A 72,089-nucleotide genomic window follows, 5' to 3' on the forward strand; every position below is an offset into this window, starting at 1 on the left:
TTACTAAGCAAGTTAGGGCAATTTCCTAAGGGAGCTAGGTGCCTCTGCCCTGCCTGCAACCCTAGAAAAAGGCATGTGAAATGTATTGAATACCACCCGGGAAAGGAATTAAGGAAATGCTGATCGTAAAATAGATGCCACCAAGTTTGTACTTAAAATGCCAAAATATACCAAAAACTCTTTGCTTTTTAACCTTTACAAATTATTTAAAAGGTATTGACAAAATGTAACAGGGTTTTTGTGTTGCTGTTGTTTTTAACTAGACAAGATATGGATTTCAGATTTTATTAACACAGAAATAATGTAAAGACGTTTCTGAGTAGTTTTTTCTTCCTCCATGTTGGGGTTTTCTTGGATCCAGCTCTTGCTAGTGTTCCATGCTGCTTTGCAGGCTTGCTGCTGAAGACAAGCACACAAGGTTTACAAAGCATTTCTCAAATATGGATGCTCTCCAAAGGCTAAATGGAAATCTGTAACAGGGAAATATAACAAAGGTTCCATCTCAAACAGTAGAAGTACTATTTTAATAACTGGATTAGAATATAACAAAAAAGTAAACATGACTTCTATAATTTATTGATGGTTAGATAATAGCTACAGTAAGAATGGATGATGCACAAATTCATGAATTATTCCTCTGCTCAGCCTTTAATTGCTAAAATTAAATGTTTAAGTTTTACTCCAGGCTTTTATTGACAATGATTTATGAAAACAACCATTTATTCTATCCTGAAAAACTCACACATTTTCATTATTCATTGCTTCAATTTATCAGAGATAAAAGTATACCTACAGGCTGGAGAGATGGGTTAGTGTTTAAGAGAATTTGCTGCTCTTTCAGAGAAACCAAGGTTTTTGTACCCAGGACCCACATGGTGGCTTACAATCACATTGTAACTACAGGTTCAAAGGAGCTGATGCCTTCTTCTGGTATCAGCAGGCAACTGGCATGCACACAGTACACAGACATACATGCAAGCATATACTCATCCAGATAAAATAAAATAATAAACATATCTAAAAATCTACAACTCATATAAATATACAATTATATATGCAAAGTCCTTTTTTGGAAGCATAGCTTACTCCAAGGAAACTCATCTGAATTCAGTCTGACCAAACTTCCTCATTTTTACAAATGTATTTTCTTTATGTATGTTATGTGACTGGCTTTATACAATGATTTTACCTGGCGTACATTGATTTTGCAGTGGTTTAAGCTGTGACATTCTTAGGAAGCTACTTTGTTACTATGAAATGAAGGAGCCAGTGGTTTCACTAGACTGTTATGAGCTAATGGGTATTTCCTCCAATTTATATGATGAAACACCATTATGATTAATCTTGATTATCAGCTTGATGGGATTTAGAATCATCATGGTATCAAATTTCAGGGCAAGTGTATGAGGCAGTATCTAGATTGGGTTAACACAGATAGAAAGCCTAACCACAATGTATGGGCTCAGGTCCTAGGCTAAATAAAAACGAGCAATACAGGTTAGCACAGCATCTGCTGGTCTGCGTTTCCTAACTGTGGATGGTCTCTGACCAGCTGTGTGGAGCTCCTACTGCCATGGCTACCCCATTATGATGGACTATATCCTTCAACTGTGAGCCAAAAATCTAAATTTCCTTCTTTTTTTCTCTTTTTATTAATTACAGTTTATTCACTTTGTATCCCCCCTGTAGCTCCCTCCCTCCTCCCTTCCCAATCCCACCTTCCCTCGCCCTTCTCCACCCATGCCCCTCCCCAAGTCCACTCATCTGGGAGGTCCTCCTCCCCTTCCTTCTGATCCTAGTCTATCAGGTCTCACCAGGAGTGGCTGCATTGTCTTCCTCTGTGGCTTGGTAAGGCTGCTTCCCCCCTCCCCCCATGGAGAGGTGATCAAAGAACAGGCCAATCAGTTCCTGTCAGAGACAATCCCTGTTCCCGTTACTATGGAATCCATTTGGACATTGAACTGCCATGGGCTACATCTGTGCAGGGGTTCTAGGTTATCTCCATACATGGTCCTTGGTTGGGGTATCAGTCTCAGAAAAGACCCCTGTGCTCAGATTTTTTGGCTCTGTTGCTCTCCTTGTGGAGCTTCTGTCCTCTCCAGGTCTTAATATCTCCTCCTTCTTTCATAAGAGTCCCTGAACTCCTTCCAAAGCTTGGCTAATAGTCTCAGCATCTTCTCTGATACCCTGCAGGATAGAGCCTTTCAGAGACCTTCTGCGGTAGGACCCTGTCCTGTTCCCTGTTTTCTCCCTTTTCTGATGTCTTAATTATACAACAAGGACATTTGCTCAACCATGTTTGTAGCAGCTTTATTTGTAATAGCTCGAAACAACCCAGATGTCCCTCAGTTGAGGAATGGATACAGAAATTGTGGTACATCTACACAATGGAATATTACTCAGCATAAAAAACAAGGAAATCATGAAATTTTCAGGTAAATGGTGGGAACTGGAAAAGATCATCCTGAGTGAGGAATCTCAGAAGCAGAAAGACACACAGGGTATATATTCATTCATAAATGGATATTAGATATATAATATAGGATAAACATACTGGAATCTGGACACCTAAGGAAGCTAATCAAGAAGGAGGACTCTGGCTAAGATGCTCAATCCCCATTCAGAAAGGCAAAGAGGATGGACGTCAAAATTTCCTTCTTTAAGTTGCTCTTGTTGGGCGTTTTGTCACAGCATGAGAAAGTAACAAATACAAGCCATGTTCCTCAATATAACTGTATTTGGAGTAGTAATTAAAGTTAAGTTCTGTCACAGCTTCTGGGCCTCAATCAGTTGACTGGTGCCTTGCTAGGAAGAGCCCTTTCTCTGAATGTGCCTCCTAGGAAAAAGGTCATGTGGGAAGGTGACCCTCTGCAAGCTGAGAGAAGAGAGGTTTCCATGATGCCAATTCTCTGGTACCTTGCCCTTGCAATTCCAGAGAGGGAGGGAGTAACTCTGTATTGTTGAGACAGCCAGCAGTCTCTGTCACTGCAGGGCAGCTGGGACACTAGCTTGCTACCATTGTCACCTAGGATTTCATAGGGTCCTTGGAAGAAGATAGGCTCCTGGCTTTTGTGGGGTAAATAAAAGGTGGCAAAAGTCTGGAGCCTATAAAACAAATCTTTCTTCAAGGCAATGATATTTCCCCCACTTAAATCTGGTGACTCTGTTGACATCTGGGGAGGGGTGCACTCTAAATGTTCTGTAGATGTTCCCCTCTTTCCAGGGGTTCTTACCTCCTACCCCTGAAAATTGGTGCCAATTAAATGGTGCTTGGTTCCTTGCTGCTCTATAAATTCACATGTTAAATGGATGTGTGTCATGCGATAGATAAATGCAGAACTTCAGATACAGCTATTAGCAGTACAACAGGTACAATTTATCCATCCCTCTCCCCAGGTCATTCCTTCCCCATTAAAAGATAATTTTGGTTGTCTTAGCCACTGGATCAACTTTTATAATGAGACAAACACAATTTATTTACACAATGGGGTACACATTCATTCTAGCTTCCTTAACAAATACCACGCCCTGTGGGGCTTGAAGACCATAAATGTGTTTTGTCCACAGTTCTGGAAGCCAGTAGTCCAAAATCATATCCATTGATGATTTTATTCTGATGCCTTTTTTTTTCTGGGCATCTAGATGACTTTTATTTTCTTTATGTTGTATGTATCCTACTGTTTTTCTAATTAATTCTTTTTAAAACAAACAAACAAACAGAAAAACAAAACAGGGTTTCTTGTAGCCTAGACTTCTCATTCTGGAATGACCTTGAAATCCCCATCTCTCTCTCTCTTTACCACCAGTTTGAGGGTTACAAGTGTACATACTTACACATGATTAGGCACTTTTCATAATCTCTCTTTTTAATTCATTCTTTCTTCACTTTTCATTAAAAATTTAAGCTTTTGTATAGTTGTGTACATAAATTTGTGTACATGAGTCTATATGTGGACTGTGTAGATGCGCGAATGGAAAGCAACCAGAGGAGGGTGTCATCCCTTGAAAATGGAGTCACAGGTGGTTGTGAGTTAGCACATGGGTTCTTGGAACTGGACTCAGATGCTCTGCAAGAGCAGTAAGAACTCTTCCCCACTGAGCCATCACTCCATCCTCCTCCTCCTTGTTCTTATTTAGTACTAATTATTGGATCTAGGACCTCACAAATGCTAAAGTGACTTACATCTCCAGACCTAGCACCCAAGGAGATCTCATTATTTTGAGCAGGGCGAGTTAGGATTTTACCTTATAAATCTTGGAGAAATTCAACTGAACTGCAAAATGGACTACATTACTTTTATATAATATTCTCCAAGGTTTATGCTATAAATTAATTTTGAGAAACAGTGTTGGCATCTTGAACACAATTTTATTTTATTTCATTTATTTTTGCCATGAGGTAGCTCGCTGGGGAGAAATGTAATCTCGGAATTGATCAGCCTTGTTTTACAGATTTTGCTTAGTGAGTCTGTGCTCCTTCCTTCTGTATGACTAACAACACTCATGGCACAAATGAGAACAGAGCCTTTATATATTCTGATACTTGAGAACAGATTATTAGCCCCAATGAATAGCAACTCCAAGCCGTCTTAGCAGTGAGCAGCTCTCTCAGAGAACAGGGGAGTGATACCTGACTCACTGGGTTTTATTCTGCAGATTGTTTATCCAGTTTAAATGAGGTCAGAGTCTTAGCTCTGTTTCTTTGGTTCCACAAAGCCTCATTCTTGTCCCCAGTACTTTTCCTTTATTTCTAAGATTTTCAGACATTAGCAGAGTTTGCTGCAGTTACTTTGGGCTTTCTTTTTTCCTTAAAATTAAAAAAAAATGTTTTACCTAGACCACCTGCTCAGATATAGCTCATGGCAACTCAGTTTCCAAGTAGGTTCCCTATTAAGGGGAGCAGAGGCTGTCTCTGACATGAATTCAGTGGCTAGCTCTCTGATCACCTCCCCCTTGCTTGGCCACAAAGGAAAAGGATGCAGCCAGCCCTGATGAGACCTGATAGGCTAGGGTTAGATAGAAAGGGAGGAGGACCTCCCCTATCAGTGAACTAAGGGAGGGGCATAAGGGGAGAAGAGGGAGGGAGAGGGGAGAGTGGGACTGGGAGGAGACTATAGCTCGGATACAAAGTGAACAAATTGTAATAAACAAATAAAAATTAAAATATATTTTTTTACAATTTTACCATTATCTTCACTTTTTCATAATAGGTTTTTTTTTTAATGTCATATGACCGATTTTGTCTAATTCTTCCAAGAACTTCATAAAATTTAGTTTTTTGTTTGAGGAAAATGTTAATACTCTGGAGCTGATTATAGTTTATAAAAGGGGATGCTTTATAGAATCTAGCCTCTGTGGGCAAAATTCTGGGTTTCAAACCAGGCTTCCCAATTTGAAAACAGCAAGCCTTGGCAATCTACCTAATTTTTCTGTCTTGATTTCCTCATGTGTAAAGTAGGAGACAAGATATAATGCTGTTACAATGGAAGAAAGTAGCTTCTTTTTAGAAAGGGTTGGCTTAGAACACAGACACTCAGCAGACACTACCGTCTCTGTGGCTTGTACCAGATAGCTGTGTTGGTGGCTGGCCTGCGGGTCATGGAGTCCATGCTTCCTGTCTTCACTGTTTGGAACTAGTACCAGAAGAGTCCATGCCAAGTCCCGAGGCCACTGTACTGGCGGGGCATGGGTTTTCCTTCAGACTAGGGACAGGGCTTAAGTGGAAATCAAATGTTCTTTCAAATCCCTCCTCATCCCAACTCCACTCTTTTTCTACTAACTTGTGATGGTAAAAGCACTGAAGTTGTAAGTTTTAGTTTATATTTTGTACATGGACCAGGGCGCTCTTTTACAGCACTTGGAAGCCATTAAGACTTACTTTAGCTCACGTTTCCTCTTCTCTTTTGGTATATCCCATCACAATCCATTCACTATTGATTTCCCCTGAGTCCTTTTGGTGTCCTTCGGGTTTTACGATCATTTTGGAGACACTCCTTAGAGTGGCCTCCTCAAAAGCCATCTGAAACCACAGTGTATTTTAAACTCAAAAGAATCAAAATGATAGAGAAATGAATATACAAACTTAAAGAGGAAGCTGAAGGAGGAAGGCCAGGCTTGAGGAGGAGACCCAAGGTGCAGGGAAGATCTAGGGAGCTAGACACATGGGGTAAGCCACTTGACAACCCATACTTAGAGACAGATAAGAAAACTGCACCATCGGTCATGTGTGTCAATTCTGCTAAGCTTCCACTTTCTGATGTACAATATGAAGCTATTACAGCGTATGTTTTATGGATTTACTGATGTGAAAATTTTTTAAATATTTTAATATATTAACATATAACATATATAATATAGATTTTACATTTATCATTTCTAGAGATATGACATCATCTGGGCCCTAGAGTAGGTAAGCATTCAGTAAATATACTGTGAGAAAAGCAAAGAACATTTATGAGTAGCGGCTATATTGGCGTATTTCTGTTCTCTCCCTTTGCAACAAATAATGACCACCATCATTTGTACCTAAACTACAGCAATAAGGTTGGAGAGGTGAGTAGTGTCCCAACAGAGGCCACGTCAACTTGGGGAACAAGCCGTAAGGTGAGAATTGGAAAAAGAAGTGGATGGTGAAAATGATGAAGTGATTTGTATTCACAGGAAGGACCAATGAACCTTGCATTCATTTTCATCTTCTCATGAAGCCACAAATGTTAAGATAATCACTGAGTAAATTATATCTACAAGCTTCAGATTCATACAAAAAGGTTATGAGTGGGCCTCTTCAAGGTGTTTGATATTGTACTCAACAGCAGTCTCCAGAGAATTATATATATGCACAATTTCTTAAGGATTTATACTATTGTTAATTTAAATATAATATTTATAGATGTTACCATGTATTACCATGTATGAATAAATTAATGAATGAAGAGCGATTCATAATGAAGAATTGACAGTTATGCTTATGGAGGTCCTTCCTCTGAATACAAAAATCACTTCATCATTTTCACCATCCACTTCTTTTTCTGCTCCTTACCTTAAGGCTTGTCTCCCAAGTTGACATGGCCCCTGTTGGGACACTACTCACCTCTCCAACTTCATTACTGTGGTCTAGGTACAAATGATACTGGTCACTATTTGTTGCAAAGGGAGAGAACAGAAAACTGGTGTTATGACTTATTCTTATTCTGAAAGCCTGAGAAGCAACAACATAAATTCCAGTCCCAGGGAAAGAGAGGTGCTGTGTCCTAGTTCAGGAAGGAAAAAAAAAAGTGAGTTCATTCTCTCTCTCTCTCTCTCTTTTCTGACTTTTGCTTTTATTATTCAGGCTTTCACTGGGTTGGATGATATCCATTCATACTGGTGGGCCATCTGTTTTACTTAGTTCTCCAATTTAGATGCTAATCTCATCTGGAAACACACCTAGAAATAATGTTTGGTAAAATATTTGGGTATTCAATGCCTTTTCATGTCTGTGTATGAAGTTAAAGTGGATACCATATCAGGGATACCTGTCTTGGCTCTGTCGTTGTTGAGTCATGGCCATGCTCTTTGGTGATTTCATGTGGGCCATGATAGCTTATTTGCATTCTAACTAAACATCGTACCAGAGATAAGCCCTATCTCACAGCAGACATGTTCCTGTGTATCACCTGGCATTGCTCTGGCAGCATCTGTACCTGCTGTCTTGCATGTGTCATCCTTATTTATACATTCCTCCACACTCTAGCCCATAAGCATGTTATCTGTTTAACTCTGCTTATGCCATGCTGTCTCTCTGTTGTGTATCTATTGGAATGAGCTCCTTGCTGTGTCTTTGCCTTCCAGCAGTGTCCCTGACTATTATAAATGCAAAAGTCGGGCCCCTCCTTCATCTTTTACCTTGAGTAAAACAGGAAAAATCGGTATGAATTCAAAATGATTGCAGAAGATATCCAGTTATGAAATATTCCTGGAAGCTCTGCTTTGATCTTGTGATAAGGGACCTTGCAAGTTGGAAAAATGTAGCAAGAAATTTGACAGGGATAGTTTTAGACAGTCTTAGTTTGTGTGTTTTTTTTTTTTTTAATCCTCTAGAGACATCTTCCATCTTACTTTTTTATGCTTTTATTTGTTTATTTATTTTTTGCTCTGGTAACATTCCTCTTCAAAAAAATAGACTATTCCTTTCCAGTGTAAGTTCGGATGTTCAGCAAGTTGTCTGGTGGGTGTAAGGACAGCATTCTGCAGGCTGAGTGAGGCTGCCCAAAGCACACTGATGTCATTCATAGGTCGATTGGAAACTTGGTGAATGTACTGAGATTACTTTTTTCAATGGATTAAACAACTATGTATCAAAGAAGTAGCAAAATATGAAATAGAATTTCAGGTTACATTAAAGAGGCTGAGTATCAGGCTCAGCATCTGCTTTGATAGTCTGAAGGGCAGAGGCTTTCAGAGGCCCTCTGTGGTAGGTTCCTAGGTTGTTTCCTGTTTTCTTCTTCTTCTGATGTCCATCCTCTTTGCCTTTCAGGATGGGGATTGGACATTTTAGTTAGGGTCCTCTCTCTTGCTTAGTTTCTTTAGATGCACAGGTTTTAGTGGGTTTGTCCTATGTTGTATGTCTATATGAGTGAGTATATACCATGTGTGTCTTTTTGCTTCTGAGACAACTTAGGTAAGAACTGGGAAATAGTAAGAGCTGGAGAGGACAGGGTCTCCACAAGGAGAGCAACAGAACAGGAAAATTTGAACACAGGGAACTTCCCAGAGACTCATACTCCAACCAAGGACTGTTCATGGAGATAACCCAGAACCCCTGCACAGATGTAGCCCAGGGCAGTTCAGAGTCCAATTGGGTTACACAGTAATGTGAAGAGGGACTGCCTCTGACATAATCTGATTGGCCTGCTCTTTGATCACCTCCCTCTGGAGGGGAGCAGCCTTACCAGGCCATAGTAGAGGACAATGCAGCCACTTTTGATGTGAACTGACAGACTAAGATCAGAAAGGAGAGGAGAACCTCCCCTATTAGTGGACTTGGGGAGTGGTATGCAAGCAGAGGGAGGAGGGAGGGTGGGATTGGGAGGGGAGGAGGGAGGGGCTTATGGGGGGATGCAGAATGAATAAAGTGTAATTGATGAAAAATTTAAAAATAAAGGGAAAAAAAAAGAGGCTGAGTATATCACAGAAATGAACAAGGGACTTTGTGCTTCCAGTGTGGCACTTTGGGAGTGAAGATTTCACCATGAAAATAAGCAACACTTCTGTGTTTTTCTTCATTGGACCAAATGTCCACTTTGGCAACACCATAACCATACTTATTATAGAGGATTTCCTTACAGTAGATATTGGGTTAATTACTGTTAAAGTCATAGCTCAAAAGCACATTCAAACATTGGCTGGCCACATCCCATTTCTTAAACATACAATATTATTACATTTTCAAGTTTCCTGTTATATGAAAAGTGCATAAAGGGTATTGTATACTGAGTACTCTCTCCCCTTTTTCCAAAAAGGATTTGAAACAGACACTTTTGAAAAGTAGAATATCATAAACAAGTGTTAATCTCAGAAATCTTGACTGCGGATCTTGCTGCCTTTGTGCAAACTTCAAAGAGTCACAGAAATCTGTAGTGGTCTTTGTTGTGGCCTCACGCTCTTCTCCAAGGCAGTGGATAAAAGAAAACATATCAGATGCCAGAGCCTTTCCCCCTTTTCCCATGTGTTATCTGGTTGCCTTTTTCTCTGTTTTATTTATTCTGTTTATACCAACTTCATTCTATGACCACAGGGAAGAGAAACCCACTCTCCTAAAAGACGGCTTTGATTTGAGCCTCAAGCTTGTCTATAGATGGTGATATTTTATAAGTAGATAAAAACATGTCTGGTTTTGCCTGTGAAATTATTTATACAAACATTACTGTATTTGAAGGCTTTCCTTGATCACTTATTCTAAAATAGGACCACATTTCTCATGACCTCAGCACACTTCCTTACTGTGCTTCTCCCTACCTTCTTACAGTTTTAGTACTACCAGGTATATAGTTACCTGATTATTTCAGTTTTTAGTGATTCATTAGCTCAGTGCTGAATCTTAAGTGTCTAGAATGATACTGGGGAGATAGGCACTGAGTGAATACTGGATGGGTGATGGAAATAATGAAATAGTTTATAAAAATATGAAATTTAAATGATTGGTATATATTCAAGATACTTATTATTACAAAAAAAAGAGCATATCATACCACGATGTAACTTTTAAACCATGGGGCCTATATCTAACTCTTCTTTTCCTTTTTCTTTTTTTTTAGTTATTTATTATAATTTATTCACTTTGTATTCCAGCTATAGCCCCCTCCTTAGTCCCTTCCCAATCCCATCCTCCCTCCCTCTTCTCTCATGCCCCTCCCCCAGTCCATTGATAGGGGAGGTCCTGCTCCCCTTCCCTCTGATCCTAGCCTATCAAGTCTCATCAGGACTGGCTGCATTGTCTTCCTCTGTGGCCTGGTTAGGCTTCTCCCCCCTCAGGAGGAGGTGATCAAAGAGCTAACCACTGAGTTCATGTAAGAGACAGCTCCTGTTCCCATTACTAGGGAATCCACTTGGAGACTGAGTTTATGGCCTACACCTGAGCAGGGTTTTAGGTCCTCTCTGTGCATGGTCCTGGTTGGTGTATCAGTATCAACAGGGTCCCCAGGGCCCAGTTTTTTATTTTTATTTTTTGGCTCTGTCAATCTCCTTTTGGAGCTCCTGTTCCCTCCAAGTCTTTCTATCTCCCCTTTCTTTCATAAAATTCCATGCATTCTACTTAAAGTTTGTCTACAAGTCTCAGCCTCTGCTTCAATACCTCAACCAGGAGAGTCCTTCAGAGGTCCTCTGTGGTAGGCTCCTCTCCTGTTTCTCGTCTTCTCCTGCTTCTGATGTCCATTGTGTTTGCCCTTCTGAATGAGGATTGAGCATCTTCTCCAGGGTCTCCCTTGTTGTTTAGCTTCTTTAGGAGTTTAGATTTTAGTATGTTTATACAATATTATAGGTTTAATAACTAATTCTAAGTGAGTATATATCATGTGTGTCTTTCTCCTTCTGGGATATCTCACTCAAGTTGATCTTTTCTAGTACCTACCATTTGCCTGCAAATTCATGATTTCCTTGCTTTTGTTGTTGTTGTTATATTTTCTTTTTTAATTAAATTTTTATTTTTTATATTAATTACAGTTTATTTATTTTGTATCCCAGCTGTAGCCCCCTCATTCATTCCCTCCCAATCCTACCCTCCCTCCCTCATCTCCTCCCTGCCCCTCTCTAAGTCCACTGATAGGGGAAGTCCTACTCCCCTTCCATCTGACCATAGCTTATCAGGTCTCATCAGGACTGGCTGCAATGTCCTCCTCTGTGGCCTAGTAAGGCTGCTCTTCCTTTGGTGGGGGGACGTCAAAGAGCCAGCCATTGAGTTTCGTATCAGAGACAGTCCCTGTTCCCCTTACTACTGAACTTACTTGGATACTGCGCTGCCATGAGCTACATTTGTGCAAAGGTTTTAGGTAATATCCCAGCATCACCCTGATGTAGCAGCTGAAGACCTTCCCAGTTCTCTTTTTTGCCTTTGTAGTCCTAAAGAACCAGAATTCTGTGCTCATCACCAGTGCCGTATACTTTCCCCTCAATGCCCAATGCAGTACCCTTACAAATCTGTTAGACACATGGATTCATAGAGAGATACCATGAGCGTGATTGTGCTTTGGTAACCAACAGCTGGTTCTCGGTAGCCACATTCATTTATAATGGTCTAAGGGGACTGTCAGAACAGAAATGAGATTGTAAACCTCAACTTTTAGAGTATGTTTAATGAGCCATTGTGGAAAATCTTTTCTACACCGTATAAAGATCTGTCATTGCACACTTTGTGCACATACTTCAAATCATGAAAATGTTCAGGAATTCTAGGAAGTACCGGTGGTATATAATTTATAGTTGACAGATTGAAATATTTCTAAAACATAGTAAATGTCAAAGATGAGATGTAGCATGCATAATGTCAGCTTTATGGTAAATTTAAGAGTATTTTGGCATTCACTTCAGTGACTGTATCTGACTGTATATGACTGTATAAAGCACAATTTTGGGCATATTTTTCCTTACTTCATACTGTTGAGGACTCTTAAGGTTTCCAGGTGGCATTTTCTCATTTTATATCAGCATGATATCTGAAAGAAGATATTTAGTTCTTTTCAGAATACTTTAAAAGTCTCTTTAGACTGCACCCGATCAGCCACTTTGGAGTTCGCTTGGCAGACACACACTGCGCTAGCTTCAGTTTCCAGATGTTGTTGGTCTCTGCTCTAGCAACCCACCTCCCCTCTCCTTCCCTGTCTCCTCTGGCTTGGCTCACTGAAGTCTCTGTAGACTCAACCTACCTGTACTTGAAGTCCAATTCTGGCTTGAAACATTAACATTGAGTGGCCTTTTTCACCATATTGGAGCACAATGTCTCAGCGCCTGCCTACCTTGTAAAATAGTACCTTAAATTTATCCTATTAACAGCCTGAATTATTGACTGGCATCCCAATGCTGAAATTCCACTGTGTACTATTTTATCTATGTAACACTGGGTTTCCATCTCTTGGACTTCATAGGTTGCCACGAGACACAGACTAGTCCTGTTTGTTCAACAGCAGCAACAACAACAAATTAATGTTACCATCTAATATGCAATCACGTATTTCTCTGGTTAATGTCTGCCAGGTGAGGTTTTACCACTATTATGACAGGGACAACAGGCTAGTTTTTTTTCTAAATTTCCTATCCTTCACTGGCCCTGAGATAGAACACGCATTACTTCCAATTCCTTGTGGGTAACTAGACATATCCTAAGTCTCGGGTCCATTTTTGTTTTGATTTTGTGTCCTTTGTGACATATTTCTGCCCAGCTGTGTATATATGCATGTTAACCATGGAAGGAGTCATAATACAAAGCCGGCAAGGATCCTCACCTTTAAGATTGATCACACTAAAATAAGAACAACTTAAAATTGTTTTTGTTTTGTTTTGTTTTTTTTGGTGGTCCACTTTTACTGAATTCTCCATTAGATGCTCAAGACCATGTTTAGAAGTCTCCAGCACCGCTTGAAACATGAATTCATCTTGGGTCTTGGCAACAAGCTTTGCTGGAAGGTCAACTTAAGACGAGACTTCCCCTCCCCAAAGCAGGAGCCGTCACCACATTATGGAACCCGAGACCACACCCCTAAGCAGAAAAAACATAATCCCAAAGTTGAGCCATGCTGGCCTGTCAAGGCTCTTCAGATCCAGACCTGAGGTAATACTCAGCAAGAGCACAGTTTGACCGAGACGGCTTGGCCTCCTTTGCCGTAGAGGTGACGCTGGAGCTCCTGTCTGTGCTGCCTAAGCCGAGTGAGGACGACTGAACACCTCTACCTTTCAGATCAAATTTCTTTCTGGTCTTTCAGTGTTACTTTTTTCTTCTCAATATCTGGGGAGAGTGCCCTCACCCAAATTTTGGGAACTTGGCCAAATTCAGGCTCCCTATAATTCAGGACAGTCATAACATTCTCATTATTCCTCCTTGCCAAACTTCTGTCTTCGGTCCAGCACTCTCAGGTATTTTTCACGAGCCCACCCTGCCTACCCTTTACGGGAGAAGTCCGAGACTGCTGTCCCTTCAGCCAGTGGGTCAAGTCCTAGGCCTGCACCTCTTTACCTGATCGCTTCAGCTTTTTGTCCCAGGTCTTAAGGGAGTCTGACATGACTTATCTCTGAGCTTTGCCAGATAAAATATTATCTTAAAAATCACAAATCTTTTGAAGCTTTAAAAGAAAAGAATTAGAAAGAATTTTTGCCCTTCCCGTGTAATATCTAGATTTATTCTGTTTTGATATACATATTAAGCTCCATAAACCCTTCATTATCTGCTAGAGGAACTCTGACTGGGTTTTGTTAAACACTCCCAATTTACAGTTGAAACCACGTAAGCGTGTGCTCCTGTGACTCGTCTAAGATCACACAGGAAAATCCAGGCTGACTGCTCCTTCTTTTAGAAAAAGTTAAATCAACTGATACAGCTTTAGAATTCCAGATTACCTGTAAATGAATAACAGGTTTCTCTATCTTCATGCTCAGCTTATTGGTGGCCAGTGGATAGCAACAACCTTGAAGAAATCAGAGAAGGGTCATTGGATTACATCAATACCAGAAAGAAATCTTCAGGAAAAATTTTAGCTTTTAGATTACTTATTTAAAATCCAAGAAAATCCTTAAATTTGTGGATCTGGCCATGAGTAGGGACTGACAATGTCAGCAGGGGGCAACCAGCTACTAAAATTTGGAAAGCTATTTCCTCTTGACTCTTGCTTTTGTTTTAAAATTTCTGTGTTAAGTTTTATAAAATCGGGTTTCATAAACTGACTTATAAACTATTGATAATATTTGAGTAAATACAATAAGACTCTATTGTTTAACCTTTAATTATTTTAGGAACAATTAATTTTAATACTAACCACTTGAAATCAGTGTCATATTGTACAAGTTTAAGAGTACAGTCCCTTAAAAAAATCTGCTTTTTCATATTGGATGGCCACCCACATGTTTGGGAGAGAGCGCCTAGTCTGCTTACAGTTCCAGTCAACTGGATAATAACACATCAGTGCCTCCCACAGGTACATAAAGTATAGGTGATTCACTAGAATGACTGGTGAGAAATTCAGGATGTGCTACACCTCGGATTACAGTTCATTAGGAAGACTACAGACCAAGAAGGACAACCAGACAGAGAGCTGAATGAACAAAAGGCTGGAAGGGAAAGTTGGTTGTTTCAGTCACTGTTCTATTGCTGCAATGAGGCACCCTGACCATGGCAACTCATATAAAGAAAATTATTTACTTGGTGGCTTATTTACAGTTTCAGAGACAGTCAATTTTTATTATGATGGGGAGCATGGCAGCAGGCATGGCAGACATGGTGCTATAGGAATTGAGAGCTACATCCTGGTTTGTAGGCACAGAAAGAGAGAGACAGAGACAGAGACATACAGAAACAGAAAGAGACAGAAACAGAGAGAGAGAGAGAGAGAGAGAGAGAGAGAGAGAGAGACAGAGACAGAGACATACAGAAACAGAAAGAGACAGAAACAGAGAGAGAGAGAGACAGAGATAGAGAGACTGAGCCTGGAATAAGAAACCTCACAGCTGACCGCCAGGGACACACTTCCTCCAACAAAGCCACACCACCTAGTCATTCTAATCCTTTTTAAATAGTGCCACTCCCTATGAGCACCGCATTTTACTCATTGGATCCCATAGGCCTGCAGTCGCATCATAATACCAAATGGAGTACAGCTTCAGAAGTCCCCATAGTATACTCCAGTCTCAACAGTAGTACAAGGGTCGAAGTGTCTTCTGAGACTCAAGTTGATTTCTTAACTGCAACTCCCTATAAAGTAAAAATTGAAGGCAGATCATAAGCTTCCAAAATGTAACCACTTGAAAATGTATTACATTTGAAAAGGGAGGAAAGAGGTCATAGTGACAAAATACTGGACCAAAGCAAGACAAAAACTCAGCAGGACAAATTGCCATGTCTGATGTCAAAGCACTTTTTGAATCTCCAACTCCCTTCAGTGATGCTGACTGCAACACACTTCTTTCTTTTAGGCTCATTCTAGACTGTCTGCCCATAGAGACAAACCACCATATAGGCCTTTCACTTGTCGTTTCTCATGCAGTCAAAACCTGCTACCATCCTGGAATGTTTGTTTAGCACATAGAAAGAGCCATTGAACCTTGGAACCTAAGAATTTCCTCAGATTTAATCCCACACATGATTGCTTATTGACCATATACTTGAACTCAACTTCTAGCTCTATCTTCTGCAACGTTTGGAAAACTGGACTATTTATATGGCACACAGACCAACATTATGATTTTTTCAACATGATTATCTAATCCTAGAGCTACATTGGGACACTCCATGGCGTTGTGAGGACCAAGCTTGAGCACCTCCCTGCCCCCCCAAAAAAGTTATCAGTCCCAGGAACTAGTCCATAGGTCACCAATCCCAGGAACAAGGCTATAAATTTCCCTATCCAAAGAATAGCCTGGCAGTAACCAAATGAATGGGATCTTATCTCAGGGTGGGGCATCTGTGCTGGGCAGCCCACTGACCTTGCATTAGAACATTCACAGCACTGAAAATACCTAACATTCCTGAGGGCTATAGCTAGCTAGCTCAAAGTTAGTTATATTAGTTAGCTAATCATTTTATAACAAGCTTGCCCTTGCTGGATATCACCCAATAGTGTAACTGCTAAGCTGGAAATTCCCTGTTCTTGTTCAAACTCCAATAAAAATCCTGCCATGCAGCTGCTTGGGGGTCTCTCTTCTCTGAGCAATTGCATTGGTGACAATGGAGAGATGGAGCTTAAGCCCGAATAAAGCCCTTTGCTCTTGCATAACGTGGTCTGGCTCTACCCTAAAACTTTGGAGACCTTAAAATCTGGGCATAGCATATTTTCCTAATACCATAATGAAGAGTCTTATATAATCCCACCTAAATTCCAAGGCTTCAAGAGATTACCACTCCCATGAATCTAGAAATAAAGTTTAGACATACTTATTATTTTACAAAATCATGCACATGTACACATACCCACTATTTCTAAAGAGTATTAATAATAACAGTTATTTTTTATTATCTTATTCTGCCCCTAAAAGACTAGAAAGGTAGCATATTGGTGACATACTGTGGATTTCACCTTGAAAAGTGTTCTGTGCCTCATTAAATGCTGCTTGAAGCTGATAAAGGATGGGGGAGCCTATTCTGAACTCCAGACTTGTAAATTACCTGTATTTACAGTAGATGCTATAAATATAGATGAGTTTCATGACTCAGAAGTTTACATTGGAAGCCCTGACATATTATGGACACATTGGGTTACAATGTAGACTATTGGGAGGTGGGATACAGTTAAATGTTCACTGTCTTCAGAGGGGATGAAGATAGTTCCAATGGGACTCTTAAGCCCTTCTGACCTAAAGTTCTTAAAGACTAAGCAGAAGCCTTGACACTTGCTGACTTCATGTTTTGAGGTTAGATCTCCTTCTCCATTGTGCTTTCCATTATGCTGCCACACGAGCTCATTAGCAGAAGCAAAGCAATGAGAGTACGCGATCTCAGACTTAAGACTTCAGAACTATGAACTAAATAAAACTTTATTTATAAAGTTAGCATGGCTCTGATATTTTATTTACAGTAGTCAAAAATAGACTAATACAACAAGCACTAGGAAAAGTAAGCAAATTATAGAACAAACAATAGCAAAATGAAAATGACTAAGCAGTAGGTAATGCAGTGTGTTTAATCAGGCACAAGCAGACAGGAGACATTATTTTATTGACTTCACTCATAGTAGCTAGACTGCCCTAAAGCTCTGGTTGTACCCATTTTTTTAAATTGTGTTATTTGATTTGTTGGTGTTTACTTTCTTGAACTCTTTATATATTTTAGATATTAGCCCTTTGTCTGATGTAGGGTAAAGATCTTTTCCCTCTCTGCAGGCTGCTGTTTTGTTCTATTGACAGTGTCCTTTCTCTTGCAGAAACTTTTCAGTTTTTTGAGGTCCCATTTATTAACTGTTAATCTTCATGCCTGAGCTGTTGGTGTTCTGTTCAGAAAGTTGTCTCCTGTATCAATGAGTTCAAGGCTATTCTCTGCTTCCTTTCTTTATTTAATGAGACTTAATATTTTCAGTTTTATGGCAAGGTCTTTGATCTGCTTGGGTATGAGTTTTGTGCAGGGCACTACCAGGTGAGACCCCACCCCCAGTTGCTGGCCTTCTGTTTCTCCATGCAAACCCAGCAGCAGTGAAGTGTGCCCTGTGTCTGCATATGCCGTTTCCCAGGCCCCAACCCTGTCCGCAGTTCCAGAAGCCAGCAACCATCGGGGATCAACAGAGGCCTGCAGCCATCACGGCCTACCAGCTTTACCTGCAATCGCAGAGGCATATCATCATCAGGGAAAAACAGGACTGCCAACACCAGGGACAACCAGATGGCAAAAAGCCAGTGTAAGAACACACTCAACAAAACCCAGGACAATATGGCACTATCAGAAATCAGCTATCCTATTACAGCAAACCCTGGAGATCCCAAGACATCTGAAGTGCAAGAAAATTACCTTAAATTTAATCTTATGAAGATGATAGGGGCCTTTAAAAAGGAAATTAATAAGTCTCTCAAAGAAATACAGGAAACTACAATCAAACAGTTGAAGGAAATGAATAAATCCCTTAAAGACACAGGAAAATATAAGCAAACAATAGAAGAAAATGGATAAAACTGTTTAAGACCTGAAATTGGAAATAGAAGCAATAAAGGAATCACAAACTGAGGCGACCCTGGAGATGGAAAACCTGTGAAAGAAAACAGGAACTACAGACACAAGCATCACTAACAGACTACAAGAGATGGAAGAGAGAATCTTAGGAGTAGAAGATACAATAGACAACATTGGTTTACCAATCAAAGGAAATGCTAAATCTAAAAAGTTTCTAACACAAAACATCCAGAAAATTTGGGACACTATGAGAAGACAAAACCTAAGTGTAGTAAGAATGTTGTTAGATGATGACTAGCGCAAAGGTACAGAAATTATCTTCAACAAAGTTAAAGGAGAATATTTCTCTAAATTAAAGAAAGAGATGTCCCTCTTGATTAGTTTCTTTATATGTACAGATTTTAGGAGGTTTATTCTATATTATATGTCTATATGAGTGAGGATATACCCTGTGTGTCTTTCTGCTTCTGGGACAACTCACTCAGGATGATCCTTCCTAGAGCCTACCATTTACCTGCAAATTTCATGATTTCTTTATTTTTCATTGCTGAGTAATATTCCATTGTGTAGATGTACCACAATTTCTGTATCCAGTTTTCAATTGATGGGCATCTGGGTTGTTTCCAGCTTCTGGTCATTACAAATAAAGCTGCTACAAACATGGTTGAGTAAATGTCCTTATTGTGTACTTGAGCTTCTTTTGGATATATGCCTAGGAGTGGTATGACTGGATCTTGAGGAAGCACTATTTTTATTTGTCTGAGAAAGCGCCAGATTGATTTCCAGAGTGGTTGTACAAGTTTACTTTCCCACCAGCAGTGGAGGAGGGTTCCCCTTTCTCCACAACCTCTCCAGCATGTGCTGTCACTTAGTTTTTGATCTTGGCCATTCTGATGGGTGTAAGGTGAAATCTCAGGGTCATTTTGATTTGCATTTCCCTGATGGCTAATGAGGTTGAGCATTTCTTTAAGTGTTTCTCTGCCATTCGATATTCCTTTATCCAGAATTCTCTGTTTAGCTCTGTTCCCTATTTTTTTTTTTTTTATTGGATTACTTGGTTTGTTGCTTTTCAGCTTCTTTAGTTCTTTATATATACTGGATAAAGGGAGGACTCTTGACTAAACAGCTTAATCCTCATTCCAAAAGGCAAAGAGGATGGATATCAGAAGAAGAAGAAAATAGGAAACAAGTTGGGAACCTGCCACAGAGGGCCTCTGAAAGGCTCTGCCCTGCAGACTATCAAAGCAGATGCTGAGTCTTAAGGCCAACTGTTGGGCAGAGTGCAGGGAATCTTATGAAAGAAGTGGGAAATAGTAAGATCTGGAGAGGACAGGAGGTCCACAAAGAGAGCAACAGAACAAGAAAATTTGAACACAGGGGTCTTTCCAGAGACTCATACTCCAAGCAGGTACCATGCATGGAGATAACCTAGAACCCCTGCAGAGATGTAGCCCATGGCAGTTTAGTGTCCAAGTGAATTCAATAGTAATGGGAAGAGGGACTGCCTCTGACATAAACTGATTGGCCTGCTCTTTGATCACCTCCCCCTGAGGGGGGAACAGCCTTACCAGGCCACAGAAGATGACAATGTCCACTCCTGATGAGATCTGATAGACTAAGATCAGAAGGAAGGAGAGTCGACTTAGGGAGGGGCATGTGTGAAGAAGGGAGAGGGAAGGTGGGATTAGGAGGGGAGGAGAGAGGGGTTTATGGGTGGATACAAAGTGAATAAAGTATAATTAATAAAAGTTAAAAAAAAAAAGAAAGAGATGTTTACAACCACACAAGAAGCTTACGGAACACCAATTAGTTTAGACCAAAAAAGAAAATTCTCTCATTGCGTAATAATCAAAACACTAAATGTACAAAACAAAGAATATTAAAAGCTGCAAGGGATAAGGGTCAAGTAAGATATAAAGGCAGGTATCTTATAATTACACCTGACTTCTCAGCAGGGACTTTAAATGTCAGAAGGACCTGCACGGATATCTTACAGAATGAAGAAACCACAGATGACAGCCCAGAGTACTATATACAGCAAAACTTTCAATCACCATAGAGGAAGAAAACAAGATATTCCATGAAAAAAAAAACAAACAAACAATTTTATACAATATCTTTTTACTAACCCAGTCCTAAGGAGGTTACTAGAAGGAAAACTCCAACAGAATGAGGATAACTAAACCCAAGAAAATACAGGAAATAAGTAACTTTACACAAACATCAACAAAAGAAGAGAAGCATGCATGGGCACACACACATGCACACACACAAACACGCACACACTACCACCACCAATGTCAAAATACAGGAATCAGCAATTATTGTTAATTAATATCACTCAACATCAACAGACTCAATTCCCTAGTAAAAAGACATGAGCTAGCAGAGAGGATGAGGAAACAGGATCCACTATTCTGCTGCATATAAGGAACACACCTCAGCAATACAGAAATTACCTTAGAGTAAAGGGCAGGGAAAAGGGTTTCCAAGCAAAGTGACCCAAGAAACAAGCAGGAGTAGACATGAAATGTCCGGTAAAATAGACTTTTAACCGAAAGTACTCAAAAGGTTAGGGTCAGGTAGAAGAGGAGGAGGACCTCCCCTCTTAGTGGATTAGAGGAGGGGCATAAGGAGAGAAGTGTATCTCCCCTCATGAGGGAGGGGAGATACAATGAAACGAACCAACATTATGAATCAAGTGACCTAGCAGATACCTACAGAACATTTCACCCAAACGCAAAAGAATATAGCTTCTTCTCAGCACCACATGCAACCTTCTCCAAAACTAACCATACTCTGTCACAAAGCAAGCGTCAACAGATACAAGAAGATTGAAATAATCCCTTGTTTTTTGTTTTTTTTTTTCAGTTTTTTTTTCAATGCAGTTTATTCAGGAACCTTGAACAATCATCTGACCCTGGGGAAAGCCAGCCCACAGCTTAAATAGCCTCTGGGTAGCCAGCCCCGGCATGCCACGTGGGCAATGCAGATAGGTCCACATACATGGAAGCAAGCCAGATCTTTGGCCTTAGCCAAATGTGGAGTTGTTCCTGATAGAGAGCACTCACCATCGGGAAGGTGGAAGGCGGAAACCAGCTCCATCTTTCAGGCATAGCATTCCGCAGCTCTCTACAGTTCCCCCTTTTTGTTTTAGATGCATCAGGCAAGAGTAGAGGTCTGATCTCTGATATTAGAAATAAATTGGGACTTTGTACTGATGTTCATTTAGGTGTCATCCACCCAAAGAGCATCAGACCCGTCTGATACCTTTTTCTCAGAGGCGGGACCTGGGGCATCAACCCGCATGCAATCAGACATGCTTTTCTCTGGGTCCAAAGCGGCTGACCCTGAGTGCAGTGCTTAGCCTCACATCCTGAGCGTAACATTTTAATCCCTTGTATTTTATCAGACCACCATGGAGTAAAGCTGGACAGAAACAACAGAAAGTCTACAAACTCATGGAAGCTGAAAACTTTCTATTCACCAAGTCAGGGAAATAAAAACATTAAAAACTTCCTAAAATTCAATGAAAATGAAGGCACAACAAACCCAAACTTATGGGACACAATTAAAGCAGTGTTAAGAGGAAAGTTATAGCACAAAAGACTTCATAAAATAATTGGCAAGATCTCATACTAGTAACTTAACAGCATATCTGAAACCTCTAGAACAAAAAGAAGCAAACACACCAAAGAGGAATAGATGGCAGGATATAATCAAAATCAGAGCAGACGTCTATAGCTTAGAAACAAAGAGAACAATACAAAAAATCAACGAAAGTAAAAGCTGGTTCTTTGAGAAAGTCAACAAAATAGACAAACTCTTATTAACTAAAAGACAGAGAGATAATACCATATCCAAATTAAATAAATCAGCAACAGATACTGAGGAAATTCAAAGAATCATTATGTCTTACTTCAAAAGCCTATACTCCACAAAACTGGAAAATTTAAATGAAATGGTTGATTTTCTTGATAGATTCCACTTACCAAAGTTAAGTCAAGATCAGGAAAACAACCTAAATAGACCTATAACCACTAAGAAAATAAAAATGGTCATTAAAATTCTTCCAACCAAAAAAAGACCAAAGCCATATGGTTTTAGCACAGAATTCTACCAGAATATAGAATAAGTTGAATCCTCAACCTATTCCACAAGCTAGAAATAGAATGAACATTGCCAAACTCATCCTATGAAGCCACAGTCACCCTGATACCTAAACCACACAAAGATTCAACTAAGAAAGAATTTCAGACAATATCCCCCACAAATATTAATGCAAAAATACTCAGTGAAATACTTGCAAACCAATTCTAAGAACACGTCAAAAACATCATCCACCATGATCAAGTATGCTTTATTCTTGGGATGCAGGGATGGTTCAACATATAAAACCCATCAATGTAATCTACCATATAAACAAACTGAAAGAAAAAAAAAACACATCTTATTTGATGCTGAAAAGCCTCTGACAAAATCCAACCCCCCCTTCCTGATAAACATCTTGTAGAGATCAGGGATACAAGACCAGTGTCAAAACATAATAAAGGCAATATACAACAAGCTGATGGCTAACATCAAATTAAATGAAGGTAAACTTAAGGCAATTCCACTGAAATCGGGCTGGACAAGGCTGCCCACTCTTTCTGTGTTTATTCAGCATAGTACTTGCAGTTCTAGCTGGGGCCGTAAGAGGACTAAAGGAGTCCTGTGCAGGGTGATGAATGTGGATCTGTTTGTATTCTTCTACAGGTGACATTTGTTGAAGATGCTTTTTTTTTTCTTTATACTGTATGGTTTTGGCTTCTTTGTCAAAAATCCATAGGTATGTTTTCTGAGAAGAAGGAAAGGTGGGAGTGGGAGTAGGAGGCTGTTTTGAGGGTGGGACTGGGAGGAGAGGAGGAAGTGGGCTGGGATAAAGCTGTAAAATGATTAAATAAAATAAAAAAATTAAGTCAAGAAATTCTTCATGAAATTTAAGAGTATAAAAATGAATTGAGGAAAAGGTAAAAATTTCAGCAGTTCTTTTGTTTGGAGAAAAGTGAAAAAAAAATCATGGTGCAGGTATTCCTAAAATTTTAACATCTACAGAAGTGTGTTTGAGGGAAAAGCCAAATATAATATACCACAGATTAACAGTGATAACTTTAGATATTGTGACTGAAAATTGTCAGTTTTGTGCCTAAAATTAACAAAGCTCAATAATAGGACCCAAGAAGAAATTAACTGTCTCATAATATAGTATGTCACAGAGCAGACAAATTAATGAAAAAAAAAATTAATCTAACTAGTGAAGTTAAGTTTAAAAATTGGTGATATTTTTAAAATTTAGATAAATTATTATTAAACAATGAAAGGAAAGAGCCTAAGTCTCTCTTCTGTGTAGATGGAAATGCAAAAATGAAAATGAAAAAAAAATGAATCTATGGAAAATAAATACACCATCAAGAAAAAAAAAACCAGAAAATTTAATCTCATGCTATGAATTCTCACTCATTGCAAAACAATTCTACTCACAAACAGTAACAACAAAAGTTCACTTATAAAAACAAAGACAAATTTAATGATTTAGGAAAGTACTTTAAATGAACATACTTAAAGTCTTTGAAAAATAATATCAAAAAACATTGGTAATACTAAAACAGAAACAGGTGCTTGGGAATTTTGAGCTTGTTAGATCTGTGTAATTAAAAACTAATTAAAATGGAAACTGCATTAAATGTTATAATTTAAGTAGCTGAGGGTAAAATATTTTAATATAGAACTTTGAAAATTACAGAAAGCAGAGCTTAAATTATAAAAGTAAAAATATTTAAAAGTAAAGTTTAGATAAATATGTACCTAGATTTTCTGGTAAAATCTACAATGTTCAGAAAGGGAAACAATTTCTAAGATTGAAGAAACACAAATCCTTACGTTACAGGATTTTTTAAAATTCTAAATTTAATACATGAATAATTTATTGGATCTAAACCTATGCTCAACTGAAACTGTAAAAAAAAAAGGCACCAAACCGGAGGGTTGGTGGTTGTGCATGTCTTTGATCCCAGCGCTCAGGAGGCAGAGGCAAGTGGGTCTCTGTGAGTTCAAGACCAGGCTGGTCTAAAGCATGAGTTCCAGAACAACCAAAACTGCACACAGAGAAAACCTGTTTAGAAAAACAAACAAACAAACAAACAAACAAAAAAGAAAACAAACAAAATAGAGAAAACCCAAAATCCGACACCAAAAGAACATGACTGGGCAGTGAGGACAGTGACGTATTTAGTTAAGTATAATAAATTATGAGAATTACGTATTTATATACTTATTTAAAATATAATTTTAAGATTAGGATGAATGAAGGTACTATACATGGAAAATAACATTCCTTGCAGAATTCACAGATTATGAAGAAAAAAACCCTCAGTAGCAGGTTTTGGGATACCTTCCTATGTGCTGTTGATCAGGGAAGTCCCGGGATCCTCCAAAGCCATAAGGACTATCACTGCTCTTGGTTGTTTGCCCACCAGAATGTAAATATGAGACCCTATTGCTGAAGACAGCACATACTTAGGTCACAGGAGATTGAAAAATCCAACTGTTTCTGATGTTCTACGGTACGCTGAGGGGGAAAAGTCATCATCAGTCCTGCTAACCTGCGAACTCCGTGAGCCACAATGATCATCGACCTGGCAAGACGCGGTCGTTAGTACAATGGTTGCATAAATATCATCTTGGTAGCTGGCCACTGTCGGATTGGAGTCAATACAGCATTTTACTATATAGACATGTGGCCAAACTGTCTTCTAAATCCCAGTTACTGTAAACATAGGTTACTGCTGTTCTCAGCCTCCTCCAGAGAAACTTCCTGTTGCGTCAGGTAGCGATCAAACGCAAAGACTCATAACTGGTCAGAGTGCCTAAAATGAGGAAAGGTGCAATGCTCAGTCCTGAGATGGCTACACAGCCCACTTCCAGGCTCGGAGAACGTTAGGAAAGGGAGAGTGGAGTGAATGCAAGAGCCAGGAAAAGTAGGTGTGTTTCAAAAAGATACCTTTTGGAAACAGTGTGGCCATTGTGTGTTCATGAACTTACTGGAGATGTGGTTATCAGATCAAGACCTGGAGAAGATTTAGCCTGTCAAAATTTCATCATGGAAGTGGGCAGGCTCATGAGACCCTCCTCTCTGCGGGGCTACGGAAGGTTAATGGTGTCACCTTCTTAAGCGCTGTACTTACTAATATGCTGTGCTCCAGTAAACAACCTTCTACTCATGCTTGTGCAAGCAATCCTTATTATACTCAGCGTGTCACACGCAGAGTAAAGACATGGCAGTCGAGAGGGGCATTTTGGGTAGAAAACAGGCTTCAGCAGGAAAGAGGATAAAGAATGAAGAAGAGAAATGGGGTGGGTGCATGCTGTTTATAAGTGTCGCTCTCAGCCTCACCAAAGGAGCTCCTTCTTCTCCTCCCACAGAAGACAGAGACCACCACAGAAACCTTCCCAGAATGCAGAGAATAGCTGTGTCCAACCCATTCTTAACTGAATCACTGGCACATTACCATCATACCTAAGGCTCAGAGATCATCACAGATGAGAGCCCCAAAAACTTAAAACCAGCACATTTGCTGCAATAATATTCTCTCTGTAGGACATGGAGCTTCACCCATAATGCTGTAACTCAACATTAATTTGCCTAAATGAGGCCTGTCCTGTACAATGACAACACCACAAAGCACAGCTCACCATCCCAAAGTGGAGAGGGGAAACGTTAACAGAGCCCCATGCCTACGTGAAGAGCCACAGGCAATCAATAGCTGCTAAAAGAGGAAGAATTAGTCTTTTCCTGGGATGAGTCCCCTACTAGTTATCCAGTCCTAGGTGATCAGCCCTTGATACATGAGCATATAAGCAAGGCTAAAAAAACACAGCGTGTTTAATTTATAAATGTATAAAAATAATAACTATAGAAGTGGAAGTGGGTAGGTTCATAATTTGAGAGGAAGTAGGGGTATACAGAAGGACTTATAGGAGGTGAGTTCCAGGTTCAATGAGAACTCATGCCTCAAAAAATAAGGTAGAGAGGCATCAAGGAAGAAAACCATTAACAACCTCTGGTGTCCACATATGTGCATACATATGTGCCTGGGCACACATGCACATACATGTATACAGACACACAAAAAGCAATATATGTACCTCATGAGACTATATATGTATCATATATACCACATATATATATATACACATATATGTATATTACATTATATATAATGGGAAGATTTATATTGGCTTTTTCCATTTAATAAAACTTTTGAGTATGTATTAATAATTCAGATTTAAATATATTTAGGACTTGCTGACCATCAGACATGTACTTCTGTTTATTGTCAATCGATATTTTTGGATATTTTTTCTATTATTTGTTTTTACTGTTAAATGTGCAGTGCTAGTTGTTATTGTGTTGGGCTTTGTGGCTGTAAAATTGTGGACCCAATTATAGCTCATTATGATGTATCTTTCCAGAGGAATTCTGTGTTGTTTCTTCCAGGCTGGCACTTCCTGGGATCTCTTACAATAATGAATCACTTCAATTTCATTTTAAGAATTGAAATGATTTATGTTTCCTTTAAGAACACAGTGTTTAGTTTCCTAAACACAAAATGATTTCTCCAGAGGAAAGAGAAACCTCTATCAGCTTTAACCTAATAATGATCTTAATTACAGCTTGAAGTTTGCTGTGATTTCCACAGAAGCACAGAAATGTCCTGTGCGGTTGGGATAGAGGGCAGGGAGGGGGTAAAATGATTCCCAAAGTCACTCTTCTCTGATTATATTTTGGTCAAATCCTGCTCACACCACTGGAGAACATAAACACTGCAATTGATGCTTCACCGAAACCCCTGAAACTGAGTAGCAATTTAATAAGCTAGCTTATTGGAGGTCTGAAGGAAAGATCTTGAAAGAAGAGAGTAAACTTCAGGCCTTAGAACTTTTCAGATTGAAAAGTGTGTGCTTTTTTTAGAAATATAATATTAAGTTAGAAAAGACCTGTAACACCTACCATTCATGTGCAGAAACACAAGAAGCTAGGCAATAAAGGGGGGCAAGCTGTGCTGGATGGAGACTGTGAGATGGAGGAAGGAAAAACAGATGCAGTAGGACCTTCCATATCCACAGGAGGGCAGAGGGCAGAGCAGAAAGCATCTTATAAAAAGCTGCTCCCCAGGGGATGGGGAAGCCTTAGAAATAACACCCCCTACACACACACACACACACACACACACACACACACACACACACACTAAAACCAAGAATATGTGTATGCCCTTGTATGTGCATAGCACTCTAAGCATCTCCAAGCTTTAAGACAATTGAAGTGCCAATTGTTAATGTCTGTGTTCGGTATGGGAAAGATCTAAGACTTCAAAAGCACCTATTTCTTTGTGTTAAATGTGTGTGCGTTTGCATATCTCAAATGTTAACAAAACAGAGGGTTATTTCTCGGTTAGCAAAATTAAGTTGCTGCAATTACTGTGTAGGAGCAATGACTTCATTCTGTTCTCTGATAAGGAGGTTTCCCCTAAGCACCTTGAAACCTGTTTCCCTTTGCTCACTCTGCAGTGGGTGGAAGACAACTTAATAGAACGCAGACCCACATCGACGAAGCTTTGACATCTCTTGCTCATCCACTTGGACAGAAGCGGTTATAACTACCCATGCAGGCTACTTCATACAACACAGCCTGCTCCTGGATGGGGTAGGGACCATGAGCCTTGTGTAGGTTTCAGTTCACAGGACAACGGACTCTCATGCTGTGCTATCTGTGAAACTCTGACTCTATCACCACCAAGAAAAATATCTATTGTAACACTTTGCCCTATTCCTCAAGCAGTCGACATTCCTTGAAAGCCCACTCAGAAACAAGAATGTTGCAATGAAGCTTTAAGTCTAAGCATGAATGCCTGCTCAAATCTCTGATGCAGGCACCAGGTTGCAGTAATGGTAAATCAATGGTAACTCAACTCAAATGCTGATGAAGAAAGCATATATACATGCATGTATACACATATATATATGCATGTATGTGTGCATATACATATGTATTCATATATGAATGTATGTGTATATATATTCATATATGTATGTATACACACATATATGTATTTCAAGTATATATATAACAAAGCAGTGAAGAGCTACCCAGAGGCTTGTTAAATTGAGCAAACCCCGAAATACTGCTTCTCTGCAGATTTCAAAAGAAATATCAGAGCAGACAGAGATTCCACTGTACTTCATGAGCAAAAACAATGCATGATAGGAAAAGGAAGATTTTTTTTATGCTAGCAAGCTTGGTTATAAATCATAGAAATAAAATGTTGAAAATACAAGTTTGCATTTTAAAATAAAGAGATTGTGCTGCATCAATTTAAAATGGTCTCCCTGATATCACCATGCTGGATTCAGTTCTATTATTCCAGGCTTGAGGGCTATTTGAAAAGGCTGTCTGTGAAATGGATATGCAAAGTACTAGATTTTGTTCCTTGGAGTCTAGTGAATGTCCTCTCGAGACTCTGATATCGGCAACCATCCACCATGCGACCTATCCAGGACCCCTGTTAGCTACAAACCTTTTCTTCAGTTGCTGTCAGACATCACTGCTCTTTCCCGCCTTTCTCTGGATAGAGGCCATCTTCCCTTCATGTTAGACCAATATCACCCCAAACCGTGTTTTTCCCTCACTTACGGGGAGCTCAGCTTAGCCTAGCCTCTGAGTATCTCCCAGAATTCCTTATGTCCTGATTAACAAAAGGAGCCTCTGGCCTTGGGTTAAAGAGATATTCTCATTTATAATTATTCCTCCCAGAGGAACAACTCTGTTAGAAGTCTTTTAAATTGAGGTTACCAAGGTTTGGTTTTGTTTTTTTTTTTTCTTTCCTCCTGTTGGCCAGTATGAATTTGCTCTGTCCAATATCTGAAACTTCTCCTTAATTTTTAATCTTAAGAGTATTTCTTTCTTTTTAGGTTGAGTCTATATGGTACCAGAATATCATGGTTGTCTGTAGTGTAAATGTTACCTGGAAAAATGTTTTTGTCAATTATGATGAAAACAGGGAAAACATCAATATCAGTGCTACCCATAAAATATGACAGGAAACATCTGCTTAATCTTTATACTTATTTATTTAAAAGAAACTTTTTATTGGCTTCTTATGAATTTCTGTGCCCCAAACCCACTCATCTTTCCTTCCCTTCATGCCTGTCTTCCACCCTTGCCCTTGCCCCCAATAGAGAAAAAAAAATATTTGTGGAAGCTGTAGGGTGTCTCATAATATACTCATCGGTCCACATTTCTTTGCTTGCAAAGATTTCTTGCAATGACTCCTTGGTCTGGTACCAGGCCTTTGGCTTCTGGCACTGTATCAATAAAGGAACCTCACTGGGACTCCTGAATATCCTGTTGTTGATCCGTGTCATTGAGATCCTGTAGTTTTGGATCTTTAGGATGAACCCCTTCATGAACTCCGGCAGTTCATCCACGGGGTAGATATTGGAGTGGGCCAATTCAAATTAGGCTCTGGATCTGAGCCTAAGAGGTATCTGAGCTAGTCAGGCCACTGGCTTTCCAGCTGTCATGTCCTCGAGGCTGGCTCACCCACAACTCCCACACCCAGGGGCAGCTCTACTATGCTGCCCGGGTGAGGTGAAGGGCCTGCTCTCCTGAGTGCTGCAGTAGGTGAGGGACAGCACCACGTCTCCCACTCTGATGACCTCAGAACCACCTCTCCTGTATGCCATAAGCGGCAATGGATGAGAGGGGGAATATCTCTCCTTCACTCATGTCACTGCATGACAGACAAGTGCTGGGACCACCTCTCCCATGCTCACACCCTGGGTGTGGTCCAAGTCCCTGCCATAAGGGTCTGCTCTGTTGTACTGCCCAGCTAAGGTGCAGGTCCTGCTCTCCCGAGTACTGCAGCTGGTGAGGGGCAGGCGTAGGTCTCCTACTTGCTGCAAATACCAAAGGGCAAGGGGGAAGGAAGATACCTCTCCCCTGTTCATGACGCGGCACAGGACGGGAGTGGCAGGGCTAGCTCTCCCACCCTCATACCCTTGTGGCTGGCTCACTAGCAACTCTTGAAATGTTCAAGGCCTGTTCTCTGGATAGGGACAGGGTCAACTCTCCTGCTCTTATGCAGCCAGGGCCATCTCTCCTACCAGGCGAGGGGTGTGTCCAGTTCTGCAGAGCAGTCAGGCATCAACGTGTCTGTAGCACAGACCAGGGACATCCACCTGGCCTTTGGTGATAACAGACCTGTGCTGCTGAAGGGCCATGGACCCAGACCTGGGCCCCAGTGGCAGCAGAGGCCAGGACCCCTCCCGATCCTAGGTGGCAACACCAGCTACTCACATCAGACTGTTCCTCACTATCCTCAAGTCTCCAGTTCTGCCTCTCTTCATTCCCTTGCATTTCTCCACATTTACTTGCTCCTCTTCGTGGCGCCCAGGGTCTCTAGGTGTCTGGGGTCATCTCGGGAGTGTTCTCAGAAGTGCCATGCCCTGCTCGTGCATTATGGTGTCCCCCATCTCCCAGACCAGCATGGTGTCAGACTGGTTAGTGTTTCAGCCTGGCTTCCTGTGTGCGTCCCCTGGCACCGGTCTGGTGGTACTCTCTGGCTTGCTCCTTGCACAGCCCACCAGAGTGGCCCCATGTGAGGGTTGTCTGTCTTGGGGTCACTACCGCCAGGTTTCCACATGGGGTTTTTCTAGCCTCTGGATTTTCTTGCTCCGCACCCTTGGATCTTGTATGGGCCCGTGTGTTACCGACTGGTGGTCATTTCAGGCTTGCTTTTTTTTCAGAGAGTGTTAGGTCACTAACCATTCAGGTGCTCACAGGTCAGAACACTGAGTGTAGACACGGCCTCTCTCCTCTCTGTCACCTACTGGTGAACATGACGTAGCAGAGGCACCTGCCCCACCTCTACAGTCAGTTTATGTCTCCTTCTTAGCACCTTAATATAAAAACTATGCTCTTTTGCCCCAAAGACATATGAACATACTCAGGTCACAACTGTCTTTTGCCCTCCATACTTCAGGCGAAGACCAAACTAGTGTTCTTTTGTAGCAGTTTGTAACAAAGAGTGCACACAATAGATTACACATGACGACCAGCAGCAGAGACAGACTAGCTTGTCTCCCAAGTGTAACATTGTACATAAGTAAAGGTGGCACATTCTTCTTCTCTTTTTTTTTCTCGTTTTGTTACTCTCTCCAGAGTCAAATCATCCAGAGAAGACTGTGGCAGAGAGCTGTCAACAAGCCCTGAGCTGCTCCTTCTACATGGCCTCTGTCCTGGATGGCTGCTTGAATGCTACAAGCGTTAAGCCAGGCGTTACGTTGGCAGGCTCGATGCCCATGGGCATGGAAACCCACCACTGACTGCTTGCTAAGTACCAAGATGGCCCAAGAGCATCGTTCTAGCTAGCAGAGGGCAGAAGTTCACATACCCTCATGCTCACTTCACATGAGCTCAGAAGTGACACTGGCTACTACTTCTGTGCCATTTCACAGTTCCAGAATACTCATTTACTTTAAGAGAGAAAACAGCGTGAAAATGGAAGCTTTAGTGCTGGACAAGATTGCAGTGGGGAGAGATGAGCTCATAAATAGCAAACACAAACCTCAGTGGGGCTTACAGCTCTTACTGTCTGAGCTGAAGCATTGGTTCTTATTGAATTCCCAAAGCCTTGGATGCTTTGGAGTGGCTGCAAGTGCCTGATTGAATTATTTAAAGTTTCTTTTAAACTATCTTAAAAAATTAATAAAAACAGGCATTTCCTAAAATAGGTTAGGTACCATTTTCTGCAGGCTGGAAACCACTAAGTTTAAGTGTGTATTGTGAGGCCGTTATTGGGAGCAAATCTAAATTTAAAAAAAGATTTTCTCTGCTGTCAGTGAATTCTGAAGATTATGGTCCTCATACAAATCACATTAAACTGAAGTGTAACATTGTAACAAGTATTTTAGACAGACTTTCACTGGATAATAGTGATTATCCATGTCTGGTTCAGTTAGAGAGGCATCTAAGTATGAAGGCTGTGGCCTTGGTGGAAACCTGAAGAGCACGCTAAAACAAGGAGCGGCCATTGTTTAGCCTTTTCTGTACTGGTAGAATCATGCAAGATTCTTTACGTGCAAGAAACTTTACATGGCTGATTCGGGGAGTAGCTCTGTCCTGCTCTCTTCTTTTCTTTCCATGGAATGTAACCAGGTCTGTGTGAACACTGGCCCCAGTATTGCTCAGCTAACAGCAGAGGAGTGTCCCCACAGAGCTTGAAAATCCACATTAAGAACCCTGTGTTCTTTGCATAAAAAGTCAAGAGTTATATGTTTCATGTTAACTCTTTCATAAGAAGGCAGTAAGCTTCTGTCTCATCAAATCACTATTACTTTGCTTTTCTGTCATTTTGAGTTTGATAAAGTCCTAAGTGATATATAGCTACTTGTGTGAATACAGAAATGATGCAATACTTTTTAAAGTACTACTAATAGCAAATCAAAAGCCATAAATTACTGTGTTTGACTTTTTTTTATGCCATTTATTTTTTTTGGTTGAATATGAGAAAAAAATGACGATGATTTAAACTGTGTTGTGTAGGTATGAGGAGAAAAATCACAAATGTTTAAGATTATTATTGTTGTTATTGTTGTTTTAGATACAGAGTTTCCCACAAGTCTCTCAGTCTAATGCCTGTGAAAGTGTATTAGTCTCCTTGCTGCTGTTACTGTGGCAAAGATCTCAAGTAAACAACTGAAAAGTAGTGTGAATTACTGTGGTTTAAGGTCGCAGAGATTTCATCTCATATTGGGGTGGATTTATTCCTCTGTGGCCTGAGGGACGGCTGAGCATGTGCTCACGCAAGGCTGCTTACCACATGACAGATAACCATCAGAGGCCGAAGAGAAACCACCCCCCCTAAACATGCATGTGACTTCTTTTCTCCAACCATGTCCTAAATCCAGATAACAATTAAATTATATTATCAATGATATCAAATCCAATCACCAAAAATGCTGGCTATGCTCTGTCAGCCAAGAGTTTAATACCTGAGTTGAATGTACACCCAGACTTGAATGATAACAAAGAGTTAACTCTATTATGTATTAATTCATATTCCCAATTTGCATCTCTTGTAGGAGCCTAGGGATATGTACCCTTTTCAGTTTACTTGAGGACTGTCTCTATTTTCCTGTTCCATGAAATAGTCATAAGAAAGATGAGTTGTGACCTTGACTGATCACTAAGATCTCTCTGGGACCAGTGTGAGCTCATCATGGCCAATTTCTTAGAATGGGAAAACTTCTAGGCTTTTAAAACTGCATTTAACGACTTTTAAATTTGATTTTTATTTTATTAGTGTTAGTGAAGACTGAACCCAGTCTTCAGACAAATGCTCTATCATTGAATTACATTCCCAGATTCTATATTTTATTCTTAATGTAGCACATATATTTTAATTAGTTTAAAGAGTGCATATTAAGTGAAGAAAATCTGGAAATAAGAAAATTTATTTATAATTTCAGAAATGATAACTACCCATACATTGATTTATTGTACATATTTGTTTGGTGTTTTATACTTTAACAGTATATATGGGGTTTTTTGAAACCTCAAAGGCCACTCCTGATGATGTACCTCCTCCAACAAGGCTTCATCTACTCCAACAAGGCCACATATCCTAATCCTTCCAGATAGTTCAACTGGGGATTAGGCATGCAAATAAAAGAGCCTATGGGCCAGTTCTTATTCAAGGAATCACATTCTACTCCCTGCCCTCCACAGTCTTGTATCCACATCATAATGAAAAATGTGTTCAGCCTAACTTCAGAAGTTTTTATAGTCTTATGTTTAGAAGCATAAAGTCTTTTCTGTTGCTGTAAAAAGACACCATGACCACAGAAACTTTTATAAAGAAAAACATTTAATTGGGGCTGTCTTACAGTTTCAGCAATTTAGTCCATTATCATTATAGTAGGAAGAATTGGTGCTGGAGAAGGAGCTGTAAGTTCCACATCTGAATCGGTAGGCAGCAGGAAGAGACAGTGACATACTGGCCAGACTTGAATATCTCTTACACAAAGCCTAACCCATTGACACACTTCCTTCAACAAGGCCATACCTACCCCACCTATCCCAAAAGGCCACATCTCCTCATAGTGCTACTCCTTGTGGGCCCATGGGACTATTTTTATTCAAATCACCATATTCTTTACAAAATATTACAAAAATGTTTTTTAACTTTTATTAATTATATTTTATTCACTTTGTATCCCCCCCATAAGCCCCTCCCTCCCCCCTCCCAACCCCACGTCCCCCTTCTTCATGCATGCCCTTCCCCAAGTCCACTGATAGGGGAGGTCCCCCTTGCCTTCCTTCTGATCTTAGTCTATCAGATCTCATCAGGAGTGGCTGCATTGTCATCCTCTGTGGCCTAAGAATACAGGAAACAAGTTTGGAACCTGCCACAGAGGGCCTCTGAAAGGCTCTCCTCTGCAGACTATCAAAGCAGATGCTGAGACTTATGACTAACTGTTGGGCAGTACATGGAATCTTAAGAATGATTTTTAATATTTTTCCATTTTGAAAGTTTTTGAGCTGTGCCTCCACAGCCCACATTGCTCTCAGCATTATTTTCTTCCAAGCTCCTACTACAATAGTCTACTTACAGTGTCCAATTGCTTTTCTAGTCCTAAGTCTTATATCAAAGTGTTTCATATTTTCAACAACCAACATGGTAAGGCCTGTCACAGCAATACTCAAAACCCTAGCACCATCTTCTATCTTAGGGTTTTTATTGCAGTGAAGAGATAACATGACCAAAGCAACCTACAAAAAGAAGAATTTAATTGGGGTTTCCTTACAGTTTTAGCAGATTAGTTGTTGGAGGTTGGTGTGATATTAATTACTGGCCCCCAAGATCTTGTCCCTGCTCAGAAAAGCACATTCCACATAAACTCATCCTTATTGCATAAACCTGCCTAAGTCATGATACCTGATTGGTTAATTCAACAGCCTATACATGGGCAGTGCAGAATGGGGTAAGAATGGCTAAGTTCCCGGTCTTTTGGGTTTGAGAAAAAATCACGGGAGACAGACAGATGGAAAGAGTGAAAGAAGGAAGACACCATGATGGTTTAGGGTGGAGAAGAAACCACGTGAGCTGGGAGGAAGGACTCCAATAATGGCATGAAAAGGTTCAGATAAAGAATACGAGCAAGTACCACGGGATTATGGATGGAAGGTAGTTCAGATGAGAAGCATTAAGGTGGACGGCACTGGACGGAGACTGGGAGGGGGATGGTGAGGTTATTGAGACAGTGTAAGTGAAGTATCTGCCCGGCCCAAGATGAATAAGGCAATTATAAAATCTACCAGCTGTCTGTGTCTTATTATTTGTGACAACTGGTTAGGGCTGATAATAAACATTATATAGCCCATAAGCAGCTTTTATTTACTTCAATTAGTCCATGTCCATCTTGGCAAGGAGTGTGGTACCAGGCAGGTAGGCATGACATTGTTGCAGTAGCTCAGACCTTGCATCCTGACCTGCAGGCAGAGATGACTGGGTCTGGGAAGAACTCTTTGTCTTTGTTTGTGGTTTTGTTTTAAAAAAATAATTTAATTAATTACAATTTATTTACTTTTAATCCAGCTGTAGCCTCCTCCCTCTTCCTTTCTCAACCTCTCCCTCCCTCTTCTCCTTCCATGTCTCTGCACCACTGATAGGAGAGACCTTCCTCCCCTTCCATCTGACACTAGCCTATCAGGTCTCATCCGGACTGGCTGCACTGTCTTCCTCTGTGGCCTGGTAAGGCTGCTCCCCTCCCTCCTTTTTTAAACCTCAAAGCCTATCCCCAGTGAACAAGTCCTCTAACAAAGCCACACCTACTCCAACAAGGCTATGCCTCCTAATCCTTCCTAAAAGTCCACCAACTGGGAGCCGAACATTCTAAAACATGAGATTATGGGGGTCATTCTCATTTAAAACCAACATAACTGCCTTTCTGTAAAGAAAAAAAAAAAAAACAAAAAAACAAAACCAGCTCTTCCTACAATATTTTTCTTATATTTATTTCACTTGTTACTGAGCTGAAGGAAATCCTAAATCATATATTTGTGACCTTGTGATACTTAAGAATATACATAAATCCTCAATAAAGTTTCAAGCTTGCCTATCCCACTCTCCTTTTATGGGAAAGTGAATAGATATTTCTGGATACTTATGCCCAGGTTCTCTGACGTCATGAGCTATCTGTTCTGCAATAACCTGATCATGTATGTGACTCCAGAATAACAACCAGACAGGCTTTTGAGAGGAAAAGAAACAACTGCAGAAAGCTTCCTTGGAGAGGTAATTATGCTAATTTTGATTATCATTGCTTTAATAATCATGAGGAAAGAAATCTAGCAAAAAAGTAGTTAGCAAAAATATGAGTTACTATTCCTTTTTCAAAATTTTGCCTTAAAAGGTACATGAATCAAGTTTATGATGTTTATCCTGGAATCATATTAGTATAAAAAGACTTTGGTTACTTGCGTATTGTCTATGATCTTTTTCCAAAACCTCTTTGTAAAACACTGAATATGACCCATCTGACAGAGAGCAGATGCATTTCCCTAGGAACCACTCTTTACTTAGAAGTAGACACAATCAGGGCTTTGTGAACAGAACCATGAGTTCTGGTTCACAAATGTCCTCTCAGAGATGCTGAGTTGCCCTGAAAAGCCCAAGAAGAGCTTTGTGCCAGTGACTTTCCAAAGCTGTCTTTGAAACTGACCTTATTGGATTTCTGCTGGGTAATGTGCTCTGGGGCTGCCCTGCATTGCTTGAATGGATTGAAGCAAGCTCCCTGTCTCTGACCTGAGTCTGGTTAGTGGAGCAGGGTTCAAAAGAGGTTAGCAGGGCTTCTGTTTCAGGTTATAAGGAAGTGCCCCTGAAAGGTACATGACTTACAGACTTCCTACCTGCCTCTCCTATCTCCTATGCTCATCTCAATACACAACAGTTATAGTCATATAGATAAGGACAATGGCTAACACATTGTTTTATGTTTTTCTACTAAAGGAGCAATTATTACAGTGAGTCAAGGCTGGGTCCAGTCTCTTTCCAGACATTAGATCTGTGGTTGTTTCCTTTTGTCATTTGAACCCAGCACCACATTAATCATGTCAGTGACTTATGCCTGGATTGGTGCAGGCTGAGCCTAAATGTCAGTCACCAATGTTCCTGCTGCTTGCTTGGGATCCTCTTTACCTGTGCATGCAGCAGCTGTTACAGACACTGCATGGAACCAGGTGCTCTCTGGTTTTGCATACAATTATTAAACATCACATAGGTAACAGAAATGAACTGACAGAAAGAATGCTGATTCTTTAAAAAAAAAAAAACAAAACTCCTAATGGAGTTTGCCTTAAATAAATTTAAAACACCAACATAAAGGGAAGGCACTCTTTATAGCATCAGGTGAGGCCCTCTGATTGAAAGGTACAGTCACCCATGTCCCCTAAGTCTAGGCTGTGGAAATCCCCTTCAGGGGGGCACCTACAAAGGAGAGCAGCTGCAGGAACGTGGTGAAGAATTCAGATGAAGTCACCTAGATAGTGGGTCATGTAGAGACCTTAAGGACAGTGGGACTTTGCTAGTCTTTTGTCAGCTTCGAGAGTTCAGTGGGAATAGAAAGAACAAATACGTACAGATATTTCCCCATAGGTTCCAAGTCTGCTCCTCATATTGTTTTCCATTGGGCAAAGAACTGATGCTTCTGAATACCTGACTCTGCTAACTGCAGCTATGTCTAGGGATGTGAGCTGTTCACTGTGCGCCTTAGGTAAGAACCTCAAGAAGCTGACCCAGAGCTGCTGATGTGGACGAGAGAATGTGTGAAGTGTGATAAAAGGAAAGAACACTGATACAATCTGGGGATGTGGCTCAACAGGAGAGCATTGGTTTAATATGTGCAAAGCTCTGGGTTAGGCCCCTAGTGCTGGAATAGAAGAAAAAGAAAGAGACTTGGTAAGTGCAAGGTTGTCTCTAAGGAATGTGCACCCAGCACATTTATCTTATCCAGCACTTACCCAGCAGAGACAATGCTCACCTGTCTCTTGTAGTTATGCATATCTTAAAAGCAACACCAACTAGCTGGCTGTCTTTGTTCTGAGGTGACTTTCCAAATACGTTTTTGTGATGCAAGGCTTCGGAAGATATTTTGTCATCCTGAAAGAGCAAGAACAGGTGTCTTTCTCTCTGTTACAAAAGCCCCCGTTCTTCTGTGCTTAAGATTTCCTTTCAGAAGGAAATCCAGTGTATATGCCAACTAGGAATGCCCCTTAGGTAATTGAGGGAAATGACATTGCTACTTGCTTTGCTGTGAGCTGTGCAGTCCTTGTTGGTGCAACTTTGTGATTTCTACCAGACAGCTCAGGAAACCACGGAAGACTAACGTGTCGCTTGCAGTAGCAGATATTCCCAAACTTTTGATTTGGGATTTTGCTACATTTGTTTCTTTGAGATAGGTTCCCACTAAATTGCCCAAGCTGGCTTCAAACCTGTAATCTTCCTGCCTCCAGCTCCCCTAGTGCTGAAATTACAGAGTATGTCATTGAGCCTGGAACAGTACAGTTCCTGGCTGCATTTGTCCAGAGCTGTGTTTCCAAAGGTACCTCATTAATAAATGGTTTCAGGAATCTAATAATCAAGGCTTGGTTTACAGGAGAGATGTGAAATTCCTTTGTTTTATTTGTTTATTTATTTGTATTCAAGAATCTGACATTTACATGTGATCTGTTTTTAATTACTGAAGGCACTGTGCTTCTGTTACAAAGGTAACATGGGCACTAGAAATCCTGATTAAGCCCCATCTGAAATCACCAGCTCACCCTGAGTTTCTGCCTTGAGCTTTCCTCATGGTGTTTCAGAGACACATACATGGGTTCAAGGCAGAGTGGGTTCCAAGGATTTCTCCACTAAACATAATCCTTTGACACTTTGAGCTTGATTTTTCTATCTGCCTAAGTAAGAACAAAAAAGGTACCTCAAAATAGCTTCTTACTGTGACTATCCAGGCATCCATACCAGACTAGCATACAGTAGAGAACCATTACAAATCCACATATAACCATTGATAGCTAATGTTAGATGCTAAGAAACAACTGAAGTAGAATAATTTAGATTTAGAATTAAGACTATTTGGAGAATTCTTGATTTTAATTACTTACCCAAATTCTAAAGTTAGAATTCTGTTTAAAGTTGTTTACTTCACCAGATTTACACAGTATCTTGAGTGCTAGCCATTTTGCCACTTACATGTTTTTTTAATCAAGTAATTAATTCATTTTACATTCTAACCACAGTTTTCTCTTCCTCCTTTCCTCCCATTATCTTCTCTCTCCTTCCCCTCCTCTTCTTTCCCCTTCCTGCCCCCATCCACTCCTCCACCATTTCCCCTCAGAAAAGGGCAGGCCTCTCATGGATACTAAGCAGCCATGGTATACCAAGTTCCAGTAAGACTAGGCACCTTCTCTCCTATTAAGGATAGACAGTAGAAGGAAAGGGTCCCAAAGGCAGTCAGACTCAGCCCCTGCTCCCGCTGTTAGAAGTCCCACAAAAAGACCAAGGACACACCTGAAACATGTGCAGAGGGCCTTGCTCAGTCCCATCAGGCTTCCTGGTTGGCAGGTCAGTCTCTATGGACTGCTATGAGCCCAGGTTAGTTCCTTCTGCAGCTAATACTTTTGACTCTCACTGTCAAGTCAAATGGTTTGATTTGATTTTGAATAAACCCACCTGCCTCCTTTTTTTCCTTGGGTTATTATTATTATTATTATTATTATTATTAATTGTTTTGGGGCCACTGTCCATGTTTTGTATCACAATTGAATGAATGAATATCATTGTTTTTATAACCTATCAATAGGCCCAGAATATTTTTAGTTCCTTCCAAGGAATGGAGTTTAATTCTGGTAGTCAAATCACTTTTTGAGGCTTCATTTGACCTTCCTCTGATTTACCACTAGTGATGGGTTTCCTGTGTTTTCTAGAGGTCTGAAAATTCAGATGAGGAAACCCCTCTCTAATAAAGGATCAACCTATTGATTGTGTTTACACAAACACAAAGACATTCCATGGTGTTTTTCTGGCAGATGTCAAGAGGACAACATGACTGGGTGAGCTTAACTGGTCACCGTTGTGTTAAAGAGACCGAGGTCGGTAGTTAAGCCCAATTCGACCTGTCAGTTCTGTTCTCTTCTGCCATGCCAGCCATCTTACACACAGAAATGCAAGTGCAAGCCCGACCCTTTCCAAGTCTTATCAGTTGTGACTGCATGTGTGACAAACAATGAGAGGCATCAAATCCATTCAGTCTTGCCCGCTTGTGTTCATAATTGTTTTATATTCTAGAATAATTTCACCAAATAAACGTTAATGTTTAGTGTACTTGTAATCATGTCTTAGGCAAAGAGAATTTAGCTTGATAGATACAATACTTATTATGGATAACATTACGATTGTAAATAAAAAGAAATTTCATGAACAATGGCTCAAATAAATTCAAGTGAAGCTGGGAAGTTAGCACCATTGCCATCCCTTGGCCCTTCAGACTGTATATTTTTTGTCTTCAAAGTGCACTTACCATGTTGTGTCTTAAAATGAGCATTCAGTGTAATCACCTGGTATTACTCACTTAACTACTACTGGGAGTACCTACCTGCCCAAAGCTCTTCTGAGAACAATCAATGGATCATTATATATCTCATAGATGCAAAATGTTATATGTCTATTATATCGTATGTATACATTAGACATAGTATGTAGAGATATGAAAATGACATCTGATAATGTGAGTGCAGACGTATTCTTGTAACTGAAGATTTAAATTTTTTCTTTGAATTTACCTATTTTTTTAAGTGGAGTAAATTATTAGGTTTTCATTTGCAGTGTTCTAAGGCAATTTGCTACCGTGCCAGATGGTTCTTCTGTTACACTTGAGAATTTTCCATCTGACAGACTTTGTCAGGGCATATGTCAGTAACGTCACTCATGAGGAAAGCCTTCCGAATGACATGGCTGTCTCTGAGGGCACTTATCTGGAGCATGTGTTATGTCTTTAGAAGCCTTGAGTTCACACATTAAAGGCATTAGTCTAGTCGTAAATTGTTTAAGCTCCACCAGCTCAACGCCTGGAAGAAATTGCATCTGGAAAATTCACAATGTCTATTATCTTTCCTCTTTTCTGTTTAGGCTGTAAAATGTATTTATGAAGTGTGTGTGGGGTACAATTCTATTTTCTTTTTAAAAAGTATTCCACTTGCACTGACTTTTTTCCCCCCCATGTTCTAACAACCGATCAAAATGTATCTGAGACTTTAACATCTGTTAAGGATTGTGCCTGGGAGAACATCCTGGCTATCCTTGGCCTCTTTTTGTCCTGCACTTAATAACTGGTAATGCCTTAAAATAACAGTTGTGCTTTGATGACATGCTGTTGCCTCCTGTAGAGGCAGCACTGACACCACACTGATCTATTTTTAACAATGAAAACTAGCTGCGTTAAGCCACCTTTCTTTTTCTTCCTCCTAGGACAGCTGACAGTCATTAGACATGAAGGGACCGAAGGGAGCAGCTGTGATTCTGGATCAGGTTGGTGAGCTTTTTGCAGCCATGATAACACAACCTCACATTTATTAGCATGCTGCCGGCTCTTGGAAACATGATCGTCATTTCAGCATCAGCTGAACATTTTGGTGGAGGCAAAATTTATATCCTGTGGGTCTTTTCTGAGACTGACACTCAACCAAGGTCCATCTATGGATATAACCTAGAACTTCTGCTCGGATGTGGCCCATGGTAGCTCAGTAACCAAGTAGTTTTCCAAAGTAAGGGGAACAAGGACTATTTCTAACAGGATCTCAAGGGCAGGCTCTTTGACTCCCCCCCCCCCCAGGGGAGGAGCAGTCCTGTTAGGCCACAGAGGAGGACTTTGCAGCCAGCCCTGAAGATACCTGATAAAACAGGGTCAAATGAAAGGGGAGGAGGTCCTTCCCTATCAGTGGACGTGGAAAGGGGCAGGGAAGAGACCAAGGAGGGAGTGTGGGGTTGGGGAGGGAATGAGGGAGCAGGATACAGCTGGGACACAGAGTTAACAAAATGTAACTAAAAAGAAAAATAAAATAAAAAAAAAAAACAACAAATAGCTTGATCAATGGAATAGAATTTAAAAAAAAAATAGAAATAAAACCACATACCTTTGAAAAAAAAATCATAGTGGCCCACTTTTATTGAGAACTTATGTATCAGGTGTGCTTCTAAGCAACTGAAGGGCTTTGATTCAGTTTTCTAGATAGTCCTCTAGGGAATGTAACTTCATTGTTATAACGGCTTTTGTGTATTTGGGGAAAGTGAGGCGCAGAAGATTAAGTAAGCTCTCCAGGGTACACAGAAAATGATGTCCACAGTCAGTAACACCTGGGAAAGAGGTGTGTTCAAGCTTCAGAGATCATATTCTGAAACCAGCACCCCACTGAAAATCCCAGTGCTTCAGTGGAAGAGTCAGAGTTAGTTTCCTTTGCCTTTTATTTAAGCCCAGCTCAGAAGAGCGCTATAGGGGAAAGCTTAGCTTCCATCTTTCCCTAAGTATTAAGTATCTGTGTTTTCAGCTGGATAAATCACACACGTGTGAACCCTAATAAGGTACCTTTGCAGCTCGCTCATCAATCCAAAGCGTGATCCGATTAGTTTATAGAGGACTTAGAGAGATAACCGAGGCCTGCAGCATGTCAACATGGGAGCATCACACCTCCTGCTGTTTTGTTTTATAACATTTGTGCCAATTCACAAGAATTCTTGGGAACTGGCAATGAGAAATTTAATTCACTAAAAGTTACATGAAAAGAATTCATAAGAAGTAGCCTGTTGTATGGGGAAGGGATGAGAGCATTCCTCTTTTCACCAGAACCCAGGAAAAAGAGAAAGACACCCACAATGTGCACTGATCACGCAGCATTGGAAGGACCTGCTGCTAACTCGATGAGAAGACAAGCAGTTCATCTGCCCGAAAAGAAAAACAATTAAACAAAGTGGGATAAAAAAGATCAGGAGGTATGTTTTCAGGGACAACTATTCAGCACTGGATAGAGAAATTGCAATTACGTATGTAAGAATACATGTATTAATTATACATAATTAATAAAATAAGGCTATGAATCTGAAAGAGAGCAAAAAGCAGTATATGAGATGGTTTGGAAAGAGGAATAGGAAGAGGAAAATAATATATTATAATCTCAGAAAAATTAGAAATACCTGAGAATAAGGAAATATAAAAATGTGGTAATACTTTCTAGTAATTTCTAGTAATATTAGAAAAAACCAGATAACTATTTCTCAAAGACAACTTTATAGCAAAGTATATGTGATATCATAATGGACTGAATTGTGTTCCTTTGAAAGTCAGATGATGCCTCTGGTTATTTGAATAAGTGTCCCCGGAAGCTTTTGTGATGGAACACTTGGTTCCCAGCTGGTGAAGATGTTTAGGGAAATTATGAACCTTTAGCATGTTCAACTTTTCTGGAGGTAGATAGGCATTGGGGTGGGCTTGAGGGTTTGTGGCCTCAGTCCACTTCCAATTCGTCCTCTCTGGTTCCCATTCACTTTCTCTGGTTCCTCCTTCTACTTCCTGTTCATCCTTTTTGGTTCTTCTTTCCACCTCCTGCTCATCTTCTTTGGTTCCTGTGTGTGGATGAAATGGATGAAAATGTGGTCAGCCAGCTTCCTGCCACTGTGCTATGTCTTCTCTTTCTCTCCACTAGGATGTATTCTACTCTTTGAAACCTCAAGCCAAAATCAGTCTTCCTTAACCTGCTTTTTTTTTTTTTTTTTTGGTCATGCTATTTTATTTATTTATTTATTTATTTATTTATTTATTTATTTACTGAAACAGAATAGTAGCCAATTCAACAACCTCACTTATAATTCTTCACAAAGTGACTGTTGAATTAAAGTTGAGAAGGTTGATTAATTTGAAAATATTTGTGAAACAGCAAATGGTTAAAATATCCTAAATATATCAAGAGAAATGATAACCACTTTGACATATATGAAGATTTATTGTAACAATTTAATAATTGAGATAAAATTAACATGATAGAGAGATATTATTTAATACCTTTTCAATTACCTGAAATTGAAAACTACAAAGTTACCAACTGTTAGAAGAAATATGCACTAATGACAACTTCTACACCTTAAATAAAAATTTCAGCAGCTCTGTTCAAAACAAAGGAAACAAGACAAACATCAACAATAGAAAAACACACATACTTATACAATGCAATGTTATATGTTCATGAAAATGACTGACTGACTAATACACAATCATGACTGGCTTTTGGTGATGAGCCGTGAAGATACAATTCCAGAATATCTTATAAAATGCTAACGTTTTTGAAATGAAGCAAAACTGCTGGCTGTCCTTGCCACTACTGAGATGGCATTTCTTAGCTTTGCCTCATGCTCTAAGATCTTTTACCTTTTGAGAAATTAGACAGTTGGACAGGCAGAGGGCAAAATTGGGGATTTTGCAAATCCCTATTTCCAGAGAAGTCTTTATTAGAAATATCTGTTTGCATGAGATTTTAATCTGATATGTAGAGCTATTATTTTTCAGTTTTAGAACTTTAAATTTGTTTCTGTTCTCAATACATTCTTATATTATTTCTACTGTCCTGCTTATGTCTTAATGTTCAGTTATTACATTTTTTCCCATCTGCTATCTTTGTGTATGGAAATGAAAAAAAAAAGAACTATTTTCTATGATGCTCACAAATTATTAGAATAATTTCCATGGAATACTACAAATTAAATCGCTATTACAGAGATCTACTTGTTCAGATGCATAAGACTTTAATTTCAAAATTTCAAATGAACTTGTTTTGTGCGTTGTTTATTCCCATTTTACAGAGGGATAAACCAAGGTTAAACATTTCCTATCAAAAATCACATAGTAGAGTGTTGTAGGTGTACTGCTATTGTGCCCTGTGTAAAGGTTCAAAAACTGACTTCCGTGCCCCCATAGCTGGTTGCAATCCTTGTTCTGAGAATCTCCTGCCTCAAGTTCGTATAATATTGCTCCCTAATTGTTCCCTGATATGCAAAGAGAAGTTTCCTTGATGAGGGTTGAGAGCTATCCTTAGCTGGGAACATAAGGCTAAGTTTTAAAATGCAGTTACAGATTATGCTGGTCCAGTAAAGTGGCTGGGATAAGTTCTCTGAGATCAATGAGTTCACTAGTCCTGGATGCTTTGACAGATTTTCAGTACCAGCCGTGACTTCTCTCCCGTTGAACAGGCTTTAACTCCAAGTAGGCTAACGCCAACATTAACTTACCACTATTACACCATTGAGAATATCTTATTCTGATCTTCATTGTTTTGGCTTACAGGCATCACAGCTGGATAGGATTATCTATTCATTCTCCCTTGTTAATTTTCGTAAAGAGCTAGACTTCAAGAAGGAGGTTGTCGGGTCCGATCCAGTTCGCATCTTTTGAGTCCTGTGTCCAAGATTGTGGTACCTTAAGCAACAGAGACGAACAACAAATGAGCAAAAAACAAGTCAATATCCCTGATGAACACTGATTTAAAAATATCACAATAAAGTGCTTATAAAACCAAATACAGGCATATATGACCAAGCTGGCCTTATCCAGAGATGCAGGGAAGGTTCAACATTTACAACTCAGAAAATGTAATAAATTACAGAAATGAACTGAAGGACTAAAAATCACATGACCACTTCAATTGATGCAGCAAAGACATTTGACAAAATTGAATGTGTTTATAAAAGATATGAGCGATGAACATATCAGTGCCTGTTTCACCAAATGGCACCCAGGTTCACAAGGTATCATCAGGACTTTGTCTCTCCTCCTTCCAGCATTTTTTTTTTTAACTTGGAGCTTTATCTTTAGCTCTAGGGAGTCTCTTATTGCAAAAAAATGTATACACCAGTAGCTCAACTGGTCAGTTCATGATGACAGTTCAACAAAGAGCTGAACCTGCCTCTGGCTGCTGCTGAATGGCACACATGTACTCTTAATCACTGCCACTTCAGAGAAAGACATTGCTTAATTGATGCACCAACTAAGGACCATGCATGGATAAGACCTAGGCTTCCTGCTCTGATATATCCAATAGCAGCTCAGTCTCCAAGTGGGTTCCCGAGTAAGGGGACCAGGGACTGTCTCCGACAAGGACTCTCTTGCCTGCACTTTGATCACTTCCCCCTGGCAGGGTGGCCTGAAGAGGATGCAGGCAGTCCTGATGAGACTTGATAGGCTGGAGTCAGTTGGCTCCCCCTTTCTGAGGACTAGGGAGAAGGAGGATGGTACCAAGAGGAGGGGGGTTACAAAAGAGATGTAAAGTTAATAAATTAAAAAATGAATTAAAATTATACATATCAAAGTCCAAACACAATTTCCATAAGGTGAAACTTAAAAATAAAATTTTAGTCTTTTAGAAGAGAGTATGAGTAATACGAATAGGAAATAATTTTGATTCAAAGTCATAAAACAGTGATAAACAATAACATACTATTTTCAGTATATGACTTTGATAAAGAAGGTCCATCCTGAACCCACACAGATCACAGGAAATTCAATATTAAAAATAATAAAATGATTAGATAACTGGAAAGAGACTGCAAAGAAGACATGTATGTGTAATGGAAGAACAGTTATGCAATATTATTCTACATATCTTAATTGTACACTGCAACTTAGTGGGAGCCATAGAGAGACAAAAGTCATAATACACAATTAGGAACATATATATATGTATGTGTATATACATATGTATATGTGTATATGTATGTATATGTAGCAACATCTCACTACATAACCTTATCTAGTCTGAAACTTGACATATAGACCAGAGTAATTTTGAACTAACAGACATGCACATATCTCTGCCTCCTGATTAAAGGCATGTACCATCACAGCACAGTAGAAGGTTTTTATGCCATTAAAAATATTATTTTTTGCAGGATGACTTTTTCTTTTTTTTTTTTAAGCTGTGGCCATGTGGTCTCAAGGTGTAGCTCAGTGCAGAGTACTTGTTTTGCATTCATAAAGCTCTGGTCTGATTCTGAGCATTATGAGAAATAGAGCTAAGACAAAATAAAAATATTCAAGCCACAGTGATTAAGAATAAATCTACAGCCAAAATCTTTTATATTTTATAAGGTTATAGGATTCTATAAAATGTCTTTTGAGGCATCTAGCCAAATTATCTTTTCGTAGTCAAGCTATCATTTTCTTTGTGTCTCATTGATTGCAACTTTAACAATTAGAAAGTTCAAAGTATTTTAATATGAATGAATTTGCTTCTATAATTATGTACAGATTAGAAAGAAAGAAACGTCTGTACTTGACAATATGGTAAAACATGTACATATTTTTCAGTGCTAAATATCCATAACCTTTTCTGTCCTTGTCTTTTGAGGGATTTTTGTTACATTTTGTTTCATTTTGTTTTGACAATGTAGTTATTTTTTATTCTTAAAAGTAACTACATTTATTGTTTTAATCAAAGAAATGCAAGAGCAGAATACAAAACGGTGAATCAGCAGTGATTATGAGTGACCACAACTTCTTACATATTTTATTAATTATATATTTGTATCACTATACATAATTATATCACTACACATAAAACATATACTACAGTGGCAGAAATACATCAGAGACTTTTGTGTTTTACATTTGTTACTTATATCAGAAGGACAGCTGCATACTTATAATCCTTGTTGTTTAGGAGACCAAGAGAGGAGCCTCAGAGCTAGTTAAAGCCAGCCTAGGCAACTTGGTATGACTATGTCTCAGAAAGAAAGGCAGAAAGAGAGAGAGAGAGAGAGAGAGAGAGAGAGAGAGAGAGAGAAAGAAAGGAAAGAAAGAAAGAAAGAAAGAAAGGAAAGAAGAAACAAAAACAAAGAGAGAGAGAAAGAAACAAAGGAAAAAAGAAACAAAGAAAAAGAAAGAGAAAGAAAAGAAAAGAAAAGAAAAGAAAAAGAATTGGTGAGATATAGCTTAGTGGCAGCATAACTGGCACATTTAGTTAAAAATATGAACTGTTTGGCTGTTTTCATAAAATGTGTTTATAATGCTCAGATGTATCTGTTTGGAGGTATACACAATCACAGTGCCTATAATAAAGAGTTTATAATAGATTAAGCCTTAGAGAGTACTCATTGATCACTAGCATTTCCACAGCAGTGGCAGGGTAGTCATGGAGGTAAGCAGTGAGAAAGTGGGTGCTATTGTGGACTTGAGCCCTTCACACAAGCTTGGCTTGGCTTTGGAAAGGGAGAAGAGGTTTGACGGCACAGTAGCTCACTCTGACAACTCAACAAGATTTCATCGATTCAGTTGCCACATGATAAGCAGAGAGGAGGTCAAACAATGCCCACAGTAGATCAGAGGGGAAGAAATTGAAGTACTTTGTTTTGAATGTTTCTAAAATTATGTTCTTTGAGCAACAATAACAAAAAGCAGCAGTTTAGAAATATTTTGAGCTCCAAAGTTACACGTGACTTTGTTGGAAATTGTTTGAATAGGACTGTCTTCTCTCAGCAGTCTGAGCAGTCTTGATGATCAAGAGTTTTGTCACCCTTCAAACTAGAGAAAAGGAACACAGCAAGCATGAAGAAGCAGATGCAACAGGCATTCATGAACAAAGGGGTAGCATTATGAGTAGCTCATTTCTATTCTTTGCTTGAAGATCAATTTTCTAGAAGGTGGTCTTTTATCGTCAGTTTTCACTTGCAGTTCCTTCACTGTTCTCAAGGGCATGTGAAGTATTTATAAAGAATGTATTTATGTCAAAAGGTAGAAGAAACCACCCACCTTTTGGATAAAACCATGGTGTACATTTGGAAGGCCAAAGTCCCTCTAAGAAAATAGTTAAACCAGACTGGTTTTTTTAATGTTTTTTTTTAATGTTTTTTAATTTTTTTTACATTAATTACATTTTGTTCTCTTTGCATCCCAGCTGTAGCTCCCTCCCTCATTCCCTTCCAATCCCACCCTTCCTTCCTCATCTCCTCCCATGCCCCTCTCTAAGTCCACTGATAGGGGAGGTCCTCCTCCCCTTCCATCTGACCCTAGCTTACCAGGTCTCATCAGGACTGGCTGTAATGTTCTCCTCTGTGGCCTAGCAAGGCTGCTTCTTCCTCGGGGGTAGGGTGGTCAGCCATTGAGTTCATGTCAGAAATAGTTCTTGTTCCCCTTACTAGGGTACCCACTTGGATACTGCACTGCCATGGGCTACATCCAAGCAGGGGTTCTAGGATATATACATGCATGGTCCTTGGTTGGAGAAACAGTCTCAGAAAAGACTCCTGTGCCCTGTTATATTTGGTCTTTGTGGAGCTCCTGTCCTCTCCAGGTCTTATTAACTCCCCCTTCTTTCATATGATTCCCTGTACTCTGCTGAAGGTTTGGTTATGAGTCTCAGCATCTGCTTTTATACACTGTTACATAGAGTCTTTCACAGGCCCTCTATGGTAAGCTCCTGTCTTGTTTCTTGTTTTCTCCTACTTCCAATGTCCATCCCATTTGTCTTTCTGAGTGAGGATTGATCATCTTACCCTGGGTCTTCCTTCTTGTTTAGCTTCTTCAGGTGTACAGATTTTAGTATGTTTATCCTATCTTATAGGTCTAGTATCCACTTATAAGTGAGTATGTACTGTGTGTGTCTTTCTGCTTCTGGGATACTTCACTCAGGGTGATCTTTTCTAGATCTTTTCTGAGAGCTTCTTTTCTGTTGACTCTATTCTTTCCTTCCCTTCTCACCAAATATCAGAATATCCAAGAGAATTGTTTATCCAGGAGTAACTGAGTGGGTTAACAGAAGTTTCAACTTGAAGTTTTCCAAAGAGAACTCAGTCCTTTCTTGCTGAAGCATTGTTTGGAGAGTCCTGATGCTGGTTCCAAAAGCTCTGGGTAGCCAGGCTTCCAAATTTCTCTCTCTATCTTTCTCTCTTCCTTCCTTACTTCTTTCATTCCTTTCAGAAATTTCTTTTACAGCATTGGTGTAGAAATTGGTGTTGGAAACAAATTGGAACAGTCTCCTCATGTTCAAAATCACCATCCAACTCATAATCTCAATGTCCATTTAAGAAACCAACATTCGCTTCAGATAAAAAAAAATGAAGCCAAGTGAATAATAAATAATACGTGATGACACAGGATGGATCAGTCGGAGAGAGGATGGAGGGAGATTGTATTGGGGAAGACAACTGGAATTGGGCAGGGGGAATCTCTGGGACAAGCTAGAAGCTTAGGGCAATTGTAGCTCGCAGGAATCTATGAGGGTGACCCTAGCTAAGACTCCTAGCAATAAGGGATATGGAGCCTGAACCAGGCATGTCCTGTAACCAGGCAAGGCTTCTGGGAGAGGGATTGGGACATCAGCCAGACACAAAACCTTTGACCTACAATTTGTTCTGCTGCGAGATACACTGGGTAAAGGTGGCACAGAAGCTGAGGGAGTGGCCCACCAGTGACTGGTCCAGCTTGAAACCTATGCTAGAGAGGGAGCCCACCCATCACACTGCCCAGAAGGCCGGGAACCAGAGGCTAGGTAGAACAGAGACCGAGGAGAGAACCAACCATGACCCTCCAAGGAAAAACAAAACAAAACCAGTCAGTTAAATGATTCCTAGTGATATTCTGCTGTACTCATAGACAGGAGCCTAGCATAACGGAGGCTTCACCCAGCACCTGATGGAATCAGTTGCAGAGGACATAGCTTAACATTAGGTTGCCCTTGGGGAATCCTGAGAGGGGGTGGAGAAGGAGCCAGAAGGGTCAAGAACGCCACAAGAAAACCTACAGAATCAAGTAACCTGGGCGCATCGGGGCTCACAGAGAGTGAGCCAACAATCAGACAGCCTGCATGGGTCTGGTGTTAGACCCTCCGCCTACTTGTGTGTTTGTGCAGCTTAGTCCTGTGGTGGGACTTCTAACAGTGGGAGCGGGACTGTCTCTGAATCCTCTGCCTGCTTTGAACCCCTTCCTCTTACTAGGTTGCCTGGTCCCGCAGGAAGGACAGAGGTGCCTAGTCTTCTTACAGCTTGATATGCCATAACTGGGGCTTATACCTGGGAGGCCTGGTCTTTTCTGAAAGGAAATGGAGGAGGAATAGATTTGAAGGAGATGGGGGTGGACTTGGAGAAGAGGAGAGAGGGCGAACTATGGTTGGAATGTAATATATGAGAGAATAATAATTAAAAAAAAATAGTAAACCAAATGCAATCTTTGAAATTAGGCGAAACAGTTGCATAGTTTACTTAGTCACATTTTCAGGTTTTTGTTTTTGCTAAGAGGATGTACCTAAACATGTGTATTATTGCAAGGCTTTTTATCATTGGTATAAAATATATTCTCAGTAATATTTCAAAAGGAAATACAAACAAAGAAGTTCTGAAATCATAAAAACAGCCTTCGGTGGGGCAGGGCTTTCTTCGTGTCCGAGCTGCTTTGCTTATCTTACACAGAAGCTGGTCTGCAGGCAAGCGGAGTCAGTCTCTGACTTGGTGTATGCCGCTGCTCTCCAGAAGCCTGTGTTAGCACTAAGATAAATAATTAATCATTATTAATAACACTGTCACACCATCTCTATCTTTCTCCCCTCAACCCAGCTAGATCATTTCCAGTAAACTGTAGGGCATACCTTGGTTGCTTGGCTGCTGAGATAAACAGCAGGAACATAGCCTAGTTCAAGTAACAGGGATTTCAGAGAGGTTTCTAAAATGCATGGAAGCAAAGCTATTTTCATTTAGACACTGAGTGACCTAAATATACTGTTTGAAGTTTTAGGATCAGTTAAGTTGGAAGATGCTATGAACCTCAATCATTCAGTAAATCTTGAGCTTCAACTTGAGAAGCACTTCAAGCAAAGCATTTAGGAGGGCTATTCCCCTCTCTCTTAGTGTATTAGAAAATAAACTCATACCAAGGAATTTTGTCCTTTTTATAAGCATTCTAATTAATGCAATTATGACAATCATTTCATAGTTTAAAAAACAAATTATATTGCCCTGATTTTTCTTCCATAGTTTTCCAAATCATACCCAAAATGTGTTAATAATTTGAGGAAAGGAGATGAAATACCTGCAAAAATAATTTTGAAACATTTATTTCCTGTCACACCTAAAGTCACTGTCAGAATGAAATGTGAAACACTTGGAAGTAGAGAAAATGAAATGAACATTTTCAAGCTACGACCAAGTGGGACAGGTCTCATCTGTCTGCCCCAAACGTTAAGAGGTGCTAATAAGAACCAAACCCAGACATCCAGAGCAGACCCGGCCTGCCTGCCAGGACCACCACAGAATGGCTGAAGTGACAACATCCGGGATAGTTTCACCCGTGGTACGATGTTTGTGGAAAAGCATCTGAAATTCTCCCCATGTTTGCTTGTGTCAGGTGCAGGAGGGCAATATTAGCTCATAGTGTGAGACAGAAGACGGTAATTTTTCAGAACTGTAGCGCATAAGACTCCAGCTATACCCATGGAGATATCAATGAGAATTTATTTGTCAAATAGGACCACTAAATTTTAACGAAAACTCCCATATCAATTTGATTGAGCTGAAATGAAAACCATTAGTATAACAGGTGTGGAAAATACAATACCAGATAAAAATGTAATACTCAAAACAAAAATGTAGAATTTTCCAAACAGGAACATTTAGGAAACATATTACTAAATGAACTCCCAAATAACTTCATTACATTTTAGTGAGAGCACTAGATTAATCACCTATAAGATTAAATATAAATGTAATACACTTTACTATTAAAGACTAGGTGATAAAACAAACAAACAAACAAACAAACAAACAAACATACTATATAGGATATAGAAGAGAAGTAGAATTGATGAAACTGGGACCCAAATTACAACACAGAACTGTGGAATAAGGACTGGTGAGATGGCTCAGAAGGTAAGAGTATTTGTAGCCAATCCTAAAATCCCTGTAACCTACATGGTGGAAGGAAGAAACTGAATCCTACAGATTGTTCTCTGACCTCCACACTGATGCCATGGCAGACACACACACACACACACACACACACACACACACGCACACACGCACACACGCAGTGAAAAGGACTAATATATCAGCAATAACAGGATTAAGGAAATGTGACAGAAGACATATAGCCTAAAGGAGGTTCTTGGCAGCACAGCTGTCAGCGAGTTTGTATTCCCTGTCACTAGCCAGAAGGAGATGCAGACACCAGAGCTTTGTCCTGAAATTCCTGCTTCTATTTGGCTGAAGAAAGCACCCGCAGAAGACTGGAATGGCACAAAAGAATGAAAACTGGACACTTTACCTTCTGGGTTGGTCCAGTTGCTGGATTATAATGGGCTTTCAGGAGAAAATGCCTGTCATCCGGGTCTGCAGACAGATCCTGAGGGCATTTTGCTCATTACTGACTGACGGGGAAGGGCTCACATCACCCTTGGTGCTGACTTGGCAGGTAGCTCTGGGCTCCCACCTCTCGCTGCAACTGACTAGTTTTCTCCAATGAAGCCTCACTGGGCATAGCAACCACACTGAGGTTAGGACCCGTGCTCAGCAGTAGTAGCTCACACACACACACACACACACACACACACACACACACACAAACACACCTCCAAGCACACATGCACATAACCAAATCAACAAGTACATAACCACACACGAAGATACACACACAATGAATGAATAAATGAATAAATAAATAAATAAATAAATATTTGCTCATTTTGTATTTATGTGAATGGCATAATTCATATTGGAACATTGTACATAAACATTGTGGCTGTTAACATAAGTAATATCTGCATTTTAAAGAAGATGCAGACTGTCCTTTTCTTTTAGTTTGTTTTGGTAATTAGGAAAAAATGGACACTTCAGAACATTTGCTTGCGTGTACTGAATGTGAAATCGCTCCTATAGGTGAATGATTTACTTTGTATTTATGTTCATTTGAGTTACACTCACACTTTTTAAGGTTTTGAGAATAAAATAAATGAAATATTTTATTCACATTATTGGCCACATAGAAAGAAACAAGTAAGAGATGATTAACAGGCCTTTGATAACTTGAAATATAGATCTCCTCTGATTCGATAAATAACCTAACAATGTGTGAGTGGAAGAATTTCCCTGAGATGGAATTTACAGCTCCTCACATTCATTGTACTGTTTCAAAGCACTTCTGATTTAGTATCATATTTACAATCTCAGTATCATCAGAGACCCCTAGGATTATTATTTCATATTCTGTTTTTAAAAGTACAGGGAAATTTGCTGCTTGAGTCTGCCCTTTCGCAGGGAATCTCCTGCAGTCTGTAGCAGATCTCTCCTTCTTCATTCCATCGGTCTTGCCTCTTTTGACCACAACATGGACCGACATTGTGGATGAACGACCAGTCTCCACCTTTTTGGGTTTCTCTCAGTGAATGCAGGTTACTTGGCTACCTTAGCGAGCAGATTCTTTTCCACTAAATAATTCAAGATTTGCTGATGGCAAAGAAAAGAACAAAGGGCTTCTCTTCTCAGGTAAAGCTGATGTGCCATTCGGTTATTTTATAATTTCAACACATTTCAGAAGAGCAGCCTAGGTTAAACGTGTGCTCTTTGTAAACATGAGATTATTCTGGATCAAATTTTATTTTCAACTTTGTCTGAAGATAAGAATAAAATGAAGAGCAGGAGCTTCTTTAGTTGTTCAAAGAGATTTTTCTCCCTTTAATTTTAAGAAACTATGAGAGTATGAGATGAGTTGACAGGTAAAACTTTTTTCAATTTTTTATTAATTACACTTTATTCACTTTGTATCCCCCCTCTAGTTCCTTCCCTCCTCCCCTCTCAATCCTTCCCTTCCTCCCCCTTCTCCACACATGCCCCTCCCCAAGTCCACTGACAGGGGAGGTCTTCCTTTCATTTCTTCTGATCTTAGTCTATCAGGTCTCATCAGGACTGGCTGCATTGTCTTCCTCTGTGGCCTAGTAAGGCTGCTCCCCCCTCAGGGAGAGGTGATCAAAGAGTAGGCCAATCAGTTCCTGTCAGAGATAGTCCCTGTTCCCCTTACTAGAGAACCCACTTAGACACTGAACTGCCATGGGCTACATCTGTGCAGGGGTTCTAGGTTATCTCCATGCATGGTCCTTGGTTGGAGTATTAGTCTCAGTAAAGACCCCTGTGCCAAACAGATTTTAAATTTATTTAATATATTAATCTATTTACTATAAATAATATTTTAATATACATAGTACCCTCTTCTCATAATATAAGCAAAATAGAAAATTAATCTTTGTTTAAAATAATTTTCCTTTCAATCAAGACAATTTTTTAAAAAGTTTTAATGCTTTCCCTCTCAAGCACTATTTCATGATTTCTCACAGTGATATTTGTTAGCATGAAAATACTGGCTGTTAACATAGACAAGTTTACTAGGCGTATAGTCACACAGGCCCATCTTTCCAGCTCCACAGGTCTTCTTTCCCTCCACGAAGTGTACATGCTCTGCTGTTTATTAGACTGACTTTAATGAGAATGGCAAAACTCTGTGGAAGAGCAATGTATGGATCCTACACATGGTGTTCAAAGAAAGAATGAGAAGGTATCCACACAAGAAAAGGAAATGCAATCATAACCGTTCCTCCCACCTTCCGTAGCCCATCTGTGGCTTAATGAAAAGCTGCTTTCAATGGTTCTCCTTTCTTGTCTACTGAGACCCCCAGAGTGATATGGAACACAAAAAGGATAAGACTTAGAGATATCAGGTGTTTCTGAATATATAATTTTCCTCATAGGGGCTTACTCTTTTGAAAGCCCAGAGGAAACTTGTCTTCTCACATAAAATTTTATCTTTTTGATAGGTCTCATTCCTATAAATTAACTAGTAGCAGCTTATAGAAATTAGCAAAAGTTCATTCAGGAAATAAAAGCACCTTTTCATTTATTTCACATGGCAGTTGTCTGAACAGCTGGACACAGCAGCGGGAACTGTGGTTGGTTTCTGTTTCACACTCTAGAACATCCTGCGCCATCAGCCTCTGCGTGTGAAACCTGAGATGTGCACTTTCAGGTGGAAAGGGAGACGGGCAGTCTTCTTAAGGTACCCTTAGGGGCAAAAATATGAACTTCCCATTACGAGTGAGCAAAGCTCTATTATGCTATTCAGTACACAACCTTTTGAGCAAGTTGAAACTCTAAGATTAAATGTTACAGGATTAAATGGAACAGAATTCCTACCAGGCTCAAAAGGCAAATTTTTATAATATTTTGTGCTTGGTCTTCCCAGCTCCATTATCTCCTCAAATAAGAAATAATTAAAACTGACATGTAGCTCACATTACCTTCCAGGAATTTCTGTTCATCCATTAATGACTGATCATTTTGCTACCTAAATATTGAAAACATAATTGAACTGGTAAAAAAAAAAAAGGTTTCATTATAAAGTACCATATTTTTCCATTCAATATTTTAAAAACTGGAATAAGTAAAAATTGTAGCAAGTAGCAGAACACAACTTACTACATTATTTTAGCATCTTGGCAATTGCTGATTTTATTTAGGACCCACAAAGTGATCTCACTCTGGCTATGACAGCGTGCACAAAATCTGCACAATCCCGGGCTAGTAAAAAAATCCCATCATAGAGGGTTGGAGGTGTCACAAAATTCTATCCCTAGCTGAGAAGATATTGGTAATTGATACCTGCTGGCAAATGGAGAGTTGGTTTCCTTTAACATCGTGGACCCTGATGGGTGAAATAAGGTCTAGTGAATGGTCACACACCTAAGAGTATACATCCAGGACTAAACAGACTGGATGGATGTTAAGTGGAAAAAAAAAATGAGGACGCAAAGGTAGATGTGTGCAGAATGTGGAAGGTGGACCTGGTGGGTTTTGGGAGACAGGAGTGAATATGATCAAAATACTGTGTAAAATTCTCAACAAGTTAAGAAAAATACACATTCAGAGAAAGAGTAGCCTTTATTTTCTCTATATTAGAAGCTGTAAAGTCTTACAGGCTGTTTATATCAGTATAAACAGTCAGTTTATATCAGTGGCTATAAAGCCTTACTGACTTTTTTTTTTAAATTATGACCATGTGGGAGGTTGGAATGTTGCGAGTTCAAGTCACATTATCTTATAACACCTTTAGCTACTTAATAGCCATGTATTGTCCTTCCCTATATGTGACCTAACGTTTTATGACCATTAGGCCCATCTTTGGGATGTGCCAACAGACCCACAGCTTCTACCAGCCAAAAGGCCAAAAATACCACAAGAAAACCTTGAGGCAGAGGTGCCCACGCTTGTCTGTAACCCAGCTACCTCATGTTTCCACTAATGCATTTGAGTATTGACTCAATAATTTCTTTGTTCTGTTAGTACAAAACTTCATGGAACTGTTACCATCTTAGAACATGGATTTAGGGAAGCTGGATCACGTGTTCCCGGGCCACACCTCACATATTTGTCTTCAGGACAAACTATGACTTTTGTTCCTTTAAGAGATGTTAGTTTCAATATTTAACACATAAAATATATAATGTAAACATTTAGAGGAACCTTAGGCAAAGGGAGGAAAAGAAGCACTGAGCAGGGAGACTTACTGTAACAACTATCATAGATGTATACTAAAATGTAACACTGTAATAGACAGTGTCACATTATTCTAAACTATTATGGGATGAAACACTATTTGATTTTCACTTTCTAGCATTCATGAAGTGGGAGGAGATAACAAAAATTTCACTATTCAAAATGACTTTGCTATAAATGAACACTTATTCACACAAACCACCATACTTCTTAGCATACTCCAGTATGCTAAGAAGACACTTGTTTGTTTCTCCAGAGCTGTCATGAACCCCGTTACCTGATGACGTCAGTAGAATCTTAAACAAATAATTACTGTGTGGACCCTACTGGCTTCTAGTGAGTCGCACTAAGGAGACAGGTTTACAGTGGTGCTTTGCGGGTTGAGAGGACCTTCTGATACTGCAGCATAACATACTAAATTATATATAACCACATGTTGAAACAGCCATAGAGTCTCTGCAACTTCCACCACCGAAAGGTTGAAGCTCAGGTAAACCTTTTACTTGATAGAGAAGAGCAGAGCCAGCATTCAGGGGGAGGAGGGCACAACCTTGACCTTGGCATCACTCAAGAATTGCTGCCAGTCTGCAGGTCAGGCAGGTCCGGAGCATGTTCTCTTAATTGCTTCTGATAAGAACGGGCTTAGAGATTGCAAACTCTAACCAACAAATGTCCTGAGCAGAGGCAGCTGAGGGAAAGCTGCAGCTTCACAGTCATGTTTGTTTCACTGCTGTGCCTTACTAGAAAGCCGCATCACTGCTGCTTTGGAACAAACTGCAAATTATTTATCTGTAGTATGGAGAAATTCTATGAGAGATCATTTTGGACACTGTCTTAATAACAGAACTGACAATAGTCATGAGTGTGCATGTGTGTGTGTGAGTATGCATATGCATATGTGTGTATGTGTGTGTGTAATCTTGATGGACATCTTATGTTCTTTTTGTCTTAGTAAACCCTTTGCAGATTATCTAGTGATGAACTCTATAATTTATTCATTTATCTCTAAGATAATATCTAAACTAGTCACATTGTGTACATTTCAGTTACTGACTGGTATTTATTTTGATACTTGATAATTACAAGGATAATACCAAGAGAAAAGGAATAAGCCATGAAGAAAAATCTGGAAAAAAAGATCTACAGCCTTTGCTTTTAAATTTTACTATTGCTTTATTACAGAAAAATTCTGTTAGTAATAAAAATATATGAGTAATAATAAAAATCACATTCTTATCAACTAGAGAAAAGCTAATATTTTTTTTACTATATTTCTTTCCAGAGTTAAATACTGAAGAAAAAAGTCAGCCATGATTTTTCGTGTTTTCTTACAAAAATTTCCGCGGCATCAACAGATAGCATTTTAGTAAGAGATAATGTATAGATGCGGTTTATCAGCCTCCAAAATGAAACACTGATCGGATGAGATTCAGTTTTCACTTTATCAAGAAGAAAACAGCATAAAAATTATGTTACATATCTAGAAATCCCATGGCCCTACAGTTATAAAGGAGAGAACTCCAATCTTCCTGGTGTGAACCACTTTTTGAGCTGGCCAATGCAAAATAGTCGGTTCTAGAATCATATACCCACAGCCAAAAAATGGACTCAGCAAATGTATGTGTGTGAATATATAGACACATATTCACACATATTATACATATCCACAGAAATGAACATATCCCAGAGATTTAAAACTGTTTAAGTAAAAGGAATTAAATAAATATTTTAAATAACATTAAACTATATACAAAGGTAGATTAAGATGGACACATATTTCCTCTGTTGGAAGGTTGAATCTGAGATGAGCGAAAACGAGGGGAGAAAGTTTCTGGGAGCTTGGAAGCCAGAAGAGCCATGCCGCTTTCAGCAGGGTCTTAGGAATATCACTCCGCGGACTTCAGTCTCTGTACGCGCAGTGTTCTCTAATATGCTGTGCTGTTGGGGTACCAATGCTCTCCACACGAAGAGAGACGGATGTCTGACCAGTCTGCAGCTATCGCTGTGTTCAAGCCCAGGTACCAGAGGAGAAGGAAGGAGATGCCACTTGATTCTGGCCTCTGCTGCTTCATGGATGCACCTCTATGAGGAAACAAGCGATTCGACGCTAAACCTCTGCGTTTTAGAATAATCTACCACACAGTATTCATGAGACCACCCAGGGTTTAAAGGAAATAGCCCATGGTTTCCGTTTCATCATCTCCAAACGCATGAGTAGGACAGAATGATTCTTAGAACTTCATGGAGACACACACCCTGTGAGTACATAACTTGGAATTAGCCACTACAGTTTCTGGAGTTCCTGCTTTGTCTGTCCATCCTAATTCTATTTGGGCTTTTATATGATATTGTAAGGATGGAAATTACAGAGCCTTTTATATTGCCTTGACTGCTTCATATACTCCCTCTGAGAGGATTTTGGTGATTTCAGGTAATGACTATGTGGCATACTGGCTTTTTGCTGAGAATAATACTTTCCAGTAAAAGTAAGCATCCATTCCACCACTATGGTGGCTGAGGCAAAGGAATTTTAAATTCCAATTTATCCTTGGAATTTAAACCTTAAACTACCAAAACCTTGTCTCAACAAAAATTATTGTATTCATGCAGGAGCTAAGTTTTAAGCTTTATCCTTGGTGCAGCTATGATAAAAGACGCTGTAAATGAAGATGTTGTTTAGATATCACAATCCCACAAAGGTAGGTTTCTGAAAGAGGAGACAAAAATTCCATGATTAACACAGCTCATAATTTTCAGAAAAGAACCTTAAAAATTCTCTTTATGCTCAGCACTTCATCACTAGAGCTCATGATTTAAGGAACCTGACATTGCAATAGGGCAGGCCTTAATGAGGAAGCAATAACTGTACCACAGTCACCAGGTGTGGCAGGGTAAATACCAGTGTTGTTATTATTATTTCACAGATGAGACCTGTGTACAGACAATATAGGTAATCACCATGGAGTGAACTGCTAGAGTCAGGAAGGATAGTTGGCTATGACTCACACTTCCGCAAACTTAAACTCTGTGTGCTCTTCTGAGGATCTGTACTCAGCTCCTCCCTGTTCCCACAGCAGAATGAGTGTCCTTGCGAACACTGAATCTTTCAGTAGCAGACAAGGAAGATGGAGAAAAGAAACAACAACAAAAAAAGGAAGATATGAAATACAATCCTAAAAGGACTTCATGTTCTTTTTTTTTATCTTAATGCAAATTATTTTAATACCTTAGTACACAGGCAGCCAAGCCCATGACACTCATGCATAAAGCATTTTCTTTTTCTTTATTTTTTTTAATATTAATCACAGGTTATTTACTTTGTATCCCAGTCATAGCCCCCTCCCTCTTTTCCTCTCAATCCCACACTCCCTCTCTCATCTTCTCCCTGCCCCTTTCCAAGTCCACTAATAGGGAGGTCCTCCTCCCCTTCCATCTGACCCTAGCTTATCATGTTTCTTCAGGACTGGCTGCAATGTCCTCTTCTGTGGCTTGGTGGATTGGTCATCTCTAGCAAGGCTGCTCCTCCCTGGGGGGAGGGGGAAGGTTAAGAGCTCACCATTGAGTTCATGTCAGAAATAGTCCCTGTTCCCCTTATTAGAGAACCCATTTGGATACTGAACTACCATGGGCTACATCCGAGCAGGGGTTCTAGGTTATATCCATGCATGCTTCTTGGTTGGAAAAACAGTCTCAGAAAAGACCCCTGTGCCCTGTTATATTTGGTCCGTGTGGAGCTCCTGTCCTCTCCAGGTCTTACTAACTCCCCCTTCTTTCATATGATTCCCTGCACTCTGCTGAAGGTTTGGTTATGAGTCTCAACATCTGCTTTGATACACTGCTAGGTAGAGTCTTTCAGAGGCCATCTGTGGTAGGCTCCTGTCCTGTTACTTGTTTTCTCCTACATCCAATGTCCATCCCATTTGTCTTTCTAAGTGAGGATTGGTCATCTCTCCCTGAGTCCTCTTTCTTGTTTATCTTCTTTAGGTGTATAGATTTCAGTATATCTATCCTATCTTATAGGTCTATATGAGTGAGTATATACCATATGTGTCTTTCTGCTTTTGGGATACCTCACTTAGAATGATCTTTTCTAGGTCCCACCATTTGCCTGAAAATTTCATGATTTCCTTGTTTTTAATTGCTGAGTAGTATTCCATTGTGTGAAAGTACCACAATTTCTGTATCCATTCTTCAACTGAGGGATATCTGGGATGTTTCCAGGTTCTGGCTATTACGAATAAAGCTGCTAGGAGCTCAAGGACTTTATTTTCTTTGAGAAGTTGGGTGCATAAACAAACACACACACACACACACACACACACACACACACACACACACACACCATCCAAAGCTTCTTTCTCCTTCTGTTTTTTTTTTTAAACAGATTTGAAATTCTTTAATTCTTTTTTTTGCGTTTTATTTTTATTTATTTATTTTAATTAAATTTTTATTTTTATATTAGTTACAGTTTATTTACTTTGTATCCCAGCTGTAACCCCCTCCCTCATTCCCTCCGAATCCCACCCTCCCTTCCTCATCTTCTCCCTGCCCCTCTCTAAGTCCACTGATAGGGGAGGTCCTCCTCCCCTTCCATCTGACCCTAGCTTATGAGGTCTCTTCATGTCATCTTCTCCCTGGCTGCCATGTCATCCTCTGTGGCCTAGCAGGGCTGCTCCTCCCTCAGGGTTTGGAGGGAGGTCAAAGAGCCAGCCATTGAGTTCATGTCAGAAATAGTCCCTGTTCCCTTTACTAGGGTAACCCACTTGTATTCTGAGCTGCTATGGGCTACATCCAAGCAGGGGTTCTAGATTATATCCATGCATGGTCCTTGGTTGGAGAAATAGTTTCAGAAAAGACCCCTGTGCCCTATTATATTTGGTCCTTGTGGAGCTCCTGTCCTCTCCAGGTCATACTAAGTCCCCCTTCTTTCATATGATTCCCTGTACTCTGTCTCCTTCTGTTTTGACTTGCTAAATTTGTTAGTTACTTGCAGAAGCACCATCCCTAACATCACTCCCATGGCCATTTCTCTGGCAAGGATGGAGTTGGAATGTAAGAGTTTCTGTCCTAGCGCAAATGATTCACAATGCAGAAACCTCTTATAGCCATAGAGATCAAAGGAGTGCAGACAGATGAGGTCACATTGAGGAAATCTCTGGGTTTGTCAGCTTGGTATAGCTGAACTTGATGACTTCTCTGAACATATCTGGCAGATCTGCAGGAAGAGTAATTTGCAATGAAGATCAGGATATTGGGAAATGATACATTAGAGCGTTCCTGTGCGATCCTTTTACTGGGATGATTCATTTCTTGAGGAAACTTCTGGTACGATGTTTCATCAAGGAGTTGCTGAGTGATAGCTGAGCAAGTATGAGCCATTGTCTGTCTCATACAGCATAGTTTGAATGTGAGCAAAACAAATATTAAACGCTTAGACCTTGTGCCTTTACATCCTTTTTGTATTTTTAGTTAAACTTCTTAAAACACTCCAACTTTTCCACATCATTAATATTAGCCCTACTTATCTTTTGAGAAATTGGTCACCTACTATCTTGTCAGGGAAACTTTTGCAACCTCACTTGCCTGAACAAGGGTCCACACAGCATACTCCACAAAATTCAGAAGCTGTAGTTCACTGACTATAAAACTGGTTGGCTAGTAAACCCAAAGGATCCTCCTGTCTCTATCTCTCCCATGCTGGAACTATGGTCTTTTGTCGTAAATGTTAGGCTTTTTACCTAGGTTCTGTGGCTCTGAACTCAGGTTCTCAAGTTTGTATGGAAAGAATATCGCCAACTAAGCCATGCCCCCAACCCTGGAATTACTCTAAATGCAACCTATGTTATTTTAATATTCCAGCAGTTTCTGCTGGGTGTCTGTGTATATGCCAGAAGTGATTCATTTTAACTTATTGAGTTGGTAGTTATTCTGGTGTCAAATTGGAAGGACTCAGAACCTGCAAACCGGGCAAATTCTGCATGACTACCCCATATTAAATTCTTCTAGATAATTTTCTCATATTTCAAAAGGAAGCCATACTATGAAATTTGAGATGAAATGCCCTTATCTGTAAATTAGGTTCATGAATCTCACTTTACCTGTGATATAGATGCCAGAGATATATTTCAAGAGAAATAATGTATTCAGGATGTGTTGGAGCTTAAAAACATAAAGCAAAAGAAATTGAGCAGTGATGATGGTTTGTTCTAAGACTGAGTACAAAGGTAAGAAAAAAGAAAGAAAAAGGAAAAGAAAAAAGGAAGACTTACCACTTGCTTTATAATGATTCTCTTCACAGTCAATGCAAGGCAGTGGGTCCTGGTGGACTTGGGGTATAACTGAGCAAACTGAAGTGGGCAGATATATGAAGAAAAGCTCGTTGTTACCTCTGTAAGAAATATGACATGGTTTCTCATTGCACCATCGAGGTAGGAATAAAAAAGGGCAGCTGTGGAGAATGAGGTGCAGGTGGACTGAGCGCTTCGCCTGATGAATGAAACCAGATGACGGAGAGACTGGAACCTCCCCACCCAACCCCACAGTAACAGTTAGCACTTGGGGGTGGACAAATGCTCAAGAAAGGTCCTGAAATAAGTGACCTATAAAAAGTCATAAGTTTTTGGGTATGAAATCACAGGGCTTCCAACCTTCCTCCTAGTCTTGGCTCTCTTCTCCCTCTTTGAAAGTCTACTTTCCCCCAATAAACTGGGCCTGCTTCCGATGACTTCCATTTGACTTCTGTTCATTTCCTTATTCTGTGTCGTGACAACCTTGTAATCCTGGCAGGCTTGATATTTAATTTTCAGTTTCATGATATTTATTTTCTTTTTCAGCAGGTCACAATATTTCAATACACCCTAACAAACCCTTCTAAACTTTTCATGGAAGTGATTATTGTACTCACTGTGGCCCAACAATTGAATAAAAGCCATGCTAATGATTATAGTGTGTGTGTGTGTGTGTGTGTGTGTGTGTGTGTGTGTGTGTGTGTGTGCTGGGGGTGGGGAGTGGTCCTAACTTGCCAGTAGTATAAATAAGACACAGAAACTGTACAGTCGCTGCACTCCGCCATGTGGCTCCTGTGGCTCACCTCTCAGTCCGTCACCTCAGCCTGCTTACCTCTCACCTGTCAGTCTGTTTCCTCTTGTGTCTGCCTCCAAAATTCCGCCTCTGCTTTCTTCTCCCAGAGTCCCTCTCTCTCCCAGAAGTTCTGTTCCCACTTCCTGCTCGTATATTGGCTGTCAGATCTTCGTTCCAACCAATCAGCAGTGAGACACTTGAGGCACCTCTTTGGTTGCTTGAGGCACTGAGGGCTGTTACAAATGGAAAGCGGGTGATGGGCCATAGAAATCACACCAAAATCCTGCCATCGCTTAGCACGCTGTGGGTAAGGAATTAACAGTTGAAAATACAGAGACGTTATTTCACACAATGCGAAGGAAATTACTCTAAAAAGTAAGTGAGGGCAACAGAACCTTAACAAATCTAATGCAGGAATGAAATTCATTCTACGGGCTGAAGAATGCATCCCTTTGAAGTTCAACTTCTCCATCAATATTTGTCAAGGCCCTTGCCTGTTTGTAAGTCACTTGGATTAAGAACAGTACAAAACATATGGTGATACTGTGTAGACAGCATTTAATATAGGTAACGCCATCATGTATTTTCACAAAAACGCACGCGTAGATAAGAGACAAATACCATTCTCTTAATTTAGCTTTGCACTGAATTTAATATTCCTTTCTGTCTCTGTCTCTTTCTGCCATTCTCTGTCTCTCCTCCGTTTCTATTTGTATTTGTTTCTCTCTGTCTCTGTCTGACTTGCCCTCTCTCTCCCTTCCCCATCTCTTGTATTTTTTAACACATGCCCGCTTCTGCTTCACTGCCTCTCTCTCTGAAGAATCATGGCTGTATAACTTTCTCCCATGGCTCCCCAGGCACTAAAGCAAAAATGGACTACAGTTGTCACCCTCCATTTAGTCATGAGCAAAATCTGACATGTCAGATGTGAACGGTCCACCCTAGAGATAAGCCCATGTGTGTCTCCCTGCTTCCGGCTCACTAAGCTTTGGCCTAGTTTACAATGGAAGGAATGTCTTTATTTTTCCATAACGCACCCACTGAAAGGAGATGAAGAAGAAAATGAAATGTGCCTTGAGCTACTTTTATCCCTGTTCCTTTTCTTTTTCTTTTTTTGTAAGGCTTAGCCAAGGTGAAAGAACACATCAAGGCAGGGTACACTTCCATCCCCCAAATGTTCTGTGAGTGCCCAATACTAATCTTGGCCTCCATAGACACAGGGGACTTACTTCATTGAGAGGAAAAGCGTTTCCAATACTGTTAGCACGTGTTTGGGTGTTGGGAAACTCATTACAGAGGAATTCTTAAATTTGTATGTTTTGTAGCTGTGTGTATGGAGATGAATCTGACCCTGTCGTAAATATTCTGTGTTGATGCTGTGTGTTCACAGAGCTTTATGGTTTTTGAGAATTGCAGAACACTTGAAGATAATCTACTTCATTTCTCCCAGAAAAAAAAAAGAAAATAAAAACTAAGTAATTGAAGTTATTTGGAGTGAGTGTTCCAACTATGCTTGTAATTTCAGAGTGGACACGACAGTGAACTGGCCGGAAGCTCCCACTGGCTTCTGGAGAAAACTATGGCAGGGCATGTGCTCTCCAAAAACCTACAGTTTTTGCTTTAAAATATTGTGATTGGAATGTGTACTTGATGACTGAGTTAATGAATTAAGTGTTATCTCCTACGGACTGCCTCCCATGGCAATCACTGGTTGTTTATTGTTGTTTATTTTTTAATCTTTCTAGAGACAAGACTATATAGATCAAACACTTGTGGGTAAGAGGAGACATCAACAGCTAATGTGGAAGCAATATTACTCTGACCCACTGGTATCCGGATCTATGCAATAAAGCCATACTTCCCTAAATTATACAAAGGACAGTGATTCCCAAGGGAGTTTGCGCTCAGTCTAAGCTTAAATGAAAATCTAAATAAATAAAAAATGAAATAATTGAGAAATATTTAAAATTCCAGTTTAAAAGATAACAATTTTACCCTCATGTGATGGCTTTCCCATTTTTTTTTAATATTGAAATTAACCATTGTATCATGGAATACTCATGCTATCTATCTGGAAGGATTTTTTTTTTTTCTCCTCTTGTCCTTACTTGAAAAACAACTGACATTTTCAAGTTCACTGAGGCTAAAAATAGGGTGTTTATTTTCCCTCCTCCTTTCTCCTTTTCTCTCATTTCCTCCATTCCCCTTTCCCTTTCTTTTAAGTCTCTTCTCCTTATCCTTTATATCTTCCTTGCCTTCTTTCTTTCGTTCTCTCAGTAGGCTCCTATGCTGTGGCCCAAGCTGGCTTGAAATTTGTAGCAGCCTCAGCATCCTGAATACTGGGATCACAGGCATGGGACTCTGTGCCTGGCTGTTTTGTGCTTTTTGACCTCCTAGCATTCGATGGGTGTTGGCTTCTCAAGAAGAGACACCAGTGAGTCCTCAGGAAGGCTCTTCCCCAGCTGCTGAAGCTGACACGAATGGACACATCACTGTAAAGCAGTGAGCCCACTAGCTGTCGCTGTTAACTGAGACTGCCCCCTAACTGTCCACAGGACATCAAGGTGTAGTGTTCCTCTTGTTTCTGCCATGACTTCTGAATTCTTCTGCACTCCAGACTTTCAGTTCTATTCTGGGTGGTGAATAGAATTCGGAAGTTTTCTGAATTAAAGCAAACTACCTACCAATCAGTGCAATAAAGTGCCAGGGAATGAGGAACATCTTGTAACAACACCTCAAAAGGGCTCACCAGCTCACCTTTGAGAAAACAAGTGGTTAAATTCCAAGGGGAAATTTGTATGGTGCCCCCAGGTTCCCTCAGCTCTCAGGAAGCCCAGATCAGCTATGAAAGGGAATCAGAAGCTGGGGCTGGAGGCACTGGTCTTGCTGGCAGCTCTTGAGAAGCTGTGGCAGGAGGATCTTGCACACACTGGAACTTGCCTGTTTATAAAAATAAGTGAAAGGGAGCTGTAGAGATGGCTCAGCAGCTAAGAGCACTGACTGCTCTTCCCGAGGACCCGGGTTCAATTCTCAGCACCCACATGGCAGCTCACAGCTGTCTGTAACTCCAAGATCTGACACCCTCACAAGACATATGTGCATGCAAAACACCAACGCACATAAAATAATAATAAATAAAATTAATAAAAAGAATAAGTGAAAGATTAGAGAATTTAGTGAGGTTCTGAGACAGAAATCAGGGAGACAAGGGATATAGATCAATGTGGAGAGTCTACTTACCAAGCTTAAAGCTAAGATCTTGGTTCATTTACAGAACTGAAAAAAAATTTTTAAAAATGAAAAAAACAACAGCAAACTATGAAGTATGAAATCTTCTTTTGTTTTGATGTTGAGGGGTCCTTTTTGCACGTAGAACTTTTGAGCACACGTGAGTCTTCCTACATTATGGTTTCCCTCAGGCCCGCAGCACATTTCATACAAGCCAAAGAGGATGAAATGAGAAGGTAGATTCTGCAGGTCTGTAAATGGTATAGAAGTACAGAAAGGAATACACTGGAGAGGAGGAAGGTGCTGAATGGAGCTGGTCTGCAAAGATGTCTGGATAGGATGAACTGAGAGTGAGATGAAGTTAGGGAAAAGTTAAACTTCAGTCTACTCTGAGTGGGAAATACACAGCTGTCTCACCAGTCCTGTGACCACTGCATTGACATCGTAAAACAGTGACGCCAATGGTTTTCCTTCTGGCTTTAGATGAGGCTCACAGGTGACTTCTCTCCCCTGTAATAGTACTTTTCCACATTAGGACCCCGGGACTGCTCCTCCATTGGACATCCCAAACTAAGGGCAACTCTTGCTTTTTGTTTTTGTTTTTTGTTGTCTCTGCAGAGATGCTGCCTACCTACGCTCTACGCTCTTTTTAATGCATTGCTTTACCCCACGCGTCCGCTAATTTATGCTTACAAAAATTATTTTGTCCATGTTTAAAATTTAAACGGGATGAATTTCAGTGCTGTTCACCTCCGACCAATTGATAATTTGATTACTTGCAGTCAAGCGAGAGACCCTGGCTGCATGTTGATGCTATAATCTTTGCAAACACTATTTTGAGGCCCAGTTTGACACAGAGGCTGACAAGCTGAAACTCTAAAGGCAATATTAATATTAATATTCTGTCACCTAGAGGATTCAATATGCATATATCTAAGCAAACACAGGATCTATTATGAGATTTATTTTATTTTTTAACATCTGAAGACTAAGCTAGCCTATGTTCAGCTTTTCATTCTGTTCCAAATTATTTTTCTTGGCCACTTAATGTAGCTGGTTTTTGAGAACTATATGAAAACATAGGTTGTAGTGTTCTAAAGAAACCTGTTAGAACTACATGTCCAAGCTCTGAAATAAATCTGAATTCTTAATTCCAATTTCACTCTTCTGTACTAATTGGGGAGGCATGTGAGTGTGAATTCGTTTGCTATCTTTAAATCTCAGCTATCTTTCTCTGTAAGTAGAAATAATACTAATGGCCAACTCAGAGAGTTATCAAAAGGGCCAAGAAACTTGTTCAGTGTCAGGGTTCACACATAGTAACTGCTCAACAAATATTAACTCTAAAGTGTATGTGTTTATACAAGAGCTATATGTGTCCACACTGAACTCTCCTCAATACAATTTGATATGGTATTTAGATATGTAGCAAATATGTCTGTAGATGCAAGTTCATGCATTAATTTATATGTAGTGCATACCAGGATGACATCCATAGTACAACAACATTTACTTTCAAGTAAATGTGCAGTCTTTGAGAGAGATAGACAGGGTGGTATAAGGACACAGAAGGATGTTCCAGTACAGTTAGGAGTCTTACTAAGACTTAACAATGAAATCTAGGAGAAATTCATGATACAGACACTAGGGATACATTAGATGTAGAGTGATAAGAAATAAATTTGAATCTTTTGTGCTTAAAAAAATAAATGACCTTTTTTTATTTACAATGTTAATACAAGTATGGGAACAAAAGTGTGATGGAGGGCTTGCCTGACATGTGAAATGCTCAAGTTCTGTCTAAAGCACTGTGAAACACACAGACACAACTTCAATGCTATCACCATTTTCAGAGGTGACTACCTCTGGTGTGGCATATGTGGCTGATATGATGATACTTTGCCACAAAAGTGAAGTCCTATCAGTTGTGCAGGATAGATAGAGACAGCACGTTAAGTGAAAGTGCTAGGAAAATAAAGATAAATACATGTTCCTAGATATACGTGGTAGTTAAAGAAAAAGGTTTCTTAGATGTAGAGAGCTGAATAGTACTTACCAATGGCTAGAAGGGTAGAGAAGATGGGGATAGATAAGGGTAGCTAATGGATACAAGAGTGTAGTAAGATGGGACTACTAAATCTATTGCTTTATACCATGGTAGGGTACCTATAGCCTATAATCATTTATTGAATATTTCTTTTTTGTTTTTTTAAATTTTTTTATATTAGTTGCAGTTTATTAACTTTGTATCCCAGCAGTATCCTGCTCCCTCATTCCCTCCAAATGCCACCCTCCCTCCTTCATCTCCTCCCTGCTCCTTTTCAAGTCCACTGATTGGGGAGGACCTCCTCTCCTTTCATCTGACCCTGGTTTATCAGGTGTCTTCAGGACTGGCTGCAAAGTCCTCCTCTGTGGCCTAGCAGGGCTGCTCCTCTATCGAGGGGGGGAGGTGGGGAGGTCAAAGAGCCAGCCATTGAGTTCATGTCAGAAAAAGTTCCTGTTCCCCTTACTAGGCTACCCACTTGGATACTGAGCTACCATTGGCTACATACGAGCAGAGGTTCTAGGTTGTATCCATACATGGTCCTTGGTTGGGGAAACAGTCTCAGAAAAGACCCCCTGTGCCATGATACATTTGGTCCTTGTGGAGCTCCTGTCCTTTCTAGGCCATACTAGGCCCTTCTTTCATATGATTCTCTGCACTCTGCCGAAGGTTTGGTTATGAGTCTTAGCATCTGCTTTGATACACTGCTAGGTAGAGTCTTTCAGAGGCCCTCTGTGGTAGGCTCCTGTCCTGTTACTTGTTTTCTCCTACATCCAATGTCCATCCCATTTGTCTTTCTAAGTGAGGATTGATAATCTTCCCAGGTCCTCGTTCTTGTTTATCTTCTTTAGGTGTATAGATTTCAGTATATCTATCCTATCTTCTAGGTCTATATAAGTGAGTATATACCATATGTGTCTTTCTGCTTTTGGGATACCTCACTCAGGATGATCTTTTCTAGGTCCCACCATTTGCATGCAAATTTCATGATTTCCTTGTTTTTAATTGCTGAGTAGTAGTATTTTAAATATTTCAAAGTATTTAGAAGAAAGAACCTCTAGCATATCCAAACTCCCCAAATGAAAAATGTTTGACGTAACAAATAAGCTATTTATATTGCTTTGATTATGGCCCTGTACCTGCACGCGCCGAAAAACCACATTCCATTCCCTGAACACGAATATCTATTATATGTCAGTGAGTAATTAGTAAAATGAAATATTTCTCAATCATATTAGCTAATATTTAAAAAAATGTCTTGAATCAGTGGAATATTTTCTGCCCCAAATATTAAAATACAGGAAAAAAAGAACAATAAAATACCCTGATTCCATTCTGTTTTTAGGAACAATGTAATTATTGAAGTCTCATAGAGTTAGTAATATACAAATACATCGATTTTTCATTTCATTAAGGATAATTGAAGATACTTTCATAGGACTTTCTAAATTGCTTTTGGCTTCTGAGATATTAGAAATGTTTTAAAAATGAGCCTTACTTTCACAGTGGTTTTGAAAGACTATCTGGATTCGAGGTTAGATGCTCATTCCAGCCTCATGAGAGGTGATATGAGTAGAAGATAAGACTCGGTTGTGACTAATTCATGTATACCGATCCCTCTAAAATGCCATGAATATCTCTATAAAGGGAGCTTGTGTCCTTGAGGATACAGGGAGATGGTAACCTCTGA

The 72,089-nt window shown here is 39.9% G+C and overlaps 1 non-coding gene across 1 annotated transcript; it reads right to left on the bottom strand.

The window, feature by feature from the left end:
- Positions 1–31,179: 31,179 nt before the first annotated feature.
- LOC132649812 (small nucleolar RNA SNORA17) lies at positions 31,180–31,309 on the bottom strand. Its single transcript, XR_009588325.1, has one exon. It is a non-coding gene; the product is annotated as a small nucleolar RNA SNORA17 (small nucleolar RNA).
- Positions 31,310–72,089: the final 40,780 nt, after the last annotated feature.

The sequence above is a fragment of the Meriones unguiculatus genome, chromosome 21, assembly GCF_030254825.1.
Source record: "Meriones unguiculatus strain TT.TT164.6M chromosome 21, Bangor_MerUng_6.1, whole genome shotgun sequence".
In the NCBI taxonomy this organism is placed as follows: Eukaryota; Metazoa; Chordata; class Mammalia; order Rodentia; family Muridae; genus Meriones; species Meriones unguiculatus.